We start from the raw sequence: 72,089 nt of genomic DNA on the forward strand, positions 1-72,089 counted from the left end.
ATACCACCACCGAAAAAGAGCTCCTGACTATGATTTTTGCATTGGAAAAATTCCGGGCATACTTGTTGGGAACCAAGGTACTCATTTATACTGATCACTCGGAAATCAAACATTTGTTGCCAAAGAAGGACGCAAAGCCGAGATTGATCAGATGGGTTCTCCTCCTTCAAGAATTTGATATCGAGATAATTGATCAAAAAGAGAAAGGGAATCAAGTTGCAGATCACTTGCCAGACTAGAAAATCCTGAGGTTGACCGCAATGAATCTGAAGTGAGTGTCATGTTCCCGAACGAGCAGCTATTTCACATAGAAGAACTGCCATGGTATGCGGACATCGTTAATTATTTGGTCTGTGAACAATTCCCTGAAGATTACACCTACCATCAATGGAAGAAGCTCAAGAATGAATGCAGACACTACTATTGGAATGAGTCGAATCTATATAAAAGAGGTGCAGACCAAATCATTCGATTATGCGTACCAGACGCTGCTCAACAACGCATATTATCGCAGTGCCACGATTCGCCATATGGAGGGCACTTTAGAGGATAACGTACTGCAGCCAAAGTTTTACAAAGTGGATTCTTCTGGCATTCATTATTTAAGGATGCTGCTGACTACACAATGAAATGCGATCGGTGTCAGCGTAATGGCAACAATTCATGGAAGAACGCAATGCTGATGAATACTATCTTGGAGCTGGAACTATTCGACGTATGGGGGATTGATTTCATGGGACCATTCCCTCCTTCAAACGGTAAGCACTATATTTTATTAGCCGTTGGCTATGTCTCTAAGTAGGTAGAGGCAGTTGTATGCGCCGCCTTTGGCACTCCCAGTTCCTGAAGAAAAACATTTTCACGCGATTTAGCACTCCCTGTGCCATCATAAGTGATGAAGGATCACACTTTGTCAACCACAATATAAAGGAACTGCTGCGCAAGTACAATATCCTCCACAAAGTGGCCACTGCATACCATCCGCAAACAAATGGCCAAGCTGAAGTGTCCAATCGGGAAATTAAATTGATACTTGAGAAGGTAGTCAAACCTTCGTGAAAGGATTGGACAATGAAGCTTGATGATGCGTAATGGGCATACCGGACCGCATTTAAAACACCTATAGGAATGTCCCCTTATGTGTTGGTATTCGGCAAAGCGTGTCACTTGCCTTTGGAGCTGGAATATAAAGCATTATGGGTGGTCAAGAAACTAAATTTCGAAGCAGGGGAAGCGCGGAAAATGCAATTGGTCGAGCTAGAAGAAAGGAGGAACAATGTATATGAAAATGCAAAAATTTATAGGGAGCACCAAGCGCTGGCATGATCAACGCATATGCGGTAAGAACCTTCAAGTCGGACAGAAAGTCTTGCCTTTCAATTCACGTTTGCAACACTTCCCAGGAAAGCTAAAGTCTCGTTGGTCCAGACTGTTCATAATTCGACAAGTACTTCCGCATGGCGCGGTGGAATTATCAAATGACGACGGTACCAACATATTCAAAGTCAATGGGCAGCGAGTAAAGGCATACCATGGAGAAGACTGGCATCGCCAAGTTGACTCCATGGAACTAAGAAACTTTGAATAAAGAAGGAAGAAGATGGTCCCTGCGTTGTCAAATAATCGTAATTTCTCAGGGATGTAAGTTTTAGAAAACTTCAAGTCTTCAACTCTTTTCTCCACTACTCAGAATCTTCACTATCTTTTCATTTTTCAGTTCTACAAAAAAAAGGGCCTTTTCTTTTGTTTAAAATAATTTGACCCTCTCTTTGTTTTCCTTACAACGATCGAGGCGCTGGATTGCGAGAACGTATGCGAAGCAACACTTATCTTATTCCATCACCACAACCCAATGAAGAATGATCGCCGCAAAGTGGATGTGTCAATACAATGCAGGCGACAACACTAAATTTGGGGATGTACCTTTCCTTATCTTTACTTCAAATTTTGCGCTACCACATTGCATATTATTTTTTCAAAGTTTTATCACCACATCCTTCTTGATTACCGCAATCATATCACCAGTAGAAAACTTTAGTAGTTTACCGCATGTTGTTCTTTGCCAAGTATGATTTCAATGATGAAAAATATGCTTCTATCTCTTTCGTATATACTAGAGTCAACGTAAATCTTAGGATACTCACCTCATGAAATATTTCTCGAAGTTAGGGGTTTGCTAGCTTTCTTTCAAACTCTCTTTACAACGCATTTTTTGGACAATCACATGACTTATTTTAATCTTTTAGGCAATAAGGACATTGCCGCATTTTAAATTTGGGGGTGGGGTATCTGTTTCCGACCTTGCTACAAAAAAATAAAAATAAAAAAATAAAAAAATAAAAAAATGATTTTTAAGAATAACAACTCCACTGTCAACGTAATGGGAAACCCATGATTGATAAGAGTTAAGTTGTGAAAGGTACTTACCCGTAGTTGGATGTTCGCATGACACACGTGGGGGCAAGCCAAAACGAAAGTAAACCGCCAAGATCAACGCATAAATAAATGACCGCAACTCCACTACCAAATTGGATGAGTTTATCTAAGGAAGAGTGCATTGTAGTAGTTGGATGTCCGCATGACACCATGAGGGCAAGCCAAAACAAAGGAAAAGCACTTGGATCAGCGTAAGGTTAGAAAAAATATAGAAATGAAGAAAATTTTTGTGCAAGGATAAATCATTTGACACCCCGATAGAAAATTTTCTTTTCGAAATAAATCATGCGATGTTCCGAAATTCAATAAAGTCCTTTTGAAAGTTAAGCTTGCAATCCCTAAGTCTTAGAAATATTTTAGGAAGAGATTTGAATAAGACTTAAGGAAATTCTAGCATATAGGATCTAAACGAAGTATCCTTGAGAAATCTAGGAAAGAAAACTGCGATTAACTTGATAAAGGAATCTTTAGCTTATGCTTGAGGATAAACATTGTTTAAATTTGGGGGTGTAATAACGGGCAGAAATGCACGTTATCATAGTGCTAAGTTCTTAAACAATGTTAGATTGCGTTGATAGAATATGTTAAATTGCATCCATTAAGCATAAATTCTACAATATTGCGATCGCATGCGTCCAATGCATTAGAGCAGTTGATCTCTATATTTTTGTGCAAAATAATGCGTAAACGCAATGCAAAGAATACGATCATAAGAATATATCGGTCGAGCACAACTTCACCGCAAGACTTTTCATTGATCGTGCTCGCAAACATCCACCAAGAAGAATCATCGCAACATGGTGGGCACATCCAGACGAAAGGACAATTAAGATCGATGGGACAGAAAGCTGACGGCTATCGGATCTAAATTAAGTTGACAGCCGATAACAGTCACAAAGTAAATCCAGCTTTATCGGTGACAACTATCCAACACATCAGTCAGGAACTAAAGTTGTCCCATCTGTACAACCAGGAGAGAGAAGCCGTCTTTCACCTTTGATGCCCTATAAATACCAAGTGCATTCTTCAGAGAAGGGGTTAAGCAGTCGATTACTTCATCACTTTACAAATTCACACCTCTGTTCATAGTTTTCTTTTACATTTCACGGTGGAGCTAGAGAAGAGTGGTGACGTTAGAGATCGTCCAAGGCGGCTCGAGAGAGAACCTTTGGGTGAAAGAGCAGAGAGCGGGTTGACTCTCTCGAAAGCGAGAATATCTTTAGAGCACGAGTAGAACAGTGTAACACCTGGTGGCAAGAAATTGCTCTAGGCTCTTTACTATACTTGCATTGTTATTCTGTACTTCATCTTTTATCTATTCAATGGAAGTTCTATTTCTACATCTGCTCACTCTCTTAATACGCATGAGTAGCTAAACTAGTTGAATGGGTTGAGAAGAACTAAGCTAACATGATCTAGGAAGTTCATTACTTGTGATTGTCTTGTTTTATGTTGTGCGAACATCCCTTTAGAGTTGCTCGAGAGAGAATCTAAAGAAAGAACCTAATGTCTCGAGAGAGCTAGGTTAGAATCTGACTTGAAAGAGCAAGATTAGTCTTGCATAAACAGGAAATAGGGACTTAGAGATAAGCTCTGTTTGTCAACTTGCATCGCATGCATCCTAGGAATAGGAATGATATTATGCGGTCGCATATTTGTGTGAATGTCATGTTGTCATCACATAAATAGAGATAGAGGTTTATGTGTAAACCCTGTAGACTTATCGCATATTTATCGTATATGTTCTAACCTTAGAAGCCGTGGCATTCACGCCGAGAGGTGATTTACTATTGTATGCATGTTGCATGATCGCAAAGCATGAACGCAACCTAGGGAGTGTTAGCCGAAACCCTTCTCAACCCGTTCACCGCATATTCATCGTATTTCCCATTGCCAACTCTTTTCGAACTCTACCACATTTATTATTATTTTCATTAATGCAACAACAACCTAACACTTATTTATTTAATCGGTTACTGCAAGTTTTCATAAAAATCTCTAACGCAACTATTTTTACAAGTCCTTGTGTTCGACCCTAGATGGACTTACCAGGAAACTTAGAGGAATTTACACTTAGATTCCGCTGGGGAAACTTGAGTGCACAACGCTACCCATCAACACATATCATCCATATCTTCCACACTTCATAAATCTAAGCATCAGCAACCAAACACTAATCTTGATGAGTTAAAAATTTTCATTAGCGATCAACTCAGACCACTGGTTACGTCCATCAAAACACTTCAGCAACATAATAGGGTTCTAAGGGACTATATGTGGCAGCAAACAAGAAGAACTCAGGACCAATTTGTCTATACAAGGCAATATATCAACCAGGTCCTGATTGGGATGTTTGCCTTCCATCTCTACGTGCCCACCTAAGGAACCCTTTGCGCTTCATGGATGAAGACCCCACGGATGTACGCAGGGATGACGCACCAGTATAATAAATTTGGGGGTGTTGGTTATTTCGTTTTTATTCACCTTTTGTATTTGTTTGTTTTGTTTGTTTTATTGTATTACTGGCTTATCAATGAAATGAATGAAATTGCTATCATTTTTATCCTATACGTAAACTCCTCTGTCAATACTCTATAAAAGTAAACCTCAAATTGGCGTGAGTTAAAATTGGAACAGTCACTTAGCCGTAGTTGGATGCACACATGACACCTGTGGGGGCAAGCCAAAATGAAGTTAAGTCTCCTAGACCAATGCATCCCAAAAATCCGTTATCTAGTTTAAAGAAGCTGTATCTTGAAATGCATACATGCTTAAATATGAGTTTAGTTGTGAAGGGCTCTCACCCATAGTTGGATGCTCGCATGACACCCGTAAGGGCAAGCCAAAACGAAAGTACGATACTTGGAACAACGTATGAGTAATCCAGAATTCATATTTTTCTTACCTGCATCCTGTTTTAAAAAGAAAAGCATCTAACGCATTGCTGGTTTAGAAAAAACAAAAATGTTTTGAGAAATGAAAGGTTGACAAAAGGCTTGTTGCACCTGAACTAAAAGATTCTTCCTTTTAGAAAAGAATCAACCTGCATTACATTTTCTAAACACCAGTCTCAAGCTTATAAGTGAATATGATGAGAGGTAAAACATGCACACTTAAGACAATGGAGATAACAAAGAATTATTTGTGGAATGCTCGAGGACAAGCATTGTTCAAATTTGAGGGTGTGATAACTTGTAGAAATACAAGTTATTGTGACTCAAAAGTTGGAACAATTAGGGTCTTTAATGATAAAATCTCATCATTCTTAGAGAAAACGCATGGAATTACTCAAACACTATTAAACTCATGCGAAAGAGTGTTTATTACTAAAATACTACGGCGCTAACACATAATATTGCAGGATTTCAACAAAGATTCTGAGTGTCGTAGGCAACGTCAACACATAGGCCTGCGTCGGAGGGATTCAACACAAGAAAGATTCATTGATTCAGGTTGTTTGTGTCAAATCACCACTTGCAAGCATGGACATCTGTAGCTAGCAGTATCTGAAAAGCATCGGAGTATCAGGCGGCTGACCAGGGTATGGAATTTAATGCTGCCCCATCATCAAGTTGGTGAAGAACGACGCCTATAAATAGAAGAAATCTCACCAGATGAGAGATCTTACTCATTGTAATTCTGAAATTTAGAGACTTAGAATTGTGCTGCTATGACAAGAAGAACACAAGAGGAAAGAGAATCACCCCCACCATCGATCAAGGAGTGGAGAAAGCTGAGCTTGAAAGAGAATTTTCTTCCATTCCTTCTACAAGTTGGTTGTACACGAATTAGAATTGAACCAAAGAGGACAAGAGATTGTACTATGCGGCTTGACTCCTTTCTTTTCATCTGAATTATAATTCTCTTCATCTCATTTGATTGAGTATTGATCTTGTAAAGACAATCGGTTTCTTTATGAATTCACATATTTGACCTACTTTACTTCACCACTATTTATTTCTTGCTTTATGTTAGATGTATCTATAACTTCATGAAAAATCCATTTCTAAACGTTTAAGCCAACTGAATCACTTGGTAAAAGCCACATTAGCTTGAATTATTCGAGAGAATAAGCAAGCAAGCATTAAGTTAGAAACGCTCGATACATCTAAAGATAGACGCACTAGTGTTTTATTGCATTCTGCGTGACTAATGCATACATCTTAGAGATAGGAAATTGTATGACATTCGCATTAAGAAGTGTTGAGTAGAAATTAAGCAGAAATCTAACGCATAAATGATGACAAGCAAGTCATTTCATCTGCATCATGTTCTTGTTTGTATACATCTCACTTAGATCGACACATATCTCTTGCACTAAACTACATTTTCACACGACCCCCTATTTTCTACTTGACCCTTTTTGTATCTTATTGCACGCACACAGCAAACTTAGTATAAATAACTCATTTCACATTCACTTAGAATACTTCTACATCAGCTACAATGCAAGCTCTGCATTAGCTTTAATTTGAATCCCTGAGTTCGACCCTGGACTTACCAGGAACCTGAATTAGATTTATACTTGGATCTGATTCAGGAAAACTTGAACACATACAGAGGGGTGTCATGCGTCCCTTCACACATCACTAATGCATCACCAACGCATCAATGCATCATTCACATTTACACTTATTTTTCCAATTACCTTATACAATACACTCCTAAGCTCGCATCACGAATTCCACAAACAAGTTTGAAACATGCGTTGCAAGAAAGGGATTTGAAACATGCGTTGGTGTGCTTGGCTTGAAGTGGCCAAGAGGAAGAGCTAGGCATCTAGATTGTCTTTCCAATTGGATCAATATTAGTAAAGTAATTAAATTTTGATTAGTGGATTATGTGGCAAAATATTAGGCTTAAGACGAGAATTAGTGGGTTGAGTTGTCCTAATTTGAAGCAAGGAAGGGATGTAGTGAGGAGTATAAATAGAAGAATTGAAGAAGAAGGTCAGTTTTCCTAATTTAGTCGTGCAAAAGAGAATATTTATCTACCAAACTCTAGTTTCATCGGTGTAGAAGTGATCCAAGTGGTGCCATGGTGGAATTTTTCCAAAAAGCTACTCAAATTTGAAGGAAATAAAGGCTTGGTCTAAGTTGTGGACAAATCGAAGCTAGTTGAATATTTTGGAAGATTTTGAGCTCTTGAGAAGGATTTAGAAGTTCAAACTTTAAGGTAAGTAAGTTAAGAAGGTATTTAAGAGGTTTCTGAAAAGAATTATAATTTAATTTGGCTGTAAATGTTAATTTGTGTATTGAAAAGTGGAATTTGGAATTAGGTGCTCAAGAAGGGGACTGTCGGCTGGAGGTTGAAGAAGCCAAGCGCTAAAGACAGGTTGCAGTGAGGGAACTTTGACACCATGTGTGCGCCTGTGTCTACGTGTGTGCATCAGTCGCACCCATCGGATGAGCAACATTACCATCCAGCGTTAGTACCCAATGCATAGACACTCGACACCCAGCGCACATCGCAGCATCTAACGTTTGGTTTTGTAAGTGCTCGACGCATCACGTGGGTGTGTTGTTGGCCTTGCCACCCATCCAGATACCCTGTGTGCACTCCTAAGCCTCCATATGTGTGTCCCAGCTCCCACATCTACCCTTGGTTGTGCACCCAGCTGCCGAGGGCTTGCTTTTGGCCTCAATTGAAGAGCTTGGTATTGGTAAGCTATTGTTGGGTCCAAATAAAAGTGTTATGAATTTTTCAAGTTATTAAATAGTTAAGGAATGTGAGGATTAGTTAGAAGTTAAGAAAAAATGGCTAAGTGTTAAGTATATATGAAAGTTATTTAGCTCAAGGATTAGAATATTAACCAAAGGATGTTAATCTATAAACAATTGGGAGCCAACTAAGTAATTGTGACTGAAAAATGATTTAAAATGATTTCCTTTAATGTTTTCAAAGCATGGTTTTGCTTGAAATGAATTGGTTTCCTGATCAAGTAAAGAATATGATCAATATGTCTAAAGCTTGATAATCTAATGTTTCTGAAGTTACATTTTAAGCATGATGTACTCTTCAATGAGTTGTTTAACTTAAAGTCATACTAGAAATAGTTTACTTAGTATGAGTTTTATATGTCATCTCTACAAATGATGTGTTTTAAGCATAATATCACAAGCTGAATTTTCCTAGCATGATTTTATAAAACTACCTATTTCTCCTGCTAGACTATTCATGAAATGATAATTGAGTTTGTACTTAAGTATTATTTTATGTACCCTAGCTTAAAAACTCTTGATACTCAAGGAGATGAAGGTATCTGGAGAATTCAGTAAAATATATAATACTGGTCTTTGGGACTCACCTCGATACACACATAGGATTTGGATCGTGTGCAAGGGTGTTTCTACTTGCACGTATGAGAGTTATTGACATTAAGTGTATTGAGCTTGCTCTACCTCAACCAAGGTTTATGGGTACCAATTATGAAATGATGTATAATGAGATTTTAAAATAGGCTAGATTATGTTTTCAGGGTTTTCATGATATTTCTATAAGATGAATCGGTGTTGTCAAAGCTATCAATTTATAAGCATGCTTTAGAAAACCATGAAGTTCTAAAAGTATATTTTTGATTTGCAGTAGATTCTTTTAATATAAAATATGCTTATTTATCTAAATAGTCACTCATTAGGCTTCTCAGTTCACTTTTTTAAAATGTTTTCACTCCCCAGCACTACAGAAAAAACTACTTATTGCAGTAGTTTATATAACCTTTAGCAGTGGTTTGCAACCCCTGCCATCAATACCGCAACGATTTTGAAAGTTCTTGGGAAGATGGTATTGAGAGCTTAATCATAACACTTTTTAAAACTGCTGGAATCAAAAGTCAAAACCATTGCAATAACACTTCAATAGCAGTTGTCCAAAGCAACTTATTGCAACATTTTTAAAACTAGAAAATAGCAACACATTTTGAATCGTTGGAATTGAATGAGAAACCGCCTCAATATTTGCTTTAATAATAACGGTACTAGAATTCTATTGCAAAAATTTGTAAATATGTTGCAAAAATATTACAACGATTTTCTTGTACTTGTTGTAGCGATTTTATAATACTACAAGACTAATAGTAGCAATTAGTTAATATGTTATAATTGCAATAAAAATTCGCATCAATATAGCCTTTAGTAGCATCGATAATATGTGTCCTATTGTAACCATTTAAAAATTGTTACAAGTTTATGCAACAATTTTTCTCAACATGTTGGAATAGTTTAAACTGCTACAAGACAAATAGTAGCAACATTTGGAACCGCAATAATAAAAAAGAATAACTGCTTCAATATAATCTTTAATAAAATAGTAATTAGCTTATTATTGCAATACTTTAATGTGTATTTTGCAACAATTCTTATCAAATGTGTTACGAAATCGACAATTAAAGAATATAAAAGAACGTAAAAGAAATACAAAAAATTGACACATCGATTTATGTGGTTTACTAATGACGTGTTAGCTACGTCCATGGGACAGAGGGATAACAATATTATTAGAGATAATGTTATAGAAAATACAGAATCTGTCAAATAATGTCTATAGGATTAGACAGTTTATATAATGCACTTTTCTAAATCCTAAGTGGAGAAGAATTTAAAACATTCCAACAAATCTCACCTTGACTTGAAATTTCCTAAACCAATTCGAATTAGAATTCAAGGCATTCTAACAAATCTCTACCTTGACTTGAAATCTCCTAAACCAATTCGGATTAGAATTCAAGGCATTCCAACAAAATATTTGTTAATGCTTTTAAAATTATTGTGTTACTTAACATGGTTTTTATGTAATACTAAATGGTATATACATAATAAATTAGAACTTTCAGAATATACAGACGATTCCAATTTGAATCTAAAAAACAATATGTTTAAAGTTTAAAAAAAATAAAGCACTAAAATATATAAAAATTCAACTATTATTTCTGCAAGATGTCTACATCGTCCAAAAAAACAAGAAGTAAATAATGCAAACTAAATAGGACTAACTTGCAACTAAATTGAGATACTATATGTATCATAAAAGTGGTTGCTTTAGCTTCACACACTTGATGCATCATTTCAATGTGTATTGTCTTTTGGATCCTAACACAATAAACAAAAGAGTATATGAAGTTGCCCTACTTACTCTAGATTATTGATAGTTGAAATTATAATAATAACTAATTTTAATTCAGATATAATAAAACTTCAATGCATAAATAAAATTTTTACCTGCATTGGAGTAGTATATGTATAAGTCTTGCTTGCACTACTTGCTTCAGTGGATGCATTTGGTCTTAAAATTGAAAATATCTCAGCTATATGTGACTCAACAAGTGAAAGTCTAGAGCTTTTATCTACATTTTGCATATTAGACTCATTACGAATCTCAATCCCAGCAAATTTACGTGATGCAGATTTGAACATTTGAGTGGGAGTAGGTCCCAACCCCATCTTACAAATATGTCTTGAATGCTCGTGACCCATAACTTGAGAAAAAAAATCCATTTTCGAAAAGACCACCCTCAGAGCTATTTTGAATTTAATTAATATGATCTTGCAATTTCTCCTATCAAATTTAAATAATAATATTTAAAAAATAAAACAAATAAAATGTATAATTTTATTGATAAACATACAATTATTACATCAACCTCATCATTTATGAAAGTGCCATCTTTTTGTGTATGAGACGATATGAACAATTCAACCATTGTTGATCTCGTCCAAGTGCTTCTTTTCTATCATGATATAAGAACTTATTAATAAAATTAAATATAAATAATTTTGAAAGAAAGAAAATATGTTTACCATCTCATTTGCTTTTCAAGCTAAACTTTTTCTACTACATTAATGAGTGAACTTTTGTTTCCTTCTTATTTCTGTATTTTTAGCACTTTGTTCTATCATATAATTTACAAAAGATGAAAAAATTAGTTTTATGAAAACTACTAATTACTAACTTGAACTTGAAGTAAAAGAATTATCATTTTTTCAATAGAATACCAAAAAGATACTAAACCAGCCCACTGATCTCTTGGGATATTATCTAGCTTATGTCTAGACACTGATCCCTATTGTCATATTTGGTCACATATTGCCCTCTTAAATTGCATTTATAACTTCCTCACTTTCTCGACAATGATGATAAACATCATTTCTTATGTTTTTCACTAAGTGTAAACTTTGACTAGTAAAAAGTAAATGAAACCAGAAATTGTAATATGTAGATATAGAATATTATATCAAAACATTATTTTTTGCATAACTATAACACACCCCGAATTTCATCTTTATACATCGTTGGTACCTTTCTCCAGTCATCATAATTTAGAAGGCAAAGTTGACAATTTCTTCTAATTGTTCTCAAAAATTTCCTAATACACTAGAACCACTCTTTATAGGTTGACCTGAGCTATTAAATTCAACAATTACCTTATGACCCTTAGGTAAGTTCCCCACATCAAACATGTGTGTCTTACCACGTATTCTACGCATCCCAGATTAATCTATTATTTTCATAAGGAAAAAAAAGAGTATGATAAGCAATGTATAGATTGCATTTTTATTCTAAAATGCATTTATACATACCCTCCACATCAACATCTTCATTAACAATCAAGTTCATTTTTGTATCATTATTAATATCCTCTTGATCATGACTAGATTCCAGTGGAGGTTGACTCTCTATGCTTGCTTTAGAACAAGGTACTATGACCACTCCACGACGAAGGTGTTTGGAATGATGCATTTTACACCTTGAATAAAATAAAACACAACATAAATACCTTAAATTTAACAATGAAAAAAAAAAAGAAAGAAAACAAAGATGTTGAAGTAAAATAATAAAAAAAAAATTACTTACATCTTGTATCTTGACACATATAATTTAAAAGTCATAATCATTATTCTCATCGTTAATATTCTCCTCTACTTCTATATTAAGTATATGCTCAGTAATAATTCTTTCAATATCATCTCGGACGATGAAGCAACAAAATTTAGGAAATAAATAATCCATCTTGAGATACCACATGTCATGCATGATTGATCTTTATATTTTTCTTTCCAATACAACATGCAATCATCAAGACATGCATGAATTTGATCATAACCAAGTTCTAATTTATTTATAATTTTTTTGTTTCATAAAATGTCTTGGGTAACTTATTTCCATCAGAAAATGCATCACGTAATAAGTCAAGAAGTAATGAAAATGACTTATCACCCCAATTACTACTACATTTGATATGGTAGAGATGCACAATAAAAGAAAGCTTGAAAAATTTTGTACATCCTGGATATAACTCACAACATGAATCTCTAACTAAGTCATAAAAATTTGATTCTTCTTCATTTGATCTCTCTACTATTAATGGTTCAACATGCTCATAGTTCCTTTGAAAATCTTCTATCTCTGTGTGTCCAAAAATATCTTGCAACATATCATGCATATTATCTTGTTCATGTATAACTTCACTTCCACGTACATGAGGCACACTTGAAGGTTGACCTTAGTTATATGAATTAGTCAATATTGATTCACCATGTAATACCCATATATCCTCTAACAAATTCATTGCATATCAAATGATCTAAGATATTTTTTTTTTATCCATATTGTATTCACACATGTTTTGCATAGGCATAAAATTTTTCCATCTTGACATCCTTTCTCAAAAACAAATTTCAAAAAATTGTTTACTCCATATAAAATATTCTTTACTAATCTTGAGTTTTTCTATCCAACTCATGTTCATCAAAATAATTGACCTAGAAAAATTCAAGGAAAGAAGCATAAAAATTAGTGTCATGTGCATTTCACATGAACCATACGGTAAAGATATCACATATATAGAACAAAATAATACAAAGTAGTATCACCATCTATAAGAACGCGTACAAAATAATGTAATCAATTACAAGGCTAGGTACTGAAACATACAAAATAATAAAACTAATTATAATGTTAACAGTTTTATAAGAAATTAGTTACAAGCCAAAATTGGTGTCTAGATGGTTTCCTAAACAAATGAGTATATGATCATTCGATTTAAATCAAGTATAATTTTATTCTTACAAATCTTTATGAATTGTTCTATAATTAATATCATTTCTCTTGAAAAATCTTAATGGATTGTTCTATACTTCCAATCCGAGATCGATTGTTATGATCAAAGGTTTTTTCCCCTTTTGTTTTCATTATTTTTCTACTCTCCTCTATTTTGATTAGGAAAAATTAGAACTATAGAAATTTTAATATGAAATCTTGTCAAATCCGACCTATTTTGGTTGAGAGAATTTTTGGCACAAAACAAGATTTCAAATTTCCCACTGCACCACTTCAACTCTTTCTCTTCATTTTTTCTTTTTTAAATTTGTTCCTCTCTTCTTTTCTTTATTCTCCTTCACCTTTGCAGTTCTTCAATTCCACCAGGGCAGCACAATCAAATTCTTTATTTTTTTCTTCAATCAATCTCAATTCTCCAATCCCATCAAACTTTTCTTCTTTTTCCTCCTTCGAATTTAGATTCCTCGGCCCAAGATTTCCACTCAATTTGTTTTCTTCACATAGATCAAGCAACGAAAACTAAAAACACTTTTAAGTAATTTTTCTTAACATCAAACCGATTGAATTGAATTTGAGTTTGGTTTAGGGTTGAAATCGAGTTGATTTGAGAGTTTTAGTGATTCTAATTCCATATCGAAAGTAATATTAATAGAATGATAATTATATGGCAAAAACATTTTATCCCTAACACAATCATAGCAGACTGACAATAAACAGAAAAACGAATTGATTAACGATCAAAATAGTAAAATAAGAAGGGAAAGGAGGTTCACCAATGTTAACCAAATTGGAGGGATTAATAATCTAAACTTTAGTGAATTTGAATGGTTATTGTGAATGGAGCTTGGGAAACTGATAGAAGAGTGAAAGAAATTGGAGGGAAACTGAAAAAAAAGAAACCTATGGAGACATTCTTTTCTTTTTCTTTTTCTTTTTCCGTTTTACTAAATGCAATGTTTACGGACAAAGTGGGTTTTGGGAGCTCGTTTCATGGAGTTTTGATTTTTATTAAATTTTATTAATTCAAGATTTTTTTAGCTCCTACAAAATTCTATTTTTATATATTAAAGTTCAAATTATATGTTGGTATTTTGAAAATTGCGACTTATTTATACTAAAAAAGAAGCACACTATATTTAATTTTAATTATTTTAGAGCTTAATTATATTGTATACTGGTTGCTCAACTTTCAAATGACTTATTTTAGATAATAATTTCACATAATTTTTTTATTCACTAGAATACCTTTTTCATTAATCATTTCTTAAGTATTTAAATCCATTTAGAGGCTTAGTTTGATGTGAAGAGGAGCACAAATTGATATAGTTTTTGAAGTTTAGACTATATATATAGTCTCTAAACACTAAAATGTATCTAATAGAATCTTGAATTTCACATAATTTATTTCTAAAGTTCAAATTTTGCACTCAATAGTTCTTTTACACATTCAAAAAATGTTAAAAAAATAAATATTATGTCGAATACAAATTTTGATTTTGTGTCTAGTAGATCTTAGTCCTATTATAATTTTTTTAAAAAGTGAAGAAATCAATATATCCTATTAAAAAAAGAAAATTTTTAAATTGAATTAGACAAAAATTAATATTTATGTCCAATAAAAGAACTCATTTTTAACAATTTGGAATATATTTGAAACTTATTAGATAACAAATTGATAGTGTATGGACCGATTATTGAACATTGATAAAGGACTTGTTAGACTCAAAATAAAAAGTTTAAAAACTTATTAGTTACAGATTCAAAAATTTTATGATAAACTTTATAAATTAAAATTCATACTAATAGAATATTAAATGTATTGATATAGGACTAGTTTTTATGTGTGATAAATATATCTAAAATAATTTACTAAGGATTAAACAATGCTTATATATTTACTTATATATATACATATATGAAAAACAATAAAATAGAATTAAGTTTTTATAATAGTTTCTAGTGTTTTGAAAATCAAAACAATATATAAATATATCAAGATTCCAAAATTTAAAAGGAATTAAAATTAAAATTATATATCAAAATATATATATTAAAACATTTATAAATGAATTAAGAGAATAACTTGATTTATATTAAATACCATAAATTATTGAGAGAAAATGCAAACTATAGTTTATATTGTATTTGATATAGAATAAACTATTTAGGTTATGTGTTATATTTTGATATAACATATAGTTATATATTAAATTATTTATTATATTACTATTTGAATTGAAATTTAGTTTTAATTTAAAATTAAAGTGAGGGAGTTATTAAATAACTACCCCTATTTTCTCTTTAAAATAACGTGTGGTTATGGGAAGTTAGTAGAGATCAAAATTTTCCATCTTCTTCCCTTTGCTTCTTATACAGAGAACTTTTGAATTTTTTCCGGTAGCACACAGAAGATCTCTCCTTAGAAAATTCCTCTCATTTCTATCTTCTCCCTCACTCCCAAAATTAAATATCACCGAACCCACAAAACTCACGTGATTCTCAAGCCCTTAGGAAAATACCAAGGTTTCTATTGTGGTAATATCTAGCCTTTTTGGTTTTGGGTTGCTTTTTCTATTTGTGAAAGGAGAATTCATGACCAATCAAGAGGAATTCATGAAGACTTATTTGGCTTCAAGGGTAAGTAATCTAATTCCTTATCCTTCTATGTTTAATCTAATTAGCATGTTGTAAAATTCAGTAAAATGCATAATTTGTGTTTTTTTATATTATGATTCTGTGAAATTGAAATTGGGACATGATCCGCACCTCCGCATCGGACCTCACAGTCCTTCATTTTTAGCTCAATTCGATCGTGAGATGTAACAAGTTAGATAATGTATGATTTATATAATAAGTTAGAATAGTTTCTATCAACAAAATTTTATATGGAGACATTTAGATCATTCTCATATGTCAAGAGCATTGTCTTATAAAGTATGTTTAGGCATGGGTTCTACTTAATTTGAACCCTCTCTCCAACCTTATAATACAAATAAGTAATGAAACTTTTGTGGTAAAACTAAGTGAGTAATATTAGTTGTTAATCCTTTAAGGAAAGGAAGAAACCCAAAAGAGATAATATAAGCTTGGCTTTTGATGAGTGAATACTCATTTTGGTGAGTGATTTCATTACTTGAGAATGAGATAGAAGAAATGAGAATTCCCTTCCTACTTATACAAATTAGAAACAATTCCTTTATCTTAGAATTCTTATATTTGTGGCTTCTCTTTCCAAATAAAAAAGTGTGTTTTTAGGTAAAATAAAAAGCACACTTTAGTTGTATAATTAAACAAATTAATAAATATTAGGTATTGTGTCGTTTTTGTCAAGTTTTTAATTTATTCAAATCCATTACATTTTCGAATCTAAATCTAATTCAACCACAAAATTAACTCCAAATTATCTCATCAACACTTTTTAACCATAAAATAACTCTAAAGTATCTCACACACACTTTTCAACCAAAAAATACCAACATACCCAATATAATATTGTAAAAAGAATTCCATTACGAATTAGCCATAAAAAGTACATGAAATTTAATTAAATTAAGGACAAAAAGCATATGAGATTTACTAATTTCCCACATCGATGACACGCCACCTTCATTCAACAATCACGTTTGATGTGTCTCGGTTTGTCAGACACCTAAAACATCTCTTCAAGTTGTCTTTGGACTATTCTTCAATCTTGGAATCCCTATTGTTGTTTGAATAACGTTTGGAAAAATAATTCATCTTTCCTTTGTCTTTTGCATAAAGGACAGCTTTCACCTCATTTGCATAAAGGATAGTTTTCCCTCAAAGTGAGTTTACTTATTGTTGCCAAGCATTTATTTCACCAAGGCTTCCTGATAGAGAGCAAGTTTTCCAACTCAATGATGGAGGACTCATTTATCCAACCTTGTATCGAAGAAATAAATGGCATACACTCCTTTCCCAGTCCATGAATTAGATAATAATGGAAATGAGCATCAATGATAGCTCCTCTTTGTCCAATTCTAAGATTTCATAATACAAAATCTTAATATTCATAAGATATTGTAAAATCATAAAATTATCTTGAATCGTTCCAACAAGTTGTTCTCCAAATACGGTAATCTCGTCATGTTCCTTTGAGTGAACAACCTTTCAAGTGCCTCCTACACTTTCTTTAAAGAATTTTCATCACAGACATGTTCGATATACTTTTTCGTGTCTCGACATTCTCCAAAGTAACTTCTAGAATTAAGTTTTCACTAGAAACAAGATCCCACAGATATTTTCCTTGAAGAAAAGCTTTCATACATAGTCTCCAATAGCTATAATTATCATTGATAAGTTTGTCTACACTAATATTGTTTCCCTCATTTAACTTCACTGAGTATTTAAACTTAAATACAAAAAAAAAAGAAAAATAACTTAAACTCTCTAATACCATGTAACGAAAAACAACAAAAAAAGAAAATGAAAGATGGAAACAAGAAAAAACTGTTGAAGTTGAAACATTACTAACACACTAACTTCTACCACTAACCTTGAACTTCTTCTCCATAAATTTCTCTAAGCCACTATGACACTATCATCCTATTTAGGAGGCATTACCTAAACTAAAGCCACTAATATAAATTAAAAGTAACAACTAATTTAGTTACTTGCATACTAAGTTTTTACTAACTCTTAATACCTATATCTTGGAATATCACTGACATGTCGTTTTAATATATCGATATATTATTAGGTATTTTTTTTTATCTTTTTTCAATATTCAGTTTTTCCAATATGCTACCTTTTTTTAATTTTCAATTTTTCTCCCTTTTTAGTTTTATCTTTTATCAGAACTTTCATTTCCAAAGAAATTTAATTTGAAAAAAAAAATCACAAAAAAGAACATATATTTATTCTTAACCTCATTCAAATTTCTTCCATTAAATTTTTAAATAAGCCCACCTCAAGTATTGATGTGAGTTTTTGCTTCTTTTACCATTCAAAGCTTTCAATTTGGAGAAACAAAATTTGAGGAAAAAAACTTATATTTATTTTTAACTTCAGGCACCTTTACCAAAAGATAATGAATTTTGATGTAATTGGAATTGGATTGCATTGGTGGATCAATGGAAATCTATGAAGCACAGATACTTCATGTGAAACAAAGAATCAGTATCAAACACGTATCGGATACCGATACTCCCAGATACTTCCCAGACACGTATTTGACACGCAATTTGACGTATCTATACTTTCAGATACTTTCCAGATACGTATCTGACACGCGATTTGACATATCTATTATTTAAAAAAAAAAAAGACAAGTAACTCATCTAGTCTTTCCCAATCTAATATTAGGCAACCTATTTAAAAAGTTCACTACTCGAATCTGAAACTAAAAGAAAAAATAAATAAATAACGGACCAAACCCTAGACTAGAATCATCTAATCTCCATCTTCACATTTGAGTCCCCACAAAGTCCACCAAAATATAAATCATTTGGATATCTTCAACAATAAGTTCTACGTTTATCTTCATATTTCTCTCTCTAATATTCTTTTCTTCTTTGCAATATGAGTCACTTTTCTATTTTGCTTTTTTTGTATTGTATTTCAGTGTTTGTATTCTATTTTGTGCTATTGTTATTAACTTGTATGCTAAATTTATCTATATCCTAGATTTTTTTCAAGAAAAAAATGTATTTTCAACGTATCAGTGTCCTCGTTTTTTAGAAATATATATATTAAAATATATATATATAAGAAAATGACGCATCCTTAGACGTATCTGTATCGTAGTTTTTTAGAAATTGACGAATCGTCATATCCGTGTCGTGTAGCCGTATTTGTGTCTGTACTTCATAGATGGAAATGGGCCTCAATTGTAATCGTTATTTTATTGCAATTGATCACGTTTATTATGCATTTCATAAAGGTAAACTAATCCTTATTGAAATTGGTTACTTAGGAGTTGTAATGAATGGACAAAGCAAGATTACAAAAATACCCTCCAATGTAAATCAAATTTTCTAGCAACTGACGGAAACCCCACTTTTGCAAACATTTTGAAAATATAATTGGAATGTTTGATCTTCTTCTTCATCTTGCTCTAACGTTCGATTGACATTTTAGAGTTTAGTATCTGGTCGTTCAATCATTAGTAAGTACACCATTTCTAATCATTATGCTCCATTAGTCATTCATTTCACAAGTTGAATGTATTCCATTTTTCTCTCCATACCTATTCAACTAGGGCCAAAAAAATCATGGCATTTTTTTTATTTTCTTGAACTCGTACTCAGAGTTTGACAAAATATCTATAGCATCTTCATGCCTTAACTGATCCTCATCGTGTTGGACATTGCCTGCATGCACATCTATAGCTCTATCCCTGCCATATATGGAAACTAGTGCAGAGTAATGGAAACTAGTGCAGAGTAATGGGGAAATGGTCTCCTATAAATTCCATTAGCATCCCTCTGTGTCTGCCAATATGTACGAATATCAACTCAAATCTATGAGTATAATAACATTCGTTATACATAGAATATTACATACCTTCACCTACTCATCATATATCGCCTGCTCACACTACACGATCATCGTATCTTCATTCCAACCAAAGCTACTCTTGTTCAATATCTCCAAATTGCATTTGTCTTCAATGTGTGCAACCGCAAGTCAATATGTGGTGAAGCCTTCAGTTGACATTATCATATCCTTTCTGTCATCATTCGTTCAATTTGATTAAGTATCTATTCCTAAATTTGTTCTCAGATCTCCAATGTGGGTCCATACTAATTTCTTGTAGCAAGTCCACTAGAGCCACATCTTCAATGGAAGTTCAGAAGTACTTGTTTAGCTTTCTACCCCTGTGTTGGTAGCCCGATATCTCAATATTCATCCTGCAAGTGTACTAAGTAAACAACTAATCAATAACATGCATACCTACGTTGACGAATTGGGAAAAAAAAAGGACAAAAAATACTAACAGAATAAGAGCACTTCCAGAGATGTTCAAAAATCAAAATCCAACCAGAAAATATAAATAAATAAAACATAAAGAAGGAAAAAAGGAACCAAAAAAAAGGGTACATCAGTCGTTTAACATCAATTGGATTGGAAATGTATGATGTTCAAAGTCAAGTATACAACTAATATTATAACAAGTAGAACAATTATTAATCGAAAAACAACAATATCAATTCTATAAACCCATCCACCAAGTATTGAACATGTCCATTACTAGAGACTACCTCAAATCATTCCATTTATCCACCATTTCAATCAATCTGATATAGTTAGAATTGTCATTGTTTTTCACTGTGTCAGAATTATACACTAAATCTTCCATTAGGTCAACCATCATTTTAATTCGAATGATATTATGTAGCTGAGATAATCCTTCGTTGCATTATTATATCATAAAAATAGGGACTCTGCAAAATCGTCCAACGCATATTCAACAATTTGAATGTGTGCTCAATACAATTCCTAGTCAATAAATGTTTCATGTTAAAGAGCTTCTCAACTGACACTGACTGATTACCGTCTACCCATTCACTTAAATGATATGGTTACCCTTTAAATGATGCAAAAAATCCTTGACTGTTAGTGCGACCGAAATCAACCAAATAGTATTTATCTACACATTATCAAAATAATCCAAATGTAAGACCAACAAAAGGAATAATGAAACTACATTGTTTAAGTAGAAAATTATACTGTGAGGGACTCGTAAACTATTCATCGGCATATCGCATCTCTTAACACACAACCATTGTGAACGGATCCTTCCCAACCAGGTAGGATGTATATGAATCGCATATCTAGTGAACAAACTCCCAACACATTCGTTACAGTCTCATTCTTTCTCGTTCTGTACTTTGCTTTCTCACTTTTCAGAACATAAACCCTGATATGTGTTCCATCTAAAGCACTTAAGCACTAACTATAAATTACAACATAATCACAGTAATAAATAGTTAAATTTCATCCCGCTGGTACCATGAAGGAAGAAATACCATAGTGTATTTAACTTACCTTAAACCACTTCCATCAAAAGTCAGTTGAATTCGTGAGAATTGGCACATGGATCTTCCAGAAAATTCGTTGGCATCAGATAATGGATTTTAAAATTCAAAACATTTACTGAAAGTTCGATCAGACTCTTGAAACTAAAACCGATTACTCTATTCTTCACATGGTGCACTAGTATGTGCAAAAACATTGCGACCATCTTCTCAACACCCACATTTTTAGCTCCTCTTAATTGCCCTCTCACCTTAAGGATATTATATAGATTATGAAATGCTCTATCCGTACGAAGTGTATTGACGCAAGTAACATCATTATCCTCAACTAGAGATTGCAAATGACTTATTTGGTAAGTCATCTGAACAAATTGATTATCATACCTATCCCTTAATCTGAGTCTAGGGCGATATAAATATAAAGCAATGCATGCTACAAGTATTTCTCAAAGCATGATAACCAAAATGATGACAATTACATACATTCTCTGCCTCCTTGCAATAGTAAGCTGAGATATATCTAAAGGTGCATACGATTAACAAATCTACATATAAATTGATGTGTATATAAAAAAAATCTACAAAAATACATTCTTACAACAGGAATAAAAAGTATAAACATGTCGGGAAATGAAAAATTCATCGAAGGAACTCAGGTTTGTAGATAAAACAAAAAAAATGTAGATGAACGCACAACACACAACACATGCGATTAACAAGAAACTCAAAAATTGAAAGAAACCATAAGAGGCATGCAAATATGAAAATACATACTGGTATGTGCAAACAATAATCGACTAATAATTCAAACAACTCAAACCGCACGCAACAAACAACACAGTATGAACCCTAAGTGGTATTTCAAAGTATGCAAAAAAACTAATTAAAACATCTGTTTATTAATATCGTTAACATTTGGGTTTGAGTTTTACCATTTAGGCTTTAGTTAAGGTTACCAAAGGTTTACCATTACGGAATTATACACAAGCACAATCAAACCATTGTAAGTCATATATTTACCATCTCTGTTACCCTTAAGGTTACCGTTTCCGTCACAGTTCATTTATAACTAATCTAAACATTGATTGATGGTTTCTAATCATTTTCCATCAATGTACATTGGGAACCATAATGTCATTAATCCACAAATTAAATATATGTATTCAATTAGATGAGTCATGACCAAACGGTAACTATTACATTACGTGTTCACGTATGGGCGTCACATGTATATGTTTATCATTTAGGTTCACTTCAATGGTAACCTGAATGGAAACAATAACTTTAAATATGTAGTGTTTTATGAAGTAACGTGTCATTTGTGAATAACAGACCAAGTGTCCTTCCATATTCCTCCCTAAAACTATGCACCCCTTAAAGTGTATATATACAACTACCATTCTGTAAAATTTTCAACTTCTCTTGGACAAAAGAAAATATTGTTTGATATTGACAATAGCTCCGACTCATATGAGTACCCATCGGCTCCTTGAAATGATCGAATCTAAAGCGGAAGCGTGTGAACACCTTACATTTAGAAATTCGATTTTTTAAAAGAAACAAAAACAGTAAAATAAAACATATAATTTTAGGATAAACATTCAAAGAAAGCATAGGCATACTTGAAAATGAAGAATATGAGAAATCACAAGTTACTTTTATTGATTTCTCTAGTTTTCTTCTTCCACCATTGTTAATAATCTCAACTTCTCCAACGTAAAAGAACACCACCAATGAGGTTACCTTGTTATTCTCTAGGATTCAAAGAATTTGGAAGTTTGGTCTCCAAGAACTTTGAGGAGGAAAATGGTAGAGAATTCTAGAGAGAAGTTGGAGAGAATGTGGAGGCTAGGTTTTTTTTATATGGTATCAAAATCTTACCTAAAATGGCTATAAGAATGTATTTATATGGAGAAGGGTTAACCCCTTCTTCAAGAATTTTTGTTATGTCCTTAGTGCTAATTAATTAAATAACTCATATTTAATTAATTGGCACATTAATTAAATAATCATATATTAAATGCTATTTAACATACATTTAATTAATCATCATAAATATCATATATTAATGCTAACCAACAATCTTCATTATTTCTTAATCAATTAATCAACCATTAATTAATGAAGTAACTATATTAAATCATATTTAATATGGAGTTAATTAATATATAAATATCATATATTTATATGTATCTCTTTAAGAATCTAATTCATATGTATCTAATATTTGAATCGTATTCAAATATATCTTTCTTACATAATTTGGATTATAGATCATATCTATAATTAACCATTATATATTAATCTCATATATATAAAATTCCCTCATTTGATTTGAACAATTCACATCATTCCTCGTTAATATCCTTTAGTGAGCTAACAATGGGACTTTATGGAACTATAAATTAGAAGCTCCAATGATATGAGATTAATTGATTAAACTCCTTTAATCTAATTAATCAATATTCTTTAACTACCAATCACTCCACTAAAGACCGATAGTTGCACTCTTCGTACTATATATATATTTCTGTGTCCACGGATATATCCAATCAATAGTGAGTCAATCCTTCACAAATCTCTCATAACTACAACTTGGTCAAATTACCGTTTTACCCCTGTAGCTATATCTAACTTCTTTAAGTACCACTAATCCCTCTAATGAACAAACAGTTTATAGTCCAACTATAAACTAACACCTCTCAAGCTAGTGAGAGGTTGGGACCTCAATGTTCAAGACCCAGAATCAACTATTAAGGGAGCAATTTATCTACATCCCCTAAAGATGAGAATGAGTGAATTTCATCTAGTGTAGTTGTGTTCCCAGCTCCCTACTCGGACAAATCCCCAAAATAGTAGGCTTGTTGAGTCAATTAATCCGATCACTCTCACTCATACAAATCAAAGTATCACCTTCATAGATAGGAGTTCACAACTCACTCAGGATTAAGGTCTGATCTAATACAAACTCTTTATATAAAATACCCTCGCTCGCATGTCTCCACATGAATGATCAGGATCAAATCATTTGTAGCACTTTACAACAATTGTAACATCTACAAAGCGGGTTGTATTCGTAGTGTCACCAGAATAAGGTACCCAACCTTATCCATATACTACAAACCATTTAGGTTATCACTTAAACATGATCCACCTGTATGTCTCCACATACATATTTAAGTTTCATTAGATAACCTTGGATCTTAGTTTATTGGATTGAATTGATGCAGTCTAAACGTCAATAAGATACTTCTTATTTAATTAGATATGTAATTTGTCTTTACAAACCACAAGATACATGAGATTTAAGACATAAACTCCAACACTTCTCAATGGTCAAGTTCAGAACCAGATAGCCCACCAACAGCTACAACTACACTGGAGTCATCGATGGAGGACTCTCCATATTCTACTGCTACTGAGGGGTTTGGAAACTCGGACGCTCCATATTCTAGTGACACTACGAGTATTATTATTATTATTTTTTGTTATAGAATTTGAAAATATTGATTTCCAAATTCTATCACTAATAACATTATATATATATCAATTAAATTTAAAATCTACTTATGAGATTTTTTTTTTTTTACAATATCTACTTATACATTTTTTTTAAAAAAAACTCATGAATTAAGAATTTTTTTAAAAAAAAAAAAACTTTACTCGAGTTTAATTTTAGGTTATGGATTTTGAAATCAAATCCCTTCATTTTCTTTTTTAAAGAATAAAATTCTACCATTAACATGAAGTCAAGTTCTTTTTTCTTTTTAAACGAGAACCTGAATGTAATGTTACAATTAGCAAATTAGTTGGATGAAGCAAATCCTAATTTACTAAACTTAATAAAAATTGAATCTTTTGTATATTCCAAAATTTCACCTCAAGATTTTTCATTAAAAAAAGTATATATAAACCTTTCATTAAAACTTTATTTAATGCAGAAATTAATATAATGGCACCATTTAATTAATTCAATTTTTTCCAAAATTTTTTCATATAGCAACTTATTAAAATTTTGTTATCATATTTTTATCAATATTTTTCTTTTCCACCGTGCCGTGAAAAAAAATTGTCAAAAAAATAACATAAAGACATAATAGTGAGAGTGATATTTGTAATGAAAAACCAAGCAAGTCTATTAAAATTATTAATAAAACTTACCCAAAAAGGTAAAGAAAATTATTGTAGCAGTCTAAACCCTAAACCCTAAACCATTGCAATTTATTTAAGAATTTATCAATAATATGAATAGACGATACTTCTGAAATCAAATTATTTCAATTGCTTTCACTCTCTAAGTTTTATAATTCAAATCATATTGATAATTTATGAATGTTTTTATATTTTAAACACTCATTTTTTACTCTAAACTTGGCGAATTATATCAATTTTAATTCTAAACTTCTATTTTATCAATTTAAACCTCACACATAATATTCATATTTTAAAAAGAATTTGATAATTAAGACCCCATCTAATAATCATTTAATTCTTAGTTTATTGTTTTTTAAAAATATGTATCACTACTTCCATCTCCAAATTTCTTCCTTTGTTATCTTCATTTTACCAATGGTTTAAAAATCTAAGTTAATTTTTTAAAACTTAAAAAAGTAGTTTTTAAAAATTTATTTTTATTTATGAAATTTAGCTAAGAATTCAATCATTATACTTAAGGAAGATACAAATAATTGTAAGAAATTGAGAGAATAAATTCAATTCTCAAAAATAAAAAATGAAAAACGAAATAAGTACCAAATGGAACCTAATTGATTATTAATATCAATACCAAACTCTATACATGTCAACAAATATGTTGATATATACTTGGAACTAAGGTGCACACGATTCGATTCAGTCTGATTTTGAGCAAAACCAAGGGTTGAACCATACATATCAATTGGCAATAACTATGAACAATACAAAACCAAGTCTGCTCCATTTTGGTTTTTGAACTGAACCACCCTAATTCGGTTCAGTTCGGTTAAAACCATTTTTTTAACGCTCTCTCTCAAAGCTTTGATACTTCAAATCAACAAAATCCATCGCAAGGGAAACCACAGATTTACAAGATCGAAGAGAAACCAAGGACATTTCTGGTGGACTTTGGAACTAGACGTGGCGGTGACGGTGGGGTTAGGGACTTAGGTTAACGGTGAAGCTTTGAAGTGGCAAATAAGTGGTGGAGCTTCGAGATGGCGGACCGACGGTGGAGCTTCAAAGTGGCGATGGAGATTCGTGGAGGTATGGTCATTTGGAGGTGAAGCCATGGAGGAGAATGGAGTTGGAAGATGATGACATGCGTGCGAAGTGTGAACCGGAGAGATTGAAGAAAGCGAAGAATCGTACCATGGGTCTTAGTTTTAGGGTTTATTGTTTGACTATTCTTTTTACTTTTTGCAATTGGGTTGGTTGATCCGTTGTGGGCATGTATATATTCAAAAAAATACAAATTCATAAGATTCGATTCGATTAAGTTATATATGGTCTTTTCAACTCGTGAACTGAGAATATCGGTTGGTTCCCTCTGTCAGTGAACAAACCATCCAGTTCAATTCGGTCCAATTCGATTCGTCGATTTTGTCTAATTTTAGCACACACCTACTTGAAACCCCCCATTCAAAACTTCCCCCTAAGAAAATCTAAATAAACAGCCTTCTTTGACAGAAAAATATAGCACTTCAATCAAAAAAAAATATGGCACTTCAATCAAGACAGCCCTTAAGGATGAGTCAGATGAACAATAAATAGCTTACGTTCAAAATATATTTCCATAACTTTAAGTTATCCTTCCTTCAGGAAATTAACTTTCATCTTTTTTTTTCCTGAAAAATTTGCAATGGCATTTGCCTTTTTTTATTAAAAAAAAAAAAAAGTACAACGGTGAGAATTGAGGATTGGACCTTTAACCTCGAAAGACGATGGTCAAACCAATTACCGCTAAAGCTCACTTTGACTTTGACTTTGAATATTTTCATATCTGATTATTTACCAATATAATGTTTTTATTTAATATCACAAATCAGCATTAAATACAATGCAGACATGCCTTCCTTTTGTTCAGCTATACAAAATATCAAAGTCCAAATCACCATAAATGATAGAGTAGACTTGCCTTCTTTCTTTCTATCTTGCAAGTTTTTCAACTACTCAAGAGAGAGAGAAGGAGAAGCTTTCTATCAACTTTCAACTACTCAGAGAGAGGTATTTATAGACTACTTACATAAATTGGCATTGGAAGTCACAAATTTGAAGGTAGCATTTCCTTGCTTTCCACTCCTCTCAGCATTGAGCGTTGTGTATATTAATTCACACTGCTGCTGCATTCAAATCCTTCCACCACTTCCGCTCTTTGAAACTCAACAAGTCAAAAGTATGAATGGTTACAGAATTCAGCATCATCATTGCAAACTTCAAGGCAAGGTCAAAACAAACCAATCTATACCATGTCCTTCTATATACATAACAAACAACACCCACCAAAATGCATACGATTATGACAGAAAAAGAATGAAGCTTACAATAGTAATAGCAATAGTTTTAGCTCTGCTGTTGATCTCCCAAGTACTTGTAGAAGCAGATACTGAAAACAAGCAAAATCAACATGAAAGAAAAGGGTGGAAAGATGAAGAAAAGAGAACTAGAAGCAGAAGCAGAAGCAGAGGAAGAAGAGGATCTGACTGTGATCCATTTTACCAATACTTATTTGGAGCTTGTGGTCAGTGGCCTTTCCCAATCTACCCTTCAGACAACCCATTTTTGGCACCCTCAATACCTCCTCTGCCCCCTTTAGTTTCTTCTCCTCCTCCAGTTTATCAGCCTGCCCCCATAGTTCCTTCTCCACCTCCCCTTCCTGCATCACCACCACCGCCCTTGGCTTCACCTGAAACTCCATCTCCACCAACACCCTTGGTTCCTTCACCGCCACCGCCGCTGCTATCTACTCCAACTCCTTCAGAAATGATTCCACCACCATTGGTGCCTTCACCACCACCATTATCATCTACTCCAACACCTTCAATCTGGTTTCCACCACCTCTAGTTTCTTCACCACCACCACTACTATCTACTCCACCTTTAATAACGTTCTCACCTCCTCTGCCAGAATTTTTACTGCCTCCACCAGTGCCTGATCTGCCACCTCCCATTCAATTCACACCAGATCAACCACCGTTCATCCCTATATTTCTTCCTCCACCACTGGTATCAATCCCAACCAAACCGCCACCTTTCACAATTCCACAGCCTCCTAGAACATTTCTTTCGCCTCCCCTGGTTCCTGAAGTTCCAGATTTTCCAAAGGAACCATTGCCCTTTGTGTCTGCACCGCCAGCACCAGATACTGGTTTTAGTGAGCCATTGGTGCCACTCCCCCCTGAACCACCCTTCACATCTCCATGATTCTATCGCCATCTAAGGAGCTGACTCCTTTTTGAAATGCAGCAACTAGCCCCCAAGCCATCAACTATGTAGACCATAAGAGTTTTTGACTATCTTAAGAGTTCTGTAATGTCTGTACCCTGGATGATTACACTATGGATGGCAGTCTATAAAGCATAAAGCTTCTACAATCTTTAACCTATCAAAGTGTTCAAAACAAGAAAAAAAAAATTAGCCTTGCTCTAATAAATAACTTTTCTTTTAAAAAAAAAAAAAAAAAACGTAATATATTCTGTAGATGGTGTAGGCCAATGCGAGGTGATGGGAAGTTTTATAGAAGTGTCATGATTGACCTTTCCTGACAATAATTACATATTGCTTCATAATCTTTATAATGCTTAAAAATTAAAACTTGTTGAGAAAGGAATGCTGAATTAAACTTATATGAATGTTCAAAGAAGCATAAACCACGCAAGATGAGCCCAAGTTCTGAACAAATTTGAAATGAAAACAGGGTACGAAGAAAAAAAAAACTGTCTTCAGAAGATTGCATCAACTTGGCCAAAGATGGGAAAGAGGTTCCCCATTTTGGCATTTCTTGACACGGTCCAGGACAATGTCTTGTAGTTCTTTCTCAATATCTTCCATGGGTCGGCAAGCATCAATAATCTGCAATTAAATTAAAGTTCAAAATACAGTCGGTCAATCACATTTTTTCCAACAAAAAAAAATAGCTTAAAATAAGACACACAAAAGCCCAAAGCAATGATTCCTCGTGAATAAATTCGTTGAATATTATTGTTTTGATTTGCTCGCAGATACTTCTGATCATGGATAGGAGGAGATTAGACAAACAGTTACCGAAGGAACTTTCTATCTTGGTTAATTATATCAGAAATTCTCATCCATTAGCTCCGCAGGACCTTATACGGTTGAAATCATCATATGCAAAGTGATGAAACTAACTTTACAAGTTTTTCACATTTCAGCCACCCTCTCTTCTTGGGATAATTTTAATTTATGCTTCCATTTATGAGACCAATTTCAAACAACTCTTGAAACACCTAAATCAAACTGATACCGATGATATTCCAAGCTTTTTTAAAAAACTTATGCTAAGAAACGATATTGGTCCCTATCATCTTACCTTAACCACTCGCACTACTTACACATCCACGAAAAGTCTTTCAAGCCCAACTCCAATTACTATATACATCGTAGGCCTTGGATCTGGGACTACCATCTACTCTCAAAAAAATTAGTAGTAGTTTATCTGTGTTGATTCAATCTCTCCCTCAGCATCTAGGGAGGTGCCTGCACTGTATCATGCCCTTCCTATTTCTATTTGAAGCCCGAAGCCCGTCTATGTTGGAAAATGTTGAATATGCATCTCCCATTGATGAACCAATATTGAGAACAATGATGTTGAGGCAACTCCAGGCGCGCGCCTGAGGCGAGAGGCAAGGCGATCGGAGGCCTGTGGTATGTAGCTGAGGCTTACAGATTTAATGAGGCGCTCGCCTTGTAGCGCCTTGCGCCATCTGAGTAAAATTTAGAATTCTTTCTTTTTTTTAATTATACCATTATAATTTTATAACCTAAGCCCACGTAAAATAGAACCACCAAATCCATGCAACCTAATATTATAATACACAGCCGTCTATACCACGCAAAAGCAAAAATCATTATCGAAAAATGTGTTAGGTCTCTTCCTATTCTCCACGTTTGGGTTAGTTTTTTTTCTTCCAAGTTTGAATTTCTCCTTCTCGCAATACTCTGAGACTTCCAAAAAAAAAAGGAAGAATTTTTCTTCACTTTTCCCATTCAACCTCTTCGACTGCAATTCTGAGGGTAGAAAAAGCAATAGAAAAGGTTAGTTTTTTTTTTCTCCCCATTATCGTTCTTCTCGGCAGATTCTGAGGTGAGTTAAAAAAAACAAAAAAAGAATTCTTTTTTTCCATTATACTTGTTCGCAGTAGATTCTATGTGAGTTTATATAAAAATGAAGCATTTTTATTCAGTTTTCATTCAACTTCTACGGCACACCTTCAACTTATTTTCCAAAAAGGTTGGTTTTTTTATTTTTGTTTTTCAGTATACTAGTTGTTTTTTATATTCAACTTGTTTTAGAAAAAGTTTTTTTTTTTCAATATACTTTTTCTTCAACCAAAAAGGTTGGTTTTTTATTTTTGTTCACTATACTAGTTGTTTTTTATATTCAACTTGTTTTTTAAAAAGATTAGGTTTTTTTTCAGTCTTTTCTTTCAACCAAAAAGGTTGGTTTTTTTTACTTTTGTTTTTCATAATCAACTTGTTTTTGTAGAAAGATTAGTTTTTTTTCCCTGTATATTTCTTTTTCAACCAAAAAGGTTGGATTTTTTATTTTTGTTTTCAGTATACTACTTGTTTTTCATATTCCACTTGTTTTTGAAAAAGATTAGTTTTTTTTAGTATACTTTTTTTTAACAATTCTCAGTGGAAACATTTCTAAAATAGGCTGTTTTTTTTCTTAAGTTTTTTTTGTTTATTTTCATTGTTTTATAATAGGATGAGAGAAGGAGAACAAAAACGAAAACATCCCAATTGGCAATGTCATATTAGAAAACAAAAAAGATACGAACACATGCAAATGTATGTTTTGCAGAAAAAACACAAATTGTGGCATTTGTCGGGCAACACAACACTTAGTTGGTGGAAACCGAAATGCTAAAGCATGCTTGAAGTGTGCAATCAATGTAAGAGAGGAACTAAAGGAGTATCAAATGGACAAAAGCAAAGAGGGAAGAAAGCAATGCCCTCCTTATGATTTGAATATAATTGATGGAGGATGAGATGGAAGTTGGTGGATGTGGATCAAGTACCGCAACATCTAGAAAACGAGCAATTCAATCACAATTGCAAGCAAGTCCACCACGAACTAAGGGAGCAATGGATAAATTTGTGTACCCAAATCCAGCTAAGGTCGTTGATGATAGGAATAGATTAAAGAAGCTAAAGCAATCAACCATCACCAAAAAATACAACAAAGAAGGGAGCAATGCTTTCAATTTATCATATGTTGGATTTATCAAGCAGGTATTCCCTTAAATACAATTCAGTTGAAAAGTTGTCAAATAATGATTGAAGCCATAGGACAATTTGGACCTGGATTGATCCACCATGAACTAAGGGAGCAATGGATAAATTTGTGTATCCAAATCCAGCCAAGGTTGTTGATGATCGGAATAGATTAAAGAAGCTGATGATCGGAATAGATTAAAGAAGCTGAAGCAATCAACCATCGCCAAAAAATACAATAAAGAAGGGAGTGATGCTACAGTTCAATTTATCATATGCTGGATTTATCAAGCAGGTTTCCCTTAAATATAATTCGGTTGAAAAGTTTCCAAATAATGATTGAAATCATAGGACAATTTGGACCTAGGTTAATACCTCCTTATAATGAGGCTAGAGTGACATGCTAAAAAAGGAAGTAGAACATACAAAAAATTTAATGAGTAACCATGATGTTGAATAGAAAAGAAATGGTTGCTCTTTGATGTCGGATGGGTGGACTGATAAAAGAGATAGAACCCTGATAAATTTTTTAGTGCATTCTACTGCTGGGATATTGTTTTTAGAATCGATTGATGCATCTTCATGCATCAAAACTGGAGAAAAAGTATTCGAACGCTTGGATGGTATGGTGGAAAAAACAGGAGAAGAGAATATTGTCCAAGTTGTGACTGATAATACCTCAAACTATATCCTAGTTGGCAAATATTTGGAAGCAAAGCGACAACATTTATATTGGACACCATATGTTGCCCACTGTTTAGATTTGATATTAGAGAACATTGGGAAGATTGATCAGATCAAAAGATGTATTAAAAAGGATGTAGCACTAAGTGATTTATTTATAATCACTTGTAAATACTTAACATGATGAGAAAGTTTACCAATCAACATGAATTGGTGAGACCAGCAATTACACGTTTTGCAACATCGTTTTTTATCCTAGCAAGTATCCACAGGAATAAAGCAAACTTGAAAAAGATGTTTATTTCTGAAAAATGGACGACTTCCAAATGGGCAAAAGATCCAATGGGAAATAGAGAAGTCAACACCGTTTTGATGTCATCCTTTTGGAACTCAGTGGTCTACACTTTAAAGGCATCCGGACCCTTAGTTTGAGTACTTAGATTTGTCGATGGTGATAACCTACAATGGGATATATCTATGAGGCCATGGATAGGGCAAAGGAGGCCATTAAGAGTGGGTTTAATGATAATGAAATGAAGTACAAGTCAATTTAAGAGATCATTGATAGAAGATGGGATTGTCAACTTCATCAACCATTACATGTTGCTGGGTATTATTTGAATCCATCACTTTTCTATGACCGCAAGGATAGAATTGCTCAAGAATTGAAGTCATGAGTGGTTTTCTTAAAGTTGTGCAAAGACTGATACCATCTACTAATGATCAAAATCAATGCATAGTGGAATTAAAGTTATATTCTGAAGCTAAAGGCATGTTTGGCATTGACTTAGTAAGGATAGAATTACTCAAGAATTGAAGTCATGAGTGGTTTTCTTAAAGTTGTGCAAAGACTGATACCATCTACTAGTGATCAAAATCAATGCATAGTGGAATTAAAGTTATATTCTAAAGCTAAAGGCATGTTCGGCATTGACTTAGTAATCAACACAAGGAAAGTTAAGACACCAGTTAAGGACATTTCCTACTACATTAGTAGTGTATATAAGTAAGTATGTTATTTCTAAATCATGTCAAATGTGTGAACAGCATCACAATGAGCACTTTATGGTGGTAATACTGTTTTGCAAAAGTTAGCCATGAGAGTCCTTAATCTGACGTGTAGCGCTTCTAGTATGAGCACGAATGGAGTATTTTCGAATATGTAAGTGATCATTTTGTTTTCTACCTTATTAATTTAAGATTTAACATAAACTTCTAACTCCATATTGGTTAATAAGTTGTAGATTCATACGAAAAAGAGGAACAAGTTGAAACATAAGCGCTTAAATGATCTCGTTTATATAAATTATAATCAAGCACTTAAAGAGCACTTTGATTTAAAGGATCAACTTGATCCAATCTCCTTAGATATATAGACGAGAGTAATGAATACTTGGTCGGAACAATGGATGAAGAAAATAATGAAACTGAAGTTGACAATGAGCTAGTTTTTCATTACGACAACCACACATAGGGAGATGTAGATCGTGCTAGTGGCGTTAGAGAACTCATCACATATACTAGATCAAAAGGAAAGTCAACTGCCTCTGCCTCCACTTCTAGAGTTCAAAAGCAAACACCAACTATACAAGTGGTTAGTGATGAAGATGAGGACGACGATGAAGAGGAATTAGACATTGAGGACAATGGCCAAGGACGAGCAATGGACGAAACCTTATATTTAGATGGGGAAGATGTTGAATTTGACATTTGATCATGTTTTAAATTTTTACTTTTGGAGTTTTGTTAATTTTTATTGATTAGATTACTATTATTAATCTTTGAGACTTTGACATTTGTATATAAACTTATGTTCTACTTCTACATATATTATTTATTTATTTATTAAGCCTCACTTCACTCAGGCGTCGCCTTTTTATCGCCTCTCACATTGAGGCGATCAAAGGACTTGTCACCTTGAGGTGTGCCTTGCACTTTGAAAACACTAACTGAGAAGGCTTAACACTTTCGCAAAGTGACCTCTACTATTGATCTTGTTGATTTTCTGATGCCAAGTGTGGCAATTATCACCCTACCTTTTTAAAGCAGTTTTGACTGAGAGGTGTATGGACAAAATATCTTCTACTGCCTCCAGTAGGATGGATCAAACCAGTTAAAGTGGAATCTTTCAATAAAAAGGATGTAGGAAGAATAAGGTTAATTGGGTAATATTCTAGGATAATTCTCCTTTTATTTCCACTTATAATAAACTCTACAAATGTGAGTTTTTCCCCTCTGGTTGAAATACACTATCATTCTAATAAAAGATTTACAAGCTTGATTCTTGGAGGATTACTCCTTGAAGCTACTTGAGCTACATCAATTTGGTATCAAAGCAACCATCTGGGCCAACATTCAAGCCATGTCAACCAAGTTTGGAAAAAAAGTAACTAAATAATAATTTAGGTGTTGAGCACATGCCCAAGGGGCGAGGAGTGTTCACGTCTAGGCATCCTAGACACATACCACACGCCAGTCTTAAGAGTTTTGGTGTTTCAATGTTTCCAAGATAAATGAAAAACAAGTTACCTCCCATTTAGAATCAACCAAAACTTGATAGCACTTAGCAACTTTGGTCTGGAACTCAATCTGCTCGTATCTCTCACATCCATAACCTCCTCTTTCTGCAGCTGTCTGATCATTCAAAATAACTCTTTATTTACAAAGCAATTATAATACAGATTGGAACATTTTTGAACTTGAGAATTTGTCTGGTTGGTGAGGGTAGTAAATCAAAGTCAAGTTTCATCATTAACATAAAAAATGGCAGCACTCCTAGATAAAGTCATGCAAATAGTATAATCTTTTGATATCATAGATTGTATGAAAAAAAACACTACTCTTGGATATTAATTTTTTGTTCTTATATCCATCAGTCACCAATGACATAATAGAACTTTAAATAAGTCTCTAAAAACATCTGTTCTACCTGAACAACAGCTTATTGTATGCTACAAACCATATATTGATTGAGTTCCATACCAAATTTACAATTGTTCCTACGGTATGTGAAGACATGGTACAAAGTTGCTATATCATCTATGAATTGAAGAGACCGAAACCAAAAATGTCAATATGTAGCTTCAGTACATTTACAAGTTGGAAAAGATGAATCATGATAAACCATCCTAATAAATGCACTTAAAATTGTTCCAGAATGAAATGATATAGTGATTAACTGACCTCTGGAGATATGTCTAGGTACAGTACGAGGTCTGGAGCTAGCAAGCCAACCTCCGGTGCCTGCAAAGGATAAACATAACATCAGCATTTTTTTTTCTTTTCTTTTCTTTTCTTTTTTGGGACACAAACCAACAGGAATATATTGTTTTTTTAAATCAGAAAACAAAATTTTCCATTGAGTAATGACAAGAGACTAATGCTCAAAAGAAAACAAATAAAAAGCATGAATTACGAAGGAGAAAGAAAAGCATCTCACTTGAGACATATATCATAGAAAGAGTAATGATAAAGAATTTGAAAAGGGAACACCATGTAGTGGCTTTCTGTAACACCTAGACTAGGGTACATGATGAGGAGAATTACAAAATAATTAATATATTTTAATTAACATTTAGTTTAGTTGTTAATTAAGATTAATTCATGTTTAATTAGAATAATTAGTTAATTGTCCTATTTTCTTGTAAGGCTATTATAGCCAATTTAAGATTATAATAGGAAGCTTTTGAGTATTAATTTTGAATATAGAATTTTTGTTCTTGAAGAGTTCTCTCATCTGAGGGATGGACTTCCCTTGCTTGGACATGGATTTGGCCTAAAACCTCAAACCCGTTGCATCAGTATATGAATGAACAAAGATCATATCCAAATGAGAGAAATCCTAAGAATATGAAAGAATGGCTAAAAAGGGCTTAAAAGAATTGAACGTTACTACCTATACCAACAAGATCAACATTTTTTTTCAATAGCTGAATTATAAGAACTTCAAAGTTAAGCGTGCTTAGCTTGAGCAATCCTATATTGGGTGATCTCGTGGGAAATTTCCTAGGAAGCATGTAAGTGAAGGCAAAGTATGTTGAAAGGACCCGTGTTGATTTGTGTGGATAATCTTCACTCTTAGAAGCTTTTTAAGACAAACAAGGATGACGTTGCCAAGTCGCAGGAGATGCAGGGGAATGTTAGGGCCATCAGGTGCCCAATCCATATTTTGAATCGAAAAGAGTGATGACTAAAAAATTTGGAAAGGGAACACCACGTAGAGGCTTTTAATCTTGCACATTCAGAAATCAAACTAATTTTTTTAATATATCCGTGAGTGTCCGGACCAACTTACACGCACCTTGACTAATCTCACGGGACAACCCATCTGACCCTACAACATTCGGGTGTCAAGGAAACTTGTAGGACATTAAATCCTAGGTAGGTGCCACCATGGCTTTGACCAACTAAACCATCTATTGAATATTCAATAAAAGCCAACAAGAACAACTTAAGGGCAAGAGGTTGAGAGACTCCTTCCCAAAGGAGCTAATAAGGAGATAAAAATCATCAAAAAGTTGTTACAAAAGAATTTGGTTAATTTGTACACCACCAAGAGGTTGTTTGTTGAACAACAACCAAAAAAGAATCAAAAGAACCAAACTTATCTTCAAAAATCCTATTATTTCTTTCTTCCCAAAAACACCACATTAATCCATAATAAGCTCGGTTTTCAGCTGAACATTTTCACATAAGATGCTTGAGAACACCCACTGGATGTTGAAATACGAAAGGAGCTTGAACCAACACTTTGACGGATAAGAGCAGCTAAGAAAGAATCCTTTTGCAACGAAGAAACAAAAATTAACTCTCTTGATTAACAATTTCACCAAGAACGAACTGGATGAATGTAAAGAACACTGTTTTGAGTCTTCAATAGAGCCAACTTTTTTATTGTAAGAATACTATTGTAAATGTAGAGATAGCAAATAAGTGAGGAAAATGGAGTTTCAAAGGAGAATCCCCAATTCATCTGTTCTGCCAAAAAGGAATATGATTTCCATTTCCCAGTTCAAGGGAGGCAAAGAAATCATACCATTTCCAATTCTTAGAAATGCTGGTCCATGGACTTCTGAGGCTTGACCATACCTTACAGCCGTGTGCCATTCAAATTGAGAATGCCCATGAATGTCCATAATCGCCTCAGGCCCAAGAGCTTTTTCTTGCCCAAGCTTTTCATAGCACACCAAATTTCCTCAAGAGAGGAACAATTAGAGCCTCATTTGCTGTTCTTGAAAATTTGAGACCACCTTCCACCGAAGGTTGGGAGGAATAAATTGCTGACTGGAACCTTCATAGATAAGGAAGAAAAGAGTCAAAGGATTCCATCTTCAATTGCTCTAAAAGTCAATAATGAGGACCCATCGATGGAGCATAATTCTGAAATAAGAAGCTTTCGCTTTTTAGCAGCCAAAAACCGATGAAAGAAGCCGTATTCACATCCACTTCATGCAGACACTGGAGTCTACGTAACTGAATCAAATTTCTTTCTTCAATCAAGTAGAGATCCAATAACTCACCTTTCAAACTAATACCTAAGATACCATTCTTGACTAGTCAGTAGCCCCAATTCTGATTTGGCATCAAAATATGCAATTTCAGAAAATAAGTTCTTCTCCTTATCTTTTTTTTTTTTTTTAAACCTCATATTCAGTAAACCTTTAGTGGATGTTTTCAAATTTCTGAGTTTAGAGGAAATAACAAACCCTGCCCAGCCATAGGATTTATTCTCAAATAATGGCTTTTCAATGAGCTTCATGATCCATAAGCCATGAACTGTAAAACTGGGAAGGTGACTTCCCCCATCCAAAACTACCCGCTTCAAAAAGAAGAGGAAAATAGTCAGAAAAGATACATACCTGCTTTGACACCCTTGAATTTTCAAACACAATATCCCATTCAATGGAAACAAAAAAAAATCTGTCTAACAGAGACTGTACACCATTACCTTCTCTTAACCATACGAATTTTCCACTGGACAAAGAGATTTCCACTAAACCCAGTTCTTCAATAATCTTATTAAACTGCCTCATCCCCTTGGTTTGTCTATGGATAAGGAATCACTAACGAACTCTGACTATTTTGAAATCTCCATCTGCATACTATGGTTCCTTGGGGAAAGAATGGAAAGAACGTAATTCACTTCAAAGACACTTTCACTCATAATCATTTGATTCGTTAATGTTCGAAATCCAACAAACTTTATTTTGTAGAAAAGATACCTTCACCAAGTGAGAATATCCTCCTCTTAATAGCTCAACAACCTCCACTTTGCTTTCATCCCACAAAATTAACAAACAACCCAAGCGACCATAATATTCAATATCAACCCAATTTTCATCTCTTGAACTCCATAATGATTTGATAAATCTTCTATCAAAAAGAGGACTTTTTGGTTACTTTAATACGAACCAACTCATAACAGATATGCAGTAAAAACTTCTTCAACTAACTCTTTTAGAGCTTGGGTCCTTTCTACTGTATTCTCTGTCGAAAGGCAGAGGAAAACCTAGATCACCTTCTCTGGGGTTGTTAGTTTGTGACGTTTGGGTGGATTTACTTTCTGCAAGAGTTTGACGTTCAGACAGTTGGCTAGAGGGATATTCGTGTGACGATCGGGAAGTTCCTCCTCCATCCGCCTTTTAGAGAGAGGTCGTTTGTTGTGGCTTGCTATGGTGTGCGTTGTGAGACATTTAGGGGGAGAGAAACAATAGGATATTCAGAGGTTTGGATAAAGACCCTAGTGAGGTTTGGCCCTTAGTAAGGTTTCATGTGTCGCTTCAATTTTGAAGCTTTTTGTAAGTTTCATTGAATCAAAAAAAGAAAAAACCAACTTACTTTATATTTTCTAAGCTCTTTGGGATTGAATGATTAACTTCCCGAAATTTCAAACCACAAGCCTCAATTAAAGAAGAAAATTACCAGCTGAAAGGGTAATTTTGTCTTGAAAACTTGGCCATCACTTGGGAGAACTTACTTAAACTTTAGATAACAAAACTTAACTTAGATGAATGTTGGAACTAGTAAAGAAAAAGTTTTGACTTCCATATCCCTTGAAAGCACAGATGTGAACAAATTACCAAAGAAAAAACCAAACACATTCCAGGAGATCATATCATTGACTAGAGGCCAAGAACATCATCAAGAGGAAACCAAGAATGATGATTTTTGAAGGCTTGAGGTGACAAGTTGGGAGGAGAGAGAAGAGAGCATTCAAGGGGTCTCTTCAGACTTCAGGAATATATTACTATAACCAAAATCACTTGGGATAGGGAAATGAGAAGGCCCCCTCACAAAATATAGTGAAGCAAAGCCTTCAAACAGGTTTAAAGTTAGGCCATAATTACAAAAAGATTGTGACTTAGACACCACCAAGAAGAAATGAGTTGTTCAAATTACAAAATGGGTGAAATAAAGTATTACATAACTTCCGAATTTTAGCATCCAACATTAGAAAAGTAAATAAAAACAGAGCATTGATGTAAATAAACAAAGGATTCATCCAAATTGTTTATTTGTTTATTACCTTACACCATTCAAAGCCAAGTCCTTTGGCACACGAAAAGGCCACCCCTGAGTAAGAATACCGATCAAGAATAAGAGTGGTTCCACCTTTTAACTTAGTTTCCATTAAGGATCTGCACGGGCATTACAGTAGTTAAACACAAGAAATATACTAGTATATTACATGCAACAAAATGGTTTTGGGTCGCAAGTTTGCAACTACTGTTGCTTGGAACTTCTAAAACTAGGTAATATTTTCATTTTAAAGCTTGCCACTTACTAACAATATAGAAAGCTCCATCATTTTTTGCAGCTGAAAATTTATCAACCTAAGAGATTAATATGCAGGTTGTATAAAGAAAAATTAAAAACCTCTTCTCCCATCGGTTAGCACTGAAAAGAAGATGTATTGTGTGGTCATCCAGCTGTGATTCGTTAGAAAGATAGGAAGATATCATCTGTCCAACATTAGTTGTTCTATCAGGAAACCGCCATAGTTCAACAGAATGGCCAAGTCCTTGTAAGTACTGGACTAATCTACCGGACTGTGTAGTCTTCCCACATCGGTCCAACCCTTCTAGAACCACCAAGGCTCCTCTAGAGTTACTGCTGCAACTTCTGACGACAGAGTTCTGATTAGTTCCCATTTGGATCTTCTGGATAAAATTATTATACGGAACTTTTAGCAGAAAACTCGAGGATATTCTAGTTGTTACTACTCCAAAACTCCTAAATAAGAAAAACAAACATCAGAGAGGTCTTCTATATCAATCATTTTCAAAAGAAATTTGTAAATGATTGTGATTGAAGCAGAAACTATCTTATGCATATTTGATTTTTTAGGGGGAAAAAAATACAGCTTCAAAAAAATTCAAATGTATTTCTACCAACATGTGATAGCCCACAAAAACAAATATATAAGGGAAATTTTCTATTTTTACTCCTACACTTGTCATGTTGTATCAAATTTTTACTCGAAACCATCAAATCGCACCTCAAACTTAGGTGAGTGTTGCAATCTTAACTTTAAACTTTTATAATTTGTCCCATATGATAAGTTTACGTTCCAAATTCCAAAATCTCATGCAATGAAATTGAAAATGAAAGTTTATGGTGAAAAATGATAAACTTGACACTAGGTAAAATTTGAACCTTTCCCATTAAATAAATAATAATTATCAAAAAAATAAACATCATAAATTACACGTAAAACAAGAAATTAATCTTACAATGGCTTATAGAATGTGGAAGCAAGCATGGATCATATCCTGACCTTGAAACTGACTAAAATTGTATGCTCAAAAGCTTTATCCCAAAGTCAATTAACTACCACAAATAGAACTTCCAACTACTACAGATGCAAACGGCCCTGGTCCTCCAATCCAAGCTAAAGTTCCAGCTCACATGAAGGAAGACTGCTAAATTCAACATCATAATCAAAAATGTGAGTAGGTTTCACAAGTAAAAAAAAAAGAAGTAACAAAGGAATGGAAAATGAAATGGCATAACCAAATGAGACATAAGTGATTCCAACCAACTAGATTCGATAGAAGAGAAAATATTTTGGACTATCCCTTGATCTTTCATTTGAAAACATTTTGGAAAAACATGTTAGATATTATATTAAATTTGCCTTCACCCATCAGCTTTTGGATCAATTGGTGATTTAAGATAGTATTAGAGCACGTGGTCCAAGGAGATCTTGTGTTCAAACCCCAAATTATTGTTTCCTCCCCAATTAACATTTCCACTTGTTGGGTCTTCTTAATATTTCAAGCCCACAAGTGAAGGAGAGGGTTAGATATTATATTAAATTTATTTTCACCCATCAATTTAAGCTTTTTGGTCAATTGGTGATTTAAAACAAAACAAAAAAGAGTAGAACAGTAATAATAAGAAATTTTCAAAGTTTTGAAATTCATTTTCTTATACAACTCTTTGCAAAACTTTCTAAAGTAACCTATCAAACTTTCAAAAAATCGAAACTTCAATTAAAACTTTGTTGGAAACGGTTCTTTCAAGACCAAAATCATTCGATCACACAAGCTTTCAAAACCAAAGGTTTCGATTGAACAAATCTTTCATTTAACCAAGACTTTCAAACTAAAACTCTCAATTTAAAACTATTAGTCCCTCAACATTTTAGAGGAACATAACTTTCGAAGACTTTTAATAAACGAAAACTTCCAAAACTTCCAGTTCCATTAAGATAAAACGTTCGATCAATCAATACTTTCAATTCAAATAGTATTTCCAATCTATCAACATTTCCAAATATCAGAGTAACGATTGATTAATGTTTTGGACAAGTAACCACTCGTCCGTAACATTAATAAATCGTTTATTCCATCATAAATGTCGATTAGAAACCGGATATATATGCTTACGCAGCTGCCGTGAATCAGAAGACGCCGCCAAACTCAGGATGGTACCGTAGGCCTGAAATCGCCGGAACAAGGACTGTTAGTAAAGCCGTTTGTACGTCCTCGGAGGCTGTTCAGAGAGCGTCCGCGGCTGTGAGGGTGAGGGTGAGGAAGAGAAGAGGGTTCCTTTTCTTATAGTTTTTCTCCCTACTTTATTTTACTCTATTTTTCCAATATTTTCTTTTAAGGGACTATTTTTCCAATCTTAAAAGTTAAAACTTAAAATGCCTATATTTGGTAGAAATTTTGAAAAATGATTAAATGAAAACAAATTTGTATTATTATAAATATTATGATAATAGATATTAATTAGACGTCCATATTTAATATTCATTAACAATGTGTTATGCCTTCATTTCTCAAAGTGTTGTCCATGTGTTTAAACATTACACATTATTAGTGTCTAGTTAATCTTTCCTCTACTTGTCAAATTAAATCCATGAAAATTTGAGGAAGTAGAGATTTTAGAGAAATTTCTTATTTTATATTGTTGGAGGAGAAATTTCGGACCAACCATGGATCGTCACGTCTAAATTAATGACGGAATCTTTCCTCTACTTGTCAAATTAAATCCATGAAAATTTGAGGAAGTAGAGATTTTAGAGAAATTTCTTATTTTATATTGTTGGAGGAGAAATTTCGGACCAACCATGGATCGTCACGTCTAAATTAATGACGGAATCTTTCCTCTACTTGTCAAATTAAATCCATGAAAATTTGAGGAAGTAGAGATTTTAGAGAAATTTCTTATTTTATATTGTTGGAGGAGAAATTTCGGACCAACCATGGATCGTCACGTCTAAATTAATGACGGAATCTTTCCTCTACTTGTCAAATTAAATCCATGAAAATTTGAGGAAGTAGAGATTTTAGAGAAATTTCTTATTTTATATTGTTGGAGGAGAAATTTCGGACCAACCACGGATAGTCACGTTGAAATTAATGACGGAATTCTGGAATCGTCAAATTTGTGACCAATTAAGAGTTGACATGTGTCTCAAATTGAAATTGAGGACAAATTCACTGTTTTCGTCGCAGACGTCGATTGAGTAAAATTAATTTCAACCAATTTGATGTAATAATTTGGGCGTTGGCCCAGTTACGCCCAAATATAGGCTTAATGTGCGTCTAAAATGCCAAAATAGACGTAAACCTAGTTAATGAGGCCTAAATACCATGCTCAAGTCCAATTAACTAGGCCCAAAGGCCAGGCCCAAGTCCAATTAAATTAGGCTCAAGCCCATCAGGGAGCTCTATAAATAGATAAGCTCCCCTCATTTGCAAAGATCGACAATTCTACACTCTAGAGACTTAGATTGAATTATCTACAATCAAAAAACTCCTTAACTTCTGAAGTTGACCACACTTGAAGACTGAAGTCCTTTGAAGATACAAAGCATTCTGACCATGCTTAAAGACTGAAGTCCTTTGAAGATACAAGCATTCTTCCAAGACTCCAAGCTTAAGAACATCCACACGCCCCGCTTCTAAACATCAAGCGTATGCATTCAACCGAGAGAGAATCAGGGGATCAAGTACTAAAGATTGAACCACATCGCATCAAATCAACCTCAACATCAATATCAACTCAAGTTCAAGTTGCACGAAATAAACCTCTCTTAAAATCTCGTGCGAAAACATATTTTGTTAATTTATTTTATATTATTTATTTATATATTATGTTTAATTTATTTTAATCTTTATTTATTTTATTATTATATTATATTATATTTATTTCAAGCCATACACCAAGAGAATCGACAACCTGAGAATGTCAGCTGAGTATCAACCTCCAAAGTTCCAACAGTTCGATGGAAAGGGCAATCCAAAACAACATGTTGCTCACTTCATTGAAACATGTGAAAATGTAGGAACCAGAAGAGACCATCTAGTCAAGGAGTTTATTCGTACCTTGAAAGGAAACGCTTTCAATTAGTATACTGATCTAGAGTCTGAAGCGATTGACATCTGGGAACAGTTGGAAAGAGAGTTCCTCAATCGCTTCTACAGCACAAAGCGCACTGTTAGCATGATGGAGTTGACGAACACCAAACAGCAGGAAGAAGAGTCGGTCATCGACTACATCAACCGTTGGAGAGCTCTAAGTCTGGATTGTAAAGATAGACTAAGTGAATTATCTACAATGGAGATGTACACTCAATGCATGCATTGGTTGCTTTTGTACATCCTACAAAGGATAAAACCTCATATGTTTGAGGAGTTGGCAACACGCGCTCATGATATGAAGCTGAGCATCGCCAACAGGGGAACTAAAGATTTCCTAGTCCCTGAAAGGAGAAAATACAAGAATGAATCCAAGGGCACTGAAAAAATCGTGGATAGTACCACAAAAGAATATACGGTCGTTCATGTGACCCCGCTGAAATTTTCCTCCAAAGGAAAATAAATAAAATTTGAAAAAAGACACAATGAGGGCGAGAAGTGTCGTCCAACTCTTAAGAAAGACAAGAGAAGGTTTATCCATTCCCTAATTCTGATGTGGCAGATATGTTGGAGCAACTGCTAGAGAAGTAACTTATTCAGACGTCAGAATGCAAGCGGGCGGAACAAGCAAGAAAAGTAGATGATCCTAACTATTACAAGTATCATCGGGTCGTTAGTCACCCAGTTGAAAGGTGTCTCATACTGAAGGAACAAATTTTGAAGTTGGCTCGTGAAAATAAGATTGAGCTAGATTTGGATGAAGTAGCTCAGACAAATCATGTTACAGTAGCGGCGATTTCAAGTGTTCCAACATTGTCTGTATCCCATGCTCAAAGACAAAGCCTGATCTAGTTCGGAGCCTTCAAGCCTATAGTTGTTTGGTTCCAGCAAGAGATTCAAACAACAAATTCCCAAAAGAAATATGAGCTTGTTGAATATATAACAATGAATGGTGGATAGTTGTGACTCATCGAAAAAGAAGACAACCAAACTCCACCCAAAAAGAGTCGCATTCCTATCGAAGCTATAGAAGAAGGAACAAGACTCATAAAAAGAAAGGCAAAAAGATGACATGGAAGCTTAAGCCTGCTAAGAAAGAAGATAAGGACTTCCCTCAATTCCGACGGCTGACAACTTTTGGCAGAATTTCTCCCAAGAAGCTTTCTCAATAATCATCTAGAGAAAGTATCAGAAGTTATTGCATGTCACACTGTCGGCATAGTGGAAGTCGACAACAATCATATAACTGCTAAAGAAGTTAACGACTCAGAAGAAATGAAGCAAAGAACTTTTGTCTTCGAACTAAGCCTTCAAGTGCTTGATCTTCAGTCTTTCAAATATTGAGTATGGCCACGGTAGGAGAAAAAGACTAATGTCCAACGACTACTTCTACTCGAACTTCAGCATTCAAAAGCTAAGTATATCCACATTAAAGAGAGATCGACCTTCAACATCTGCTTTTGATCGTCTTAAGAAAACAAGCAATCAACATAAAAGAAGGATGGAAATCCTAAAGGCAACATCATTCCATGAAGAAAACAACGACAAAAAGATTCACAGTCGTGTCCCTTCACGCATGAAGAGAAAATTTTATGTTGATATAAGTATAGAGGGTTCCTTGATAGTGAAGCCAAAAATCATCATATTGACAAATCCTACAAATAAAGAGGATGATCAAAACCATGATGAAATAAGAGCTTCTGAAGTTGAAATGAAAAAGCTCTTCATCGCAAGAACCTAAACTGCATGATGCTTCTGGCTCACAAAGCTTAAAATGTGAACGGTGCCCCCCTAAAAAAAATATTTGTACGAACTACGTTACGACTTGATCCCTGTCATTATAAAGGATACGTAAGTAACTTAGAGAAATTTAAGTTCAGCCGCGCATAAAAAAAAAACATTCTTTTTTAACTACATTATGACTTGATCCCTATCATTATGAAGGGTATGTAAGTAGCTTAAAAGAAACTTAAAGTTCAGTCCAGTTAAAAAAAACTTGAACTACGGTATGATTTAATCCCTTTCTTTAAGGTATGAGGGCAACTTAAAGAAATTTAAGTTTAGTTCATCAGAAAGTGTACCACAACCCCCTAAGTATGATACTACAAGATTGATGTTGATCGTCCCCGTAAAAGAATGATACTTTAGATTGAAGATGTTTATCCCTATAAGGGGAAACACAATGGATTGAAGAAGATTATCCCTTGTAAGGAGCTAACACAGTAAATAAAAGGCACGCACTTGGAATGCACTTCGCTTCCTCTTCGAAATTAAACTTGATGCTCTTCCATCTTCAAGTTCAGAGGTTTCATCGATGCTTCATCTTCATGCTCAAAGTCACGAAGTCGAGCTCAATGTGAAGATTCATTTATGCTTCGTCAAACTCAAGTGCGGAGGATTTGCCGATGCTTCAAGCTCAAGTGCAGAGGATTCGCCAATGCTTTGTCAAGCTCAAAAGCAGAGGATTCGTCGATATTTCAAACTCAAATGCAGAGGATTCACCGATTCTTCAAGCTTAAGTGCAGAGGATTCGCCGATGCTTCGTCAAACTAAAATATGGAGGATTTGTCAATGCTTTATCAAACTCAAACATGAAGGTCTCATTGATGCTTCTCCATCTTCGAGTTCAGAGGCTCCATCGATGCTGCTCCATTTTCAAGTTCAAGATCGACGTGCATGGCCCCACTTCCATCTTCAAGTTCAAGATTGGTGTGTATGGCTCTGCTTCCATATTCAAGTTTAAGATTGGTGTGCATGGCTCCACTTCCATCTTCAAGTTCAAGGTCGGTGTGCATGGCTCTGCTCCATCTTCAAGTTTATGGTCGGTATGCATGGCTCACTTCGTCTCCAAAGTCTGGCATGGCTCACTTCGTCTCCAAAGTCTAGCGTGGCTCACTTCGTCTCCATAGTCTGGCACGACTCACTTGGTCTCTATAGTCTGGCGCGGCTTCGCTTCATCTTCACAAGTCAAGGTGCGGCTTCGCTTCATTTTCAAAAGTCAAGGCGTGACTTCACTTCATCTTCACAAGTCAAGGCGCGACTTTGCTTCATCTTCACAACTCAAGGTGCAACTTAGCTTCATCTCCAGAATGATGGTGCGACTTCGCTTCATCTCCAAAATGATCGTACGACTGTCACCCATATAGGGGTTATTTCTAGCGGGAATCAGATCGTTGTTGCCAGAACTGACAATCACCCTTGCAGGCTATACAGCCGCCCACATAAGGGCTGTGTCTAGCAGGAGTCAAATCGTTGTTGGCGGATCACCCCTGCAGGCTCCATAGTCACCCATATAGGGGTCGTGTCTAGTAGGAGTCAGATCATTGTTGGTGGAGCTGACGACCACCCTTGCAGGCTATACAGTCGCCCACATAGAGGCTGTGTCTAGCAGGAATCAGATCGTGCTGGCGGAGCTGAAAGTCGCACGTTGAATGCCCCTGTTAATATATGTGCATATATATATATAGGAAGAAAAAAAAAAAAGAACCCACATTTTGTGCAAAGATATGAAGAAGTAGGTGAAATAACTAAGTGCAGGTTGTTGATAATTCTAACTCCTATAAAAAAGGGTAAGGGGGCAAGTTAGTAAAAGAACAATAATAATAAAAGATGAAAGAAACAAAAAAAAGTAAGAAAAAGAAAAAGAAAAAGAAATAGAAAAACAGAAAAGAAAAAAAAAAAAGGAAAAGAAAAGGAAAGAAAAAAATGAATTTTTCTTTAAAAATAAAAAAAGAAAAAAAATCCATTGAATCCAAAATCTGATCAGTAAATCTTAGATTTGGTTAAATTTAGATTTTATTAGTTAAAAAAAACTTTTTTTAACCACCCAAATCTTATCTTTGATGATTTTTCTTTGTTTTTTTTTGTCATCCATCATTTTCTAAAACTTTTGGCTATACACCGAATCTTTTTATTAATTGCATTTTAATACCGAATTAAATTAAATTGGGGATGAAACTTATTCATTCCTGACTTTATCCCAAAATCAAATTAAATGGGGACAAAGCTCAAATTTTTTTTTTTTGAAAATTTGGTCATATTCCAAAATCCTTTCCTAAAACAAAAATCTTAAAGTTTTCATCTCCAAATTAAACTAAATTGGGATGAAACTTTAATTTCTATTTTTAACTCAAAAAATTGCTGAGTTTTATCCTAAAATTAAATTAAATTGGATAAAGTTCAAAGTTTTCTTATAAATTTGGCCATATTCCAAATTTCTTTCTTAAAACCAAAATCTTAAAGTTTTCATCTCCAAATTAAATTAAATTAGGATGAAACTTGATTTCATTTTAAATTCAAAATTTTTAAGTTTCATTTTTTAATCAAATTAATTTGGGATGAAACGTGAATTCTTCTTTTTGTTAAAAAAAAAAAAAAAAAAAAAGAATTTCTATGTTTTATCTCTCCAAATCAAATCAAGTCTAAGATAAAAGTTGAGATTTTTCTTAAACTAAAATTTTGATTGTCCCTATTAAAATTTTAGTTAAACTCGTCACTAAACTCAAGGTTTAATTAAATTGGGAGATCAAAATCAAGACCGAATTACTTGCATCTCAATGTCGGCTTTATCTTTTTTTTAGATTCATCCACTGACATCTGTGCATAAATCTCGAAAAAGGGCATTTGTTGGAGGAGAAATTTCAGAACAACCACTCGCCATTTGCTAAATTAATTTCGTCAAATTTGTGACCAATTAAGAGTTGACATGTGCCTCAAATTAAAATTGAGGACAAATTCAGTGTTTTCGTCGTAGACATCGATTGAGTAAAATTTATTTCGACCAATTTGACGTTATAATTTAGACGTTGGTCTAGTTATGCCCAAATATGGGCTTAATGTGGGCCTAAAATGCCAAAATAGGCCTAAATCCCGTTAATGTCGATGAAGCTCAAGTCCAATTAATTAGGCCAAAAGGCCAGGCCCAAGTTCAATTAAATTAGGCCCAATGGCCTGCCCTTGATTGGCCCATGAAACTTAAAAATAGAGAAGCTCATGAAGCTGACATGGGCCAATCAATGTCAGGCCCAAGCCATGAAGCCCAGGGAGCTCTATAAATAGAGAAGCTCCCTTCATTTGCAAAGGTCGGCAATTCTACACTCCAGAGAGCGGAGCTCTATAAATAGAGAAGCTCCCTTCATTTGCAAAGGTCGGCAATTCTACACTCCAGAGAGCTTAGAGGGAATTCTTTACAATCAGACTCTTAAAGCGTGGAGTCTTAAAGCTGACCACGCTTGAAGACTGAAGTTCTTTGAAGATACAAGTATTCTGACTACACTTGAAGACTAAAGTCTTTTGATACAAACATTCTTCCAAGACCCCAAGCTTAAGAACATCCACACGCCCTACTTCTAAACATCAAGCGTAAGCGTACGCATTCAACCAAGAGAATTAGAGGACCAAGTACTAGAGATCGAACCACATCGCATCAAATCAACCTCAACATCAATACCAACTCAAATTCAAGTTCCACGAAATAAATTTCTCTTGAAATCTCGTGCGAACACATATTTTGTTAATTTATTTTATATTATTTATTTATATATTATGTTTAATTTATTTTAATCTTTATTTATTTTATTATTTTATTATATTATATTTATTTCAATATTATATTTTATTGATATTCGTGCTCCTGTTGTGCTTCTCAAATTCACAGCACGTTATCAACATGAGCTTATTTCATTTCCCCTCACTGAAGGTAGGTCCTAAAGGTATGTAAGTTTTTCTCTATACATTATAATTAATAAATTAAATGTTGTTTTACATGTTTGATATATATTAAATTTCTAATATAAACACAATATTTTATAATAGTGTTACTATGAAAGATATTATAAAATTAGAATTTGTAGCATTTGATATTAATGGTGATAATTATTTTCATTAAATTCTCGATGCCAAAATACACCTGAATGCCATAAAATGTGATCATCGGAATATAATTTTTCTTCCTAAAACTCGTCGTAAATGGATGTACTTAAGGCTCCAAAAATTTAAATAAATATGTTAGAAAAGACGTTTTTCTACATTTTGGATGTGCTCCTATAGTAGCAATATCGAGATAAATATTTTAAAGTATTCTGCACCCATCGGCTGTCTTCTCGTGGCTGAATAAAATAACTAGTTATTGATTAAAAAAAAATATGAATTTCAACCAACTAGAGCAACAATATTCCCTGAAGTGAATGTTGTAAATTTTAATAATCGTGGATGAAAAATCATGAATATCAACTAATTGGAACAACAACATTCCTTGAAGTGAATATTATGAATTTTAATGATAACCGTGATCGAGATTGTGGTCGTGGTCAAGGTCGTGACCGTGACAAAGAAAGAAATAATTATTATTTGTGTGGTGATCGTTAAAATCATTTAAATTTCAAAAGAATCACATAAAATGATGTTCACAAAGGAAAAACTTCACAATATAAGAATTCAAAAAGTGTTAAAAATAAATGTTTTCGATGCGGAATGACTGGGCATGGCCACGTACTTGACATTTGTCAAAATACTTAGTTATTCTTTATCAAGCATTTCTGAAAGAAAAAGAGAAAAATATGAAAGCACATTTTGCATACCAGGATAATGCCATATTTGACCCATCAACTACTACAAAAACTATATTACTAAAAACGTCAAGTAATCCAGTGTCAAGAATAAGAGAAATTTTTTTATTACCTAAAAGTGTCAAGCTGTTATTGACTTGATGTGTCATAACTGCCAAGTATATGAGATTTTTTTCTTACTTATTTTAAGTGTCAAGTATATAAATTATTTACATTTATTATGGATCATTTTCATAACTTAACAGTTTTTACTTGTCAAATGTAATTTCTTTTTGACATCCAAAAACTGACAACTTAATGCATACTTGATACGTGTTGCTTGTCAAGTTTGTATGTGTTTTATTTTTTTAAATGCACTATTAGAAATTACCTATATAATTGCTCATGTTTTGAGGTCCAACAATCACATTGATATATATAAGACAAACAATATTCATCAACCAAATAAACGATATTTCCAATATTATCAAACATATAAACAAATAATATGCATTCACAATTTTATGTCTATAACGTTACTAAACTAACATTTATATAAATAATTCCAAAATTATAATTCTGTATTAATACTTTCAATATTACAACACTAACAATCTCATGAATAATTTAAAAGTTACAAATTATCTCTCCCAACAAGTGAATAAAACTTATTTGGATATAATACACTTGATAACAAAAAAATGAGTTATGATCCTTAATCATGAAACACATAGCATATGTAATAATAAGAAAGAGAGACTACACTATCCTCCAAGCACCACAACGCTCTTAGGTAACTCCAAAGTCAAAGCCTCATCGAATATTATCCTCAACTCCTCGAAATCTACAAACAAAAGAGAAAATATTAAAATCAATAACTTTAAGTCTAAATAACCGATCAAACTTAACATTATAATTAGTTTACCAACAAATGGACATTTTGTTCACTTTTATACTAGTATAGATAGATATACTTACCAATAAAGGGACAGAAAAGTGACCAATAAGGTAGAAACCAAAACACTTGTACTTACACACTGTTCTTACAATTTACAAGCTACTCGATAACATCAAATAATAGAGATCTTTGAAGAAGTTGATTAAGTTTTGAAGACATTACATATTTGATATATCATTGCAGCATTCTTTCAAACATATTCTATGTAGCAAATTGAGTTTGAACTTGCAACTATTTCAATCTCTTATCTACAAGGAATCAGGAAAACAACAAGATTCTAGAAAACAAACTGTTGAAAACAGCAAGACCCTCAGAAAAACGAACAGCAAACGGTCAAGGCACGACGGTCAAGCAAAGAGCAAAAACCTACAAAATAGAATCTCGTTATAGGCTAAGTCACAGAGCTCACTCTCTTTAAGATGTTTCATGACTCTGCCCAAGTGTGTAAGCAGGTCTGAAAAATGCCACATTGTCCCCAGGATAAAACAGTCAAGGAAACAGAAATACACCGTTACCGACCGAACATACACTCTTTCTCACCCACTGCTTGGAAAACTAAAATGGAAGAGTTAGGAGAGGAAAACTGGAATGGAGCGAATGAAAAGAGTTGTGTTTTTGAACTGCTGAAGGCCACGCCTTTTATAGGCCTTTAGCATGGAACGTTAGGGAGCGAAATAGGCGGTGAGCCTCAGAACGTGCATGGACGAATCGTTTGCCATGCTCGATCGACTGAACGAATGGTGACGGTGGCACGAGTGTGGGACGTCCACCTAATCCACATTAGTCTATCTTCTCACTCCCTCCAAAACATGGGTACCCCTTGGGGCCTAAACCCAAAACTCAAGATTTGAGTATATAAGGGAGACTTCCAAATCCAAAATTTTTAATGTAGGATTCTCCAACCAAAGGTTGGTTCCCTCTTGTTTTGAAAGTTAATTTTTCACCCAACAATCCCCCACTTGGAAATTTAATCAAAAAGAGAAAGAGAAAAAAAGATTTTCATCAAGCAGTTTCAGTCTATATAACATTGTGCATAAGCAAAGGTGTCTTATGACTTGAACCTTTGCATAGTGTAAATGATTCAGAATATACTAGAGTAACTCTTGGTTTTTGAACCCTATCTCTAACAACATCTCACACAGAGTGTCATTAGGGTGTAATATGAAAGCCCATGCTTTAAGGCCTAACACGTGTTTCCAGGTTTAGTGAATGCTCTAGAGAGTTTGCCTAAAACCTCCATAGGAAGTGACCTTCACTTCCACATTCACACAAGTGAATCTATCAAAAGTACTCCTGTAGCTAGGTATCCCACTTTTTATCAAGTATAGATCTCATTAAGAACTTAATTCAACATTTCTTACGCTTCAGGATATCATGCTCAGACTATAAGTCATAGGAATAAAACTCTATGTTTGGTTTAGCATGATTCACTAAATATCACCCGTGATCAGTTATTACCCGTTGAACCTGTTTCTTGGGATCTCCAGTCTATAGGTTGGATTTTCCTCACCATGATTCATCTTTCTATAGGCATGAGTCCCATCCTTTATGAGGTTCTGAAAACCTTTTCTCTGGCTAGTTCTTTCGTCAAAGGATCTATCAAATTTTCATTAGTTTATATGTGATCCACTCTAACTGCACCAGTAGTGAGAAACTCTCTAATGGTACTATGCTTATAATGTATTTGTCATCTATTTCCATTGTAGTAATAGTTTTGAATTTTTGCAATTGCTGCAGTATTATCGTAATGGATCAATATGGTCGGTACCGGCTTTTCCCATAAAGGAATCTCTGATAGCAGACTTCTAAGCCAGCCTGCTTCTTCACTAGTTGTCGCTAGTGCTATCATTCTGACTCCATCGTAGATTAGGCTAAAATAGTCTGTTTCTTGGACTTCTAAGAGACAGCTCCGCCAGCTATATTAAAGATATAGCCACTTGTAGCCTTTGAATCATCCGAAAGAGAGTTCCAATCAGCATCGTTAAAACCTTCCAGGATAGCGGGAGACTTTTGATAATGTAATCCTAGGTTTTGGGTTTTCTTCAAGTATCTCATTACCCTTTCTATAGCATTCCAATGCTTTTTACTAGGTCTGCTTGTAAACCTACAAAGTAATCCTACAGCATAAGTTGTGTCAGGCCTAGTGCAGCCAGCAGCGTATCTAAGATTGCCTATGATGCTCGCATACTCAGATTGATTAACACTATCACCAGTGTTCTTGAACAATTTGACACTAGGATCATAAGAAGTACAGGCTGGTTTACACTCAAAGTAATTGAATTTCTTTATAATCTTTTCTATATAGTGAGATTAATCCAAAGAAATTTTCTTTTTAGACCTATTTACTTTTATGCCTAAGATTACACTAACATCTCCTAAGTCTTTCATGTCGAAGTTCGTACTCAATATTGATTTTACATCATTTATGACGTGCAAGTTCGACCCAAAGATCAATAAATCATCTACATATAGATACAAGATAGTGTAGAGGTTATTATCAAACTTATGGTAGATGTATTTGTCACTTTCATTGACCTTGAAACCTTTAGACAAGATAAGGTTGTCAAAATTTTCATGTCATTGCTTAGGAGTTTGTTTTAGTCCATAAAGAGACTTGTCTAATTTACACACCTTATTTTCTTGACCATGGACAACAAAACCCTCAGGTTATTCCATGTAAATCTCTTCTTCAAGTTCACCATTTAGGAAACCGGTCTTTACATCCATCTGATGTACTACGAGGTTATAAAAGGCAGCGAGAGAGAATAGAACACATATTGAGGTAATTCTAGTGATAGGGGAGAAGGTGTCAAAGAAATCTACATTTTCTCTTTGTCTATAGCCCTTTGCTATAACCTAGCTTTAAATTTGTCGATAGTCCCATCAGGTATAAGTTTCCTCCTTAAGATCCATTTGTACTCTATTGCCTTACAGCCTGGGGGTAGATTTACTAAGTATCAAGTCCTATTTGACTCAAATGAGTCCATCTTATTAGTTATGGCTTATTGCCATAGGTTGGCATCTACTGAGGACATGGCAGCTTTCAGATCTTTAGGGTCTTCTTTTACATTGTAGGTCAGGAAGTCATTTCCGACATCTTTGGCGGTTCTAGCTCTTTTGTTTCTTCTAGGTTCTGGGTCAGTTTCCTCTCTAGGGTTAGGATTTCCTACTAGGGTTAGACCACTTGATCCAGAGCCCCCACTATTCCTTGATTTAAAAGGAAATATGTCTTCAAAGAATTCGGCATCATTTAACTCAATGATCACTTGGTTCACTAGATCATAGAACATGTAGCCTTTATTATTTAAGGCATAACCTATAAAGACACACTCGTAAGCTCTACTAGCCAAATTTCTCCTTTTTGGGTTTGGAATCCTTATAAAGGCTAGACAACCCTATGTTCTAAAGTAGGAAAAGTTTAATTTCTTATTCTTGAGAATTTCGTAAGGTGAAGTTTTGTTTTTAGACTTTGGGATTCTATTTAGGACATAACACACGATAAGGATGATTTCACCTCACCAATAAGACGTGACTCCTAAACTAAGTAAAATAGCAACTACTAGCTCAGCTAAAGTTCTATTTTTTTTCTTTCGGCTTTTCCATTTATTTCAGGAGAATAAGGTGCGGTCTTTTCGTGGATTATTCCATGTGAGTTAAAGAACTCATTAAAATTGTTCGAGTTGTACTCGGTTTCCCTATCACTACGGAGTCTTTTAACCTTTCTATTAAACTGATTTTCTATTTGAGAAACAAAGAGTTTGAAAGCATAAAAAACATTACTTTTATTTTTCAGCAAGTATACAAAAGTAAAATCAAAGCAGTCGTCAATAAAGGTAATGAAATATCTTTTACTGTTCCTAGTCAAGATGCCATCAAATTCACAAACATCAGAATGAATCAAATCTAGATGCTCAGAATTCCTAAGTACAAATTTATGCGGAGTTTTAATAATTCTAGCCTGATTACAATACTCGCATTTATCAAAATCATTCGTGGATAACTTAAGTATCATTTCCAGCCTTCATGTTATTAATTAAATTCTTATTCACATGACAAAGTTTAGCATACCAAATATTCATAGAACACAACAAATACACAGAAGATTTCATTTTATTAAAGTCTAAATTTAATTTGAACATTCCCTCAGTTGCATACCCTTTCCCTACAAATACATTATTTTTGGTAAGGGTATATATGTCTACCCTTATAGTCTGAGTAAACCCGACTTTGTTGAGGAGATAACCCGAAACCAAATTCTTTCTTATCTCTAGAGTGTGCAGAACGTCCTTCAACGTGAGAATCTTCCCAAAGGTAAACTTCAGTTCCACCTTGCCAGTTCCAGCAACTTTCATGGAGTGGTGATCTCCCAACAGAATATTCTTATCCTTAGTTTTAGTATAAGTTTTAAATAGACTAAGGTCGTGATAGACATGGCGTATAACGCCAGTGTCTATCCACCACCCTTCATAACCACCAATCACATTTACTTATATGATCATGGCGACCAATGATTCTTCTGTCAGATTCGCCTAACCAGTAGGATGATGCCTATTCCTACAGTTCCTAGCCATGTGCCCAGGTTTATTACAATTAAAGCAGAGAAATGGTACCGTTTCTCCTAAAGGGGCCTCTATTTTTTCTATTGGTTCTGGTTACTAAAGCCACGGTTCTGACCTTTCGTCTTTGTCCCCTTAGATTTTTTATTAGGTTTTACCACGACAAAGGCGGATTTCCCAGGTACTATGTCCACTTCCTCCCTCTGGTCCTGCTTTCGAGCTTCCTCCTCAATTCTTACTCAGGTTATAAGATTCTCCAAGGAGAACTCCTTGGTCTTATGCCTCAAAGTATTCTTGAAGTCCTTCCACAACAAAGGGGGCAGTTTATCAATAATAACAGCAACTTGGAATTGTTTGTCTAGAGGCATACCTTCAGTAGTTATCTCGTGGGCTATCTTTTGGAGTTCATGGGATTGGGCCTCCACGGATTTGTCATTTTTCATTTGGAACTTGAGATAACGGCTAACAACATATTTCTTCGACCCGACCTCCTCGGTGTCATACTTCTTTTGCAGGATATCCCAGACCTCATTCGCTATCTTCATTGTACTGTAGTAGTCATACAGATCATCAGTTAAACCATTTAAAATAAAATTCTTACAAAGAAAGTCTTTCTCCTCCCAGTCAGCAACTTCTTTTATCTGTTGTTCAGTAGGTTCTTCTAAAGGGACAATCGGTTTAGCTCTGGTACAAGTTTCGGCAACTTTCTTGACGGTGAGAAAGAACAACATCTTTTGCTTCCACCATTTGAAGTTTTCTCCTTCGAACCGAAATGGATGGTTGAGGTTAGATATCATAACGTCATTATTGTTAGTGAGAGCCATTGATGATATGGCGGGTACGTGTTAAATAAAAGGGAACGGTGATGGGGTTATTGCAGCAATCATGCGTTGTACATGCTTAACTATGCGTTTATGCCCATGTGTCAGAGGTCATGTGTCGGAATGAAAATGTGTTAATCTAGTATGCAATGACATGCTTTCCTATCACAAGTTTTCTTGCCTTCTCGTCAAGTATAACGAAAACGCAAGTTTCTCGGGTAATCTGAGGTCGAACACAGGGACTTGTCACTCAATAATGCTTGTGAAGCAATGCGTTTGAGGCGATGAATAAAAGTAAAAAGAAGAAGTTTAATGGATTTACACACTACTCCTACTCCTAACTAAACAGATTGAGCAATAGGAGACTTGTGATGAGAATTGGTAGATACACAACAATCGTCAACGCATAGTAATGTTTATTATCTTAAATCGCTCAAGTAATCCTAGCTCGTCACACTAACGCATCGCACACCTCTCGATGGTCAGCCGCATGACTATATCTTTATAGTGCATGGTTGCGTTGAGCATAAGATTGTGCCTATCTCTAGGAACAATGCATACTTTGCTTTAGTGCGTTCCATCTCTTACCTTCTCAGGCAGTTAGATGCGGCTAATTAACTTATAAATAAGCATTACAACAACCTATAAACAAGCGTTGCTACAGCCTTTCACCAAGCAAAGAGGATTAACTCACTATACTCACACAATGCACACCTCTCGGTGGATTGCTACATGCATTTTATCTCTAGGCTACACGATTAAGTATGCGATCACCTTTGATAAATAAACGATGAAGGTAAACGACGATAAAGATAAAGATGATGAAGAAAATGGCATTGAAGGAAGCAAGATATGCATTGATTACAAAATGTCTTAATATCTTAAGCTAAAATGTTAATACAGAAGTTAGAGGAGAAATGAAAGACTTTGCGTCAAGGCTGTTGGTGGTACCATGGATGAATGGTGGAGATGTCTCTCTCGAGCTCTATCTCCGACAAAAGCTCTGGTTATCACCCGGTTTGGTTTGTGGAGATGAAGAATTCTCATTGAAAATCTCGCTCATGCTTTCATCTGTGATTGTAAACCCCTACCTTGAGGCAGAAGTTGTATGTCTTGAAATGAAGGTCCAAGGGGCTATTTATAGTGTTTAAACGTCGACAGCTATCATGATTACATTATGTCTCACTGCTACTTTTATCGCGGTATGGGCATTGTCACATCGTCTTATCTTGTTGATACTCCTAAGGTATGCGCTAAGCTTGATTCAACTGAAGTATCAACGCGTTCTACCTATCTTGCAATCTTCTATTATGGCTATCACTCCATGGCCGCAATCTCTAAATGATCACCACATTCGCTTGATCACCGCAATTTCCATACGATGGGCACATTCGATCACCGCAACTTCCATGTAATGGCCGCATGCGATCATCGCATGCATTCGTTTATGAGATAGCTCAGTTTTCAGCGCATGCTTTTATCTGCGATTGCTTATTTCCAACGCATGCGTTTGATTCCTGCGATTGCTACAAAAAAATAGACACTTTGGCACGGAGTAACGCATAATATTGGGGTCAGTGAGGATTTAGGTGCTAATCAATGCAAAACTCAATTTTTTGTAAATTCTAAGTATTATCACCGCATTTTCTACTTGTTAGTCCTTATAATTCTAAATAAAAGGCTTATAATAACTAGCATTTCTGCCAGTTATCAGTACGTCTTAAAATTGTTGGAAACGACAGGACCCTCAGAACAACGAACATCAAACAGTCAAAGCACGATGGTCAATCAAAGAGCAAAAATCTGCAAAATAGAAACTCGTTATAGGCTGAGTCGCGGAGCTCGCTTTCTTTAAGATATTTTGCAGCTCTGCCCAAGTTTGCAAGCAGGTCTGAAAAATGCCACATCGTCCCCAGGATAAAACAGCCAAGGAAACCCGATTGAAAATGCATTGTTACTGACCGAAACACACACCCTTTCTAACCTACTGCTCGAAAAACTAAAATGGAAGAGTTAGGAAAGGAAAATGGAATGAAGTGAATGAAAAGAGTTGTATTTTCGAACTGCTGAAGGCCATGCCTTTTATAGGCCTTCAACTTGGAACAATAGGTAGCGAAATAGGAAGTGAGCCTCAGAACGTGCACGGACAAGGTGGATGAAGCGGACTTGCACGAACGAGAAGAACCTTTTCTTTTGTTTTTTTCTGGTTAAAAAATAAAAATAATAAAATAAACACATGTGCCTCACCCGACCGGATGCCGATGGCACACGTGTGGGACGTCCACCAACCCACATTGGTCTATCTCCTCACTTCTTCCAAAATATGGGTATCCCTGGGGGCCCAAACAACTCAAGATTGGAGTACATAAGGGAGGCTTCCAAATCCAAATTTTCCAATGTGAGATTCTCCAATCAAAGGTTGGTTCCCTCTTATTTTTGAAAGTTAGATTTTCAACCAATACAAACAGTGAACAACAATGCACATTCCATTAAGAATAACTTTATCTGAATCCTACAAAATAGACCAAGAAGACAACAAGAATCTAGTTATTAAAAGGAACACATGCATTTACTAGGGTGAGACAATCTTATAAGTGGTTTTCAAACTAGTTTCATGTCCATCTAAAATAAAAACATATAAGACATATTGAGACATATAAGATTCTTTTTACTTACAGAGCAAGTTGATCTCCATTTAGTCTTATTGGAAACTAAAAAATGATTAATATAATAAGATAACAGTTACATGTCCATTTCTTTTTATCACTTCATTAAAAAGAATACATACATACATACATATATATGTATTGTACATACGTATGTACGTACATACACATACACATACATACACATATACATGCATATATATGTGTGTGTGTGTGTCTAGTATTCATCGACCAAATAAACAACAAACATATTTGCAATCTTATTAACCAAATTTCACCAATATCTTTCACAAAAGTTCACTTTTTCAACACTGTCTATATATAACTTACAACCTTATGAAGGATTTCTAAGTTAGAAGAATATGAACAACCTCATATGAACAATTCCAAAAAGAATATAATGAACAATTCTAACAATATAGTCAATCCCAATGAACAATTTCAAAAGTACAACCAATAACGTGATCGTAGTCACTATGTGAAAGAAAAGATTGCTCCAAATACAAAGTCCAACAAACTCAATCTACTACTCCACTCAGACCCGACAAATCAATATTCCCCAACCTTTTTTTTTCTCTCAGGAATTTTATCAAATAGGTGGTGTACAATAACATAATTGAAGAAGAAAACATCCTAGACAAAGAAAATGCATACAAAGAATGATCAAAGCCACCAAACCAAGTACATCTACAACAACTTAAATTATCAGAGCCACCAAGTGCATCTAAAACAACCTAAAAGGTTCCGAACAAAGAAATTGAAAAGGCCTAAACCAAAATTTTCTAGCTAAAACTCACCATACAAACATGAGTCCTTGGTGAAAAGTGTTCAAATAGATCCAATATTAATCCTGAAGGGATTAAATCCCACAACGGAAGCGTTTATGTGAAAATACCTTGCATCCCGCAATTCGATTTTTATAGAAACAAATTCATTATATTAAAACAGAATATAAACATGTAAATTAACATTCTTTGGGAAAAGATTAGAACCATTCTTACCTTTGTAGATTCTCAAACTTCATGAACAATCCTCTTGAAGTTCCAACGAACGACTCCTCCAACGATCTTGATCACGAACGATTTCTTGAACAATCTCGAACACTACCACGAGAGTAATCTCGGTATTCTCTAAGATTCCAATAGAAAGATAAATGGTATCTAACTATTGGGAGATGGAGATGATAAAAAGAATTTGGAGAGTAGAAAGGATCATCTTGGCGGCTTAGAAAATTTTTTGCACAATAACACTTGTGTGTTGCATATTGTCAGTCTCAATATATCCCAAAGGGGTCAGAGGAAGTTTTTATATAGAGAAAGGTCAAACTCCTTTCCTAATCATTTTCTTATTTCCCTTTTCCACAATTAATTAATCAAATAATACTTATTTAATTAATTAGCCCAATGAGTTAAATAACACTTATTCAATTAATTAGCACAATTAAATAACACTTATTTAATTTAATTTGCACATTAATTAAATACCTATTTGTACATTAAATCTAATTTAATGTATATATATTTGATTATTATAAACATCATATGTATATGTGCAATACCTCTATATTAATTAATTCTTTGTGAATCTAATTCAGTTGAATTAATTAATTGAATCTTATTCAAATATTACTTTCCAATTTAATTTGAATTATAGATCATATCTATAATCAATTATACATTAATCACATTAATATATGATTTTCTCAAATTAATTTGAACAAAACATTCCTCTTAAATATCCTCTAGTGAGCTAATAAGAGGACCTGGTGGACCTGTAGATCAAAAACTTCAACGATAAAAGATTAATTGGCTAAACTCATTAACCAAGTTAATCAATATTCGTTAATTGTGAGTACACTCTATTAAAGACCCACAACTACACTCTTCTCACTATAGATATATTCCCGTGTCCACGAATATAGATCAATAATAATAAGGTAGTCCTTCACGAGTGTTCGTAACTCCAACTGGGTCAAATTTTCGTTTTACCATTGGGTTACCTTTGACTCATTAAGTACCAGTGCTCCTCTAATGAACAACATGTTTGTGGTCCAATCAATAAACAGAAATCCCTATTGGGTCAATAAGAGGACAGAACATTTTGTTCAAGTCCTAGAGACACCATTTAAGGGAACATTCATCTACTTACCCTTAAGGCGGGAAGAAGTGAACTCAATCTTGTATTATTATGTTCCTAGCTCTCCACTCGGTCTTATCCCCAAAATGGTAGGGGTTAGTGAACTGGCCAACCTCACCCATACAAATCAAAGGATAATGCCTCGTGAACAGGAGTTCATAATATACTCAAGATTAAGACTAAGTTGCATAGGTCATTCTATTAAAATAGGAACCTAACTAGTTAACGGTGTTACATTTAGTGGTTACTATTTCGTGGTCTAGACTTATGCATACTCATTGCATAGGATACCTCCACTCGCATGTCAATTAGATAGACGTGTTGGATCATGAGTTTGTATCGAATAGAAAGTGGTTTGTATCCACAATGTTATCAGAATAAGGTACCCAACCTTATCCCTATACTATAGACCCTTCAGGCTGTATATTGAACATTGATCCTTGTATGTCTCCACATACAGTTCAAGGCTCATAAGGCAACCTTGAATGTTAGTTTATTGGATTTAGGGTTATTAAGACAAAATAGACAATTAATAATAAAATTTATTGAATTAACATCTATAACTCTTTATTAATGACGATCAATTAATATTATTTACTATTTACGAGTTTTAGAGCATAAAACCTAACAAGTCCAACCCTACAAAAAAAAAAGTTAGTTATAGATGTCCTTGAGGTCCACATTTTATAGACTAGTGCACTACAAAACCAATTTGGCCAAGCTCTTGTCTCTTTAACACTAATTTCTACAAGTACACAAAAGTACAATCCAATATTCTTTTATACCTCTATGAAATGAAATTAGTAAGAAAGAAAACTTATTTTTCATTATTTTCTCACCTTCTCAACAGGACCCATCATTTTCTCACCATTCAGACAAAGAAAAAAAATCATAGTGCTTAGAAGACTTACAAAAAAGTCTTCGAACACTGAAAAAATGGAGAATGAGACTTAAAGTCAAGCGAAAACAAGTGTAATAAGAAAATTAAAATAGAGTCAGAAACTCACCAGCTACTTACAAGGCAACGACAGTGTGAAGAACGAAAAGAGAGTATGAAGATCGTGGTGAAGCGTACAAGGCAGCAACAACATGAAAGCATCGACATCGTGAAGGCAAACCCTAAATTCATGATTTCGCGCAAGAAATGCTTGAGAGTAGGGTTTCACGCATGATGTTTGGGGGAAAACGTACATACAAGCACAAGATAAGGATAAGGAAATTGGCGTATACATGTTATTTAAAGAAAAAATAATAATAACAATAATAATATGAAGGAATCGGCAACATAAACTGGAACAGCAACATAAAATAATCATCAACAACATGAAGAGGAACCATCGAAGGGTTTGGGGTGATTGGGGGGTTTTGACGGCACCTCTACATCATCTCTTTAAATATATGAAACCCTAAAACAAATAAACCATAAATTACTTGACATTTATAAAGCGTCAAGTAAAAATGGAATGAAAAAAATCCAGAAATTTCTGTCGGCCTTCGTTTTTTTCATTATTCTTGACTTTTTTTTTAAAATTAAATTTACATGTTACTTGACATTTTTTAATAAAAACATCAAGTACTAAAAAATTCCAAGCGTCAAGTAATGTGGTTTTTGTAGTAGTGATCCCATATGATAAATTTGGATGTGATAGACTTATTTAAATCTCTAGAAGAGAAAATTGTTAGAATTGATGGAACATCAAGTGTTTCATTTGACTTTGAAAATGTTTAGATTTAGTGTTGTTTTTTTTTTATTCATCTCCATTTTTTTCCCTCTTACTAGATGTTAACATTTGTATATTCCAAATGTTTTTTTTTCTTATTGTAATTATTTTCTTTTAATGAAGAAATTGAATCATTTTCATATGTTGGATGACTAAAAAATGAGCAAAGAAGATCTATGGTTGGCAGACAATGTAACTACACATACAATACTTGTAAAAAAACATTTTTTCAAACTGATAATGCTGGAAACAAAAGTCAATAAGATATCAAGTTCTGCAAACTTGATTGAAGGTTTGGAAAAGGAAATATTATTTTGCCTAGAGGAACAAAATGTACAATTGAAAATACATTGTTTTTAGTCAATTAAGGAGAAATCTAGTTTTAAAGATATATGTTGCAATGGTTATCATATTGAAACTAATAGAAACAATAATATGGAGTATCTTTATATCATATCTACTATCTCATATGAAAAACATATACTGGAAGAGTTTCCTGTTTTATCTTCTGAATTATATTATACTCATATACGAGTAATTGAAACATATGCAACAATGAACCTGAAGTTCATGAATCCAAACATATTTACAATTTGACATGATCGATTGGGTCATCTAGGATCTATAATGATGAGAAGAATTATTGAGAATTCAAATGGTCATCCATTGAACAGCCAAAAGATTCTTCAATCTAATGAGTTATCATGTGATGCTTGCTCTCAAGGAAAATTGATAATTAGATCATCACCAGCTAAAGAGGGGATTGAATCACCTGCATTTTTAGAATGAATTCATGGTGATATATGCGGACCTATTAACCCACCAAGTGAACCATTTAGATATTTTATAGTATTAATAGATGCATCCAGTTGATGGTCACATATGTGCTTATTATCAAGTCGAAATCTTGCATTTGTAAAATTACTTGCTCAAATAATTAAGTCAAAAGCACAATTTCCCGATTATATAATTAATACCATTCATTTTGATAATGCTGGTGAATTTACATCCCAAGCTTTTGATAATTATCATATGTTAATTGGGATAAGTGTTGAACATCCTGTAGCTCATGTTCATACACATAATGGTTTAGCAGAATCATTCATAAAATGTTTGCAGTTAATTGCTAGACCATTGTTTATAAGAGTTAAGCTTCCTACATCTGTATGGGGACTTGCTATTTTGCATGCAGCTTCACTTGTACGCATTAGGCCAGTATCTTATCATAAGTACGTACCATTACAATTAGCTTATGGCCATGAGCCAGATATTTCCCATCTGAGAATTTTTTGATGTGCAATATATGTTCCAATTGCTCCATCACAACGTACTAAGATAGATCTGTAGGATTGTATCAAATGCAGTGGAAGAACAAGGATCATCTAAGCATTCAAATTCACTAATTTTGGTATAATATAAAGCATGCTTCTGCAGAAAAATGGGTTTCAAGACATACCTCTTGAAGAACTTCTTCAAAGCTCAATCTCCAGCTGCAATCTTCTCTATATCTTATTGTAGACCACCTCAAGATCTTCCCCACTATTCTCTTGGTGCTCTATATTGAGTTGTGGGACTCAAAACAAGTTTGAATCAAGGGATGAAGGAGAAAAGCTCACTGCTACAACAAGGTTGAAGAACCTTTCTTCAAACCGGTTTTTCTCTAAAAAACCTTTTAAATGCATCCCTGTTTTTCACTCCAATCTTCTCATTATATTGTAGATCAACATGCAAAGAGAAGAGTTGCATGTATTACAGCTCATGCTTGGAGAAGACAAGGTCAAATAGTTGTTTCATAAGTGAGCTAGTTAAGTAATGGATAATGGAAAAATCCATTTTTCCATTTAAATGTGTTTTGTTTTCTTTTTCAATTTTATCTAAAAATCAAAATTTGATTTAATAAATCTATTTGATTTTAAAAATAAAAAATTAATTAATTTCATAAATTAATTAATTAATAAAACTTAATCAATTTAATATCAAATATTAAATTAATTTTAACACATATCCATCTTTATATATTTAAATCATATTTAAATATATAAATTCTCCTATACCGTTTAATTATAAAATTAAACATAATTATATCTCATATAATTACTAATTCCCTTAATTCTAATTTGAACGTTTCAAATTAACTTATCACGCTATTCTAGAGCTAGTCTGTTACGAGCTAGTAGGGGGACCTCGCGGACCTACAGATCATGGGCTCCAACGATTGAAGATTAATTGACTAAACTCATTAGACCAGATTAATCTCCATTCATTAACTAATGGGTCATTCCACTAAAATCCATAGTTGCACTCCCCTCACTATAGATATATTATGTCCATATGATTTAACCATAATCAGTAAGTCGACCCTTCACAAGTTGTTCGTAATAACGGCTGGGTCAAATATCTGTTTTACCCCCGAGATTACGTCTTATTCCTCAAGTCCCTATTGATCCTCTAATGAACAACTGGTTTGTGATCCAATCACCAAACCAAACTCTTTCCGCCCAGTGAGAGGGTGGGGCCCCTTGTTCAAGACCTGGATTCAGTACTTGAGAGAACAATCTTTCTCCTATCCCTAAATCGAATAGGCGTGAACTCCGTCTTGCACTCTATGTCCCCAGCTATCTATCCAGTCTTACCCCTGAAATGGGAGTCTTATTGAGCCGGCACTGTTGAGCCAACCCTCAACTATGCAAATCTAAGGACAATCTCGAATAAACAGGAGTTCATAGTTAGCTCAGGATTAAGATCAGGTTATCTAGGTCATCTAGGTGAAATAGTCAGTCTTAAACAGTAAACAACATTATAAAGTAAGAGTGACTTATTTCTTGATCCAGATCTTATGCAAACTCATTGCATAGGACACCTCCACCCCTCATTTCATAACATGTACGAATAGGATCACGTCGTATGTAGCACTTTACAATTCTTTGTAACAACTACAGAGTAGGCCGCATCCAATGGTGTTACCAGAATAAGGTACCCAACCCTTGACGGGTGATGTATTTACTTCATGATTTGCTGATTGTCATTTTAATGATACAAATTTTCCAGCATTAGGGGGAGAAATTAAGAAGTTGGAAAAAGAAATTACATGGAATGCATTAGTATTGCCTCATTTAGATCCACATATAGATAAATATGAACCTGAAGTTCAGAATGTTGGGTCGTATGTCCTAAAACTTGCAATTTGTAATCTTTAAACTTATTTTGTTTTCAATAAAGTTGTTATTAAGGTTTATTCAATAATGTTGTTATTGAACATGTAAATAGCACGTTTAATAGTCCAAATCCAATAAATTAACAAACCCCAAGCTATAACATGAATACTTTGACTTTATGTAGCGACAAAAATGGATCAAGTTTGAGTAAATAATTTAAATGGTCTATAATATATGGATAAGGTTGGGTACCTTATTCTGGAGACACTATTAGATGCGGTCTACTTTGTATTTAGTACAAATGACGTGATCCTAAACCGTTCATGTGGAGACATGTGAGTCAAGACATCCTGTGCAAAGAGTTTGTATAAGATCAGACAAAAAAATAAGTCACTCTTACTTTATAACATTGTTTACTATTTAATACTGACTACTTCATAGCGACGACCTAGATAACTCGACCTTAATCCCAAGCTAACTATGAACTCCTGTTTATTCAATATTATTCTTAGATTTGCATGGGTAAGGGTTGGCTCAACAGCACGGGCTCAATAAGCCCCTCATTTTAAGGGTAAGACTGGGTAGATAGCTGGGGATATAGGTTGCAAAGCAGAAATCCCTCCTACCTGCTTTTAGAGATAGAGAGAGGTTGTTCCCTTAAGTACTGACTCCGGGTCTTGAACAAGAAGCCCCAACCTCTTATTGGCTCGAGAGGGATCCGATTTGATGATTGAATCACAAACTAATTGTTCATTAGAGGATCAGTGGGACTTAAGGAGCAAAATGTAATCTTGGAGGTAAAACAACTTTTGACCCAGCTGTTATTATGAACAACATATGAAGGGCTGACTTACTGATTATGATTATACCAAGTTACAGAAATATATCTATGGTGAGAGGAGTGCAACTACTGGGCTTTAATGGAGTGACCTAGTAGTTAACAAATGTTGGTTAATTAGGTTAAAGAGTTTAGCTGGTTAATCTCGGATCGTTGGAGCTCATGATTTGAGGTCTATTAGGTCCCTCTACTAGCTCATATCAGACTAAACCTTAGAATAGTGTGACGAACGAGTTTGAAGTTTTCGAATTCGATTTTTGGAGTTAATGTTAAATATATCTGATATATTTAACCTAATGTTTAATTATGAATTAAACATATGTAAAGAGAAAAAAGATATTTAAATAAGATTTGAATATCAAAATTTTCTAAATAGCTAGGGATTACAAAACGGTTAATCAGGATTGATCAGGATTAGTGTGTTTTTAATTAATTAAATTATTTAATTAATTGTTTAAATTAATTTTAAATTGAAGATGTCAAAATTGGATTGAAAATAAAAATTTTTGACTAGGCCAAAATTGAGATAAAGTCAAAATGTAGCTATTGACTTTAAGAGTAAAAAAGTCAAAATATTGACTATGGACTTTGAGAGTCAAACTTTGATCATTTGACTAACTTTGTGGGAAAATCCAAGGTTGACTTAGTGGAAAAAATCTATTTTTGTTGTTTTGATTAACATATTGTTTCTAGGTGTTCGTCCCACTTAGAGTTAATGGAATTTTGAGTGTCAAATTTTCATTAACTAAAAAATTACACGATTTGCATGTTTTTTCCTTTAAAGAAACAGTTCTATGAAATTTAACTCTCTTGAGATTGTTTGATGAACCTTAAACCTAATTCTCTCTTAAACCTTTATACAATTTCTCTCCCTCACCGGATCCTACCATCCTATTCTAAGGCTGGAGAATAGTCAAAAAGACTTTTGTGGTGGTTTACGAACTGATCTTGAGAAGATTTGAACAAAACCAAGAAGGAATTTGACTATAAAGGTTGTAGATTCTGACCCTTTAATTTATGATCTATGCATATTCCTTTGAAATTAACCTAATTAGAGTACTTAAGATCCTTTATTGCTTCCGCATGTTAGTCGTTAACTCTTACATAGAAGATAATTCATTTGCAAAATATAGCAAATTAGTTACTAGATGAATTTATAGGTGCAAAGAAAATAACTAAATTACATATACCAACTGCAAATGTTCCATAAAAAATTGATATCCCAATACAACAAGTTGTCACTAATGAGTCTGGAACACGTCATAAGCATGGTAGACCAGTGGGTTCCAAAGATAAAAATCCTCGAAAAAGAAAAATAATAAATAAGTCAATAAGATTTGGTTGAAGATATAAATACCTATGAGAAAATCCTTGACATGACTAGTGAGGAAGATGAAATACCTAAAGATAATAACGAGATTTTGATAAACTGTGTCATGACAGGAAAACGATGAAACCAAACTAATGTAGTTATTGGCAATATTTTTGCGTATATTGTTGTTCTTGATATTATATCTGAAAGTGAGGATTCTGAACCAAAATCTATTGAAGAATGTCGACATAGAAAAGATTGACTTTAGTAGAAAGAAACAATCGAGACAGAATTAAAAAAGAAACAATCGAGATAAAATTAAACTCACTCTCAAAACTTAGGTTTTTGGACCAATAGTTTGAACACCAGAAGGTGTCAAACCTGTGGAATACAAATGAGTATTTGTGAGAAAAATAAATTAAAATAATGTAGTCACAAGATATAAAGTAAGATTAGTTGCACAAGGTTTCTCACAAAGACTTGGTATTGATTATAAGGAGATGTATTCCCCTGTGGTGGATATGATTACATTAAGATATTTAATTGGTCTGACCGTGTATGAAAATATGGGCATCCATCTTATGGATGTAGTCATAGCATATTTATATGGATATCTTGATAATGATATTTATATGAGAATCCCATAATGATTTAAAGTATCTGAAACATATAAATCAAATTCGTGGGAATTGTATTCGATAAAGTTACAAAGATTGCTATATGGATAGAAACAATCAGGACGAATGTGATACAATCGCCTAAGTGGATATTTGTTGAAAGAAGGATATCAAACAAATCCAGTATGTCCATGTGTCTTTATAAAGAAATCACAATCAAGATTTGCTATTATAATTGTATATGTTGATGATTTAAATATAATTGGAACTCCTGAAAAGCTTTAAAGAATTTAAGATGAAAGATCCCGTAAAAACAAAATTTTGTCTTGGTTTGCAAATTGAGCATTTAACAGATAGATTTGTTCATCGGTCAACTTATACATAATTTTTTTTGAAAAGATTTTATCCATTGAATATTCCAATAGAAGTTTGTTCATTAGATGTTAGGAAAGATATATTTTGATCTCGAGATGATAATGTAGAACTACTTGATCCTGAAGTACCATATCTTAGTACAATTGGTGCACTTATATATCTTGCTAATAATACCATATATTGCATTTTCAGTAAATTTATTAGCTTGATATAGTTCATATCCAACAAAAAGACATTTGGATGGAATTAAGCATATACTCCATTATCTTCGAGGAACAATATTAATATGAGTTTGTTTTATTCAAATAAATCAAATTTGGATCAAGTTGGTTATGTAGATTCTGGATATTTATTTGACCCTTACAAAGCTAGATCTCAAATAGGTTATCTATTCACATATGGATGAATTGTTGTATAGTGGCAGTCAGTGAAACAGACCATAACGACTACTTCCTCAAATCATGCTGAAATTCTTGCAATTCACGAGGCTAGCCGAGAATGTGTATGGCTAAGATCAATGACTCGGCAAATTTGTGGAACATGTGATTTGTCTTCTAGTAAAAATCTTTCAATAATATTATATGAAGATAACACAACATGTATATCCCAAATCAAAGGAGGATATATTAAAGGAGATAGAACAAAACATATTTCATCAAAGCTTTTCTACACTTTTGATCTTGAAGAAAATGACGATATCATTGTACAACAAATTTGTTCGAAAGATAACCTGGCAGACTTACTTACAAAGGCATTACCTACCACAATATTTGAAAAACTGGTGCACAACATTAGAATGCGACGATTCAGAGGTCTCAAGTGATGTTTCCACGAGGGGGGAGTAAATATACTTTTTAGGAGTTTAAATTATATGAAATATGTATTCTTTTCCCTTCACTAGGATTTTTTCTCATTGGATTTTTTCCTATTAATGAGACATATTTCATATATATAATGGGCATCTAAAGGGGAATATTATAAATATTATGATAATAGATGCCCATTAGATGTTCATGCTCAGTGTCCATTAACCATGTGTCATGCCCACATTTCTTAAAGTGTTCTCCATATGTCTAAACATTACACATTATTAGTGTCCATATAATCCACCTCCTACTTGCCAAATTGCCTATAAATAGTGGCATTTGATGGGTTTTGAAAGACACACACATTGGGTAAAATCCATGAAAATTGGAGAAAGTGGAGCTTTTAGAGAAATTTCTTATTTCATATTTTGTTAATTTAATATATTATGTTTAATTTAATTTATTATTATATTATATTATATTTATTTTAATATTATATTTTATTGGTATTTGTATTCTTATTGTGCTCTTCAAGTTCACAACAATATTTTATATTTTCATATTTGTGATTGGTAGTAGGTTTAGAAATTATAATTTAAATAATTGATTAAAATGTGTTTATTTATAAATCATAAAACTTGTTGTAGGTACTCTTGACAATAAACTATTATTAGTATATTCATGAATATGTTTTATGTTTAAAAAAATTATACAATTATTATTTTGTAATATTATATAATTTATAATATATATTATAATCTAAAAAATGAATTAAATTAAAAAAAATTTATGGGTGTTTGGCTCACTAGCATGAATTGGGTTGAGTTGGTAAAGATTAACAACTCAATGTTTGGTTCATAAACTTTAAATATTTATGGAGTTGAGTTGCTTATTTATACTAATTCACTCCAATTCAATCTTAAGAGGTCTTGTTCGCATAGAGTTGAGTTGAGTTGATAATAATTATCTGGGATGTTAGATTATCCGTGGAGTTCAGCAACCACCTTCGACGACAATTCCGGTGAAAACCACCTTGGATGATCAACTCTAATAAAAACCACATTAACATTCACATCAGAGGACTAACTTCAGTGAAGGCCGCCT

The 72,089-nt window shown here is 33.8% G+C and overlaps 1 protein-coding gene and 1 pseudogene across 12 annotated transcripts; one reads left to right on the forward strand and one right to left on the reverse strand.

Moving 5' to 3' along the window:
- Positions 1-29,172: 29,172 nt before the first annotated feature.
- Positions 29,173-42,710, reverse strand: ZEU1 (P-loop containing nucleoside triphosphate hydrolases superfamily protein). Of its 11 annotated transcripts, none has more exons than XM_039028843.2 (7): positions 42,500-42,710; positions 41,342-41,527; positions 40,485-40,730; positions 40,135-40,246; positions 35,793-35,852; positions 35,139-35,243; positions 29,173-29,537 (listed from the first exon to the last, which is right to left on the reverse strand). In XM_039028843.2, the coding sequence occupies exons 2-7, from the start codon at positions 41,368-41,370 to the stop codon at positions 29,421-29,423; spliced, it is 669 nt and encodes a 222-aa protein (XP_038884771.1). In that variant the 5' UTR covers positions 41,371-41,527; positions 42,500-42,710; the 3' UTR covers positions 29,173-29,420. The 11 variants fall into 11 exon arrangements, with proteins under 11 accessions (XP_038884771.1, XP_038884755.1, XP_038884749.1 ...); XM_039028827.2 differs by having other exon boundaries at positions 40,485-40,768; XM_039028821.2 differs by having other exon boundaries at positions 40,485-40,841; positions 41,386-41,527; positions 42,500-42,689.
- On the forward strand, positions 31,689-34,946 carry LOC150038881 (uncharacterized; annotated as a pseudogene). Its single transcript, XR_016526789.1, has 2 exons — positions 31,689-31,943; positions 32,097-34,946. The product of XR_016526789.1 is annotated as an uncharacterized LOC150038881 (transcript).
- Positions 42,711-72,089: the final 29,379 nt, after the last annotated feature.

Source organism: Benincasa hispida, chromosome 1, assembly GCF_027475165.1.
Source record: "Benincasa hispida cultivar pf3 chromosome 1, pf3_genome.v1.1, whole genome shotgun sequence".
Classification (NCBI taxonomy): domain Eukaryota; kingdom Viridiplantae; phylum Streptophyta; class Magnoliopsida; order Cucurbitales; family Cucurbitaceae; genus Benincasa; species Benincasa hispida.

Bases quoted from the DNA above. Each gene is read 5' to 3' on its own strand.
- ZEU1 (XM_090318220.1), bottom strand. From the start codon at position 41,370: ATGCTTGCTTCCACATTCTATAAGCCATT. The intron at 40,247-40,484 runs GTTTTTAATTTT...ATGCCCGTGCAG, and splicing joins GCTAACCGATGGGAGAAGAG to ATCCTTAATGGAAACTAAGT. The intron at 35,244-35,792 runs GTCAGTTAATCA...TTGAATGATCAG, and splicing joins ACCTAGACATATCTCCAGAG to ACAGCTGCAGAAAGAGGAGG.